Genomic DNA, 72,089 nt, shown 5'->3' with positions numbered 1-72,089 from the left:
GCCAAAGCACTCCAAATCATCCGGTAACTGAATTCAACCACGCACACAAGTCAATACACATAATAAGAAGTTGCCCAGGGCCTTATGCCGCCAGACGGGACTTAAATTCTTAAAATGACAAGTCGGGTCATTACAGTGCCTTAAATATTTTATTTTTAGTTAGGTTTTTTTCCAAAACTTTATATTTACCTTATACTTTCAGATTATTTATTTTCAAAATCAATATATATATATATATATATATATATATATATATATATATATATATATATATATATATATATATATATATATATATAAGGGCCCTGAAGAGGTGGCATGGCACATTCTATGACCAGGAAGGTAATTTATCTTTTTTCTCAAAATTTTGCAATTTCCTTTATTCTTCCATTTAGTTATTATTTAATAAAAAGTCCAACAGTTACAACTTTTCTTATATTTACGTATTACAACTTTCCAATTCACCGGAAATTCAATGTAGCATGTGGTTGGTTGTTACCACTATTTAACATTCTACGTAACTATTTTATTATGTCTTAATTCAAAATTTGCAGAGAAACTATTTCTCACTGCTAGAGAGTCAACAAAGTCCTTTCTCTTCATTCACATTTTAGTTTCATTTATTTGAATGCTACAAAAATTCAGAAAGACACCTTTTAAATTCGATTAATTACACCATTTTTCTACCGTAACCGTTTTCTAAGAGAAATGCTTACACAAATTTGAAGAGACGTTCTATTACATTTTGAAGGACTTTTTCTTTTAACTTCTTTTTTTTTTTGGGTTGTAATTTCTCCTTCATTCTTCTCATTTTAGCTTTATTTTATTTACTCTTTGCATAAGTTATTTTTTATTTCTTTTATTTACACCTTTTCGGTTTTCTAGATCATTTGACAGAAATACTTACACAAATTTGAAGATATCGTTCGTTTACATTGTTTTTTATGCTTCTTTCTCTCATTCATTTTCCAATTTAATTGCCACTCTTCATGCTATAAGTATTTAATTATTCCTACTAGAAGAATATCATTGGATTGGTGTTGCATTCGGTGAGTGAAGAGATAGTAGACTTAACATAGAAGAATATACACATTCGCCTTAGCAACCTAAATATGAGGTAAGGAAAAACCGATTACACATATTCCACGGCTGTCTTGCGTTGACCGTTGGGAAGGTAAAAAAAATGCCTTTTATTTGTTTTCAATTTTTTCCTTATTATCTTTTCTTCTTGCAAAGTTTTTTTTTTTTTGCGCAGAAAATTCATATATGAAACTTCATTTAACATATATTGAGGCGTGGTTGTTTGAAAGATCAATTTATTAAACATTAGGTTGAGATATTTTGCTATAGTTTTGTTTTTTCTTATATCTGAATTTGTATACTTTTTGTCACGACCCAAATTTCCCCTCCGTATAACGCCGTGACGGCACCTAGTCTCTACGACTAGGTAAGCCTAACATTCGCGCAATAATAAAATGAAAACAAAATTTTAACACCTAACTATTCAAAAATACACAACAAAACCCAAAACCCGGAATATCGTGAATCACAACCTACAGAAGGAAAAATCTAGTGTCAATATACATCAGAATTCTAATAAGGAAAATACAGAAGATAATGGACATGAGAAAGAGTAGAAGAGAACTCTGAGGTCTGCGAACGCGGCAGATATACCTTTGTCACGACCCAAATTAACCCTTTGTAAGGTGTCGTGATGGCACCTAGTCTTTACGACTAGGTAAGCCTAACATTTGCGGAAAATATAAAGAAAACACAATATTTTTAAGATAAACAGTATATTTTAAATAGCCTAGAGTAGTACCACTCGGCATACACAAAATAATTTTTTCCAAAACCCGGATTATCACTAAGTCACAAGCTGCTATAATCTATGTAGCTCTATACAAAAGTCTGAAGATAATAAGGAAAATCTCTAGACGAGGGAGTAGAAGGGGACTCCGAAGATCTGCGGACGCAAGCAGGGGTACCTTGAAGTCTCCTAGAATCAGCAGCACGTACTAACCCCGAGGCTGATAGCTCGCACCTGGATCTGCACAAGAAAACATGTGCAGGGACGGGCATGAGTACACCACAATGGTACCGTAATTTCCAAGCCTAACCTTGGTCGAGTAGTGACGAGGTCAGGTCAAGGCTCTACCAGAGTAAATATAATAAATTAAACAATAAAAGATATAAGTAGAATTTACGGTAACACAGTTAAAGAAATTATCGAAAATTTAACAGTTAAGGGAGCCCTCGGCTTAAAACAAGGTAAACACAGTGGAAAATCTCTCGGGATACCGTCCCGTAGTTTCAAATGAATATGCAGTACAGGGGGATCTCCCGGAATACGTCTGTAGTCCCAAAGTAAATATGCAGTGTTGGGGGATCTCCCGGAATGATCTCCCGGAATACGTCCATAGTCCCAAAGTAAATATACAGTGTTGGGGGATCTCCCGGAATACGTCCGTAGTCCCAAAGTAAATATGCAGTATAGGGGGATCTCCCGGAATACGTCTGTAGTCCCAAAGTAAATATGCAGTAGAGGGGGATCTCCCGGAATACTTCTGTAGTCCCAATTTAAATATGCAACGCAAGATGAAATGACAGGTATGACATCGAGTTATACAGTTTATACTGGACACAGATAAGGCAAATAAGGACTTAACTGAACATGACGCACAGAATGTCAATTAGGCAGTTAAAACACGTAAGCATGCTTTTCTAGTCTAAACTACACAATTAAACATATTAGTACAATTAATAAGAGAATCAATTTATGATTTAAAAAGGTTAAACATGATTTTTGCAATAATAGCCCGCGTACGTACTCGTCACCTCACGTATACGGCGCCCACACACCAAATAATATCAAGATATCTTAAGGAAAAATTCCCCAACACAAGGTTAGGCAAGCCACTTACCTCGAACCGCTCAAATCAACTTGATATCACGTTCTTGCAATGAGTATCCGACTCCAAATGGCCCGAATCTATTTAAAACAGTACAATACCATCAATACGCGCCAATGGAATGAATCCCACAAGAAAAACTATAAAATTAGGCCAAAACTCAAAATTGGCTCAAACCCGGCCCCCAGGGCCCACGTCTCGAAACCCGACAAAATTCATGAAACTAGAAATCTCATTCACTCACGAGTCTAACCATATCAAATTTACTAAAATCCGACACCAAATAGCCCTCCAATCCACAATTCAAACTCCCAAATTCCTAGTCTCCAACTTTCAATTTCCACCTTAAATACATATTAACTAGGTGGGAAAATACATGAAAAGGCAAGATTATTGACAAAAATAAGCACAAGTAACATACCTCAAGAAATGCCTCGAAAATGCTCTCAAAAATCGCCCCAACCCGAGTTTGCAAAGCCAAAAATGATAAAAATCGCGAAGCCCTTCGGTTTTAATCTCTGTCCAGGTATTTCTGCACCTGCGGAACCTGGGCTAACACCTGCAGGTGCGCTTGTGTGGAAAACGTGCGCATCTGCGCAACTCACTTACCCCCTCTTCCTTCACACCTACGATGAAAGGGCCGCATCTGCGCCTGCGGAGTCCCTTCCGCTTCTGTGCATCTTGCGCATGTGCGAACATCCTTGCGCATTTGCGGGCATCGCAGATGTGGAAACTTCCTCGCACCTGCGACCCCAGACCAACTCTCGATTTATCACATATGCGCTTCCATCTCCGCATGTGCGGCTTGCGCACCTGCGGTCTCTTTTCCGCAGGTGCGAAAACACCAGAACCAGCAAAGTTCAGAAATTCCTCTAAGTCCAAGTTTTCACCCGTTAAGCATCCGAAACACACCCGAGGCCCCCGGGGCCTCAACCAAACATATCAACGAATCCTAAAATACCTTACGAACTTAGTCGAGCCTTTAAACCACGTCGAACAACACCAAAATCATGAATTAATCACGGATTTAAACCTAAGAATTTAAAGTTTTCCAAATTCTACAAACGACGCTGAACCACATCAAATCTAGTCTGAATGACCTCAAATTTTACACACAGATCCCATATGACATTACGAACCTACAGCCACTTTCGGAATTCCATTCCGAGCTCGATATCAAAATTTCTACTATCGACCGACATCGCCGAAAAACTAGCTTCTGCCAATTCAAACCTAAATCTACTACAGACCCCCAAAACACATTCCGGACATGGTCCTAAATCCAAAATCACCTAACGGAGCTAACGGAACCGACGGAATTCCATTCCAGAGTCGTCTTCACACAGTTCCGACTACGGTCCAAATCCTAAGGCTTAAGCTCTCATTTAGGGACTAAGTGTCCCAAAACACTTTGAAACTCAAAACCAATCATCCCGGCAAGTCATAATAGCAGAAAAAGATTTGGGGGAGACAGTTAATAGGGGATCGGGGCTATTACTCTTAAAACAATCGGCCGAGTCGTTACATCCTCCCCCTCTTAAAACAATCGTTCGTCCTCAAACGAGTATAAACACATACCTAAAACTATGAAAAGATGAGGGTACTGGCTGCGCATATCCTGCTCAGTCTCCCAAGTCGCCTCCTCGACCGGCTGACCCCTCTACTGGACCTTTACTGAAGCAATATTCTTTGACCTGAGCTTTCTGACCTGCCTGTCCAAAATAGCTACTGGCTCCTCAACATAAGATAGATCTTTGTCCAACTGGATAGAGCTGAAATCCAATACATGATTCGGATCACCGTGATACTTCCGGAGCATAGACACGTGGAATACCGGGTGAACTCCTGCTAGGCTGGGAGGCAAGGCAAGCTCATAAGCAACCTCCCCAACTCGCCGCAATATCTCAAAAGGACCAATGAACCTCGGGCTCAGCTTGCCCTTCTTCCCAAACCTCATGACACCCTTCATAGGCGATACCCAAAGCAAGAACCGCTCACCAACCATAAACGCCAAATCACGAACCTTACGGTCTGCATAACGCTTATGCAAGGATTGGGTTGTGCGAAGTCTCTCCTGAATCACCTTCACCTTATCCAGGGCATCCTGGACCAAATCTGTACCCAACAATCGGGCCTCGCCCGGCTCAAACCATCCCACTGGGGACCGGCACCGCCTACCATACAAAGCCTCATACGGTGCCATCTGAATGCTGGACCGGTAACTGTTGTTGTAAGCGAACTCTGCAAGTGGCAAGTATCGGTCCCATGACCCTCCAAACTCCATCACACAGGCACGAAGCATATCCTCAAGAATCTGAATTGTGCGCTCGGACTGCCCGTCTGTCTGAGGATGAAAGGCTGTGCTCAACTCCACCCTAGTACCCAACTCCTGTTGTACAGCGCTCTAAACCCTGATGTGAACTGTGTACCTTTGTCTGAAATGATGGATGCTGGAATACCATGAAGGCGGACAATTTCTCTGATATAAATCTCAGCCAACCTCTCCGAAGAGTATGTAGTTAGCACCGGAATGAAATGGGCTGACTTGGTCAGCCGATCCACGATCACCCAAATAGCATCGAACTTTCTCAAAGTCCGAGGAAGTCCAACCACAAAGTCCATGGTGATCCGCTCCCACTTCCACTCTGGGATCTCCAACCTCTGAAGTAATCCACCCGGTCTCTGATGCTCATTTTTAACCTGCTGACAGTTGAGACACTTAGCCACAAACCCAACTATGTCCTTTTTCATTCTTCTCCACCAATAGTGCTGCCTCAAGTCCTGGTACATCTTCGCGGTACCCGGATGAATGGAGTACCGCGAGCTATGGGTCTCCTCAAGAATCAACTCCAGAAGCCCATCTACATTGGGCACATAGATCCGGCCATGCATCCTCATCACACCGTCATCACCAATAGTCACATCTCTGGTATCACCTCGCCGAACCCTGTCCTGAAGAACTAGAAGATGAGGATCATCATACTGGAGCTCCCTGACACGGTCATAAAGAGAAGACCGAGCAACCACACAAGCTAATGCCCGGCTAAGCTCTGAAATATCCAATCTCGTGAACTGGTTGACTAAGGCCTGAACATCCAAGGCTAAGGGCCTCTCAGCTGCCGGAAGATATGCCAAGCTCCCCAAAATCTCTTCCCGGTGACTCAAGGCGTCGGCCACTACATTGGACTTCCCCAGGTAGTATAATATAGTGATATCATAGTCTTTACGTAGCTCTAACCACCTCCGCTGACGCAAATTAAGGTCCTTCTGCTTGGACAAGTACTGCAAACTCCGGTGATCAGTGTAAATCTCACAGGGAACACCGTACAAATAATGATGCCAGATCTTCAGGGCGTGAACAATAGCTGCTACTTCGAGATCATGAACTGGATAATTCTTCTCATGCACCTTCAACTGTCTAGACGCGTAGGCAATCACCCTACCGTCCTGCATCAATACCGCTCCAAGGCCAATCCTCGAGGCATCACAATCGACAGTGTATGACCCTGAACCTGTAGGCAATACTAATACTGGGTTGTAGTCAAAGCTGTCTTGAGCTTCTGAAAGCTCTGATCACACTCCTCGGTCCACCTGAACGGAGAACCCTTCTGGGTCAGCCTGGTCATAGGTACTACAATGGATGAAAATCCCTCTACAAAGCGACGATAATACCTCGCCAAACCAAGGAAACTGCGGATCTCCGTAGCTGATGACGGTCTAGGCCAACTCTGCACTGCCTCCACCTTCTTCGGATCTACATTGATCCCATCACAAGACACTATGTGGCCCAAGAATGCCGCTGAATCAAGCCAGAATTCACACTTAGAAAATTTTGCATACAACCTCTTCTCCCTCAAAGTCTGAAGCACGGTCCTCAGGTGCTGCTCATGATCCTCCCGAGACCGGGAATATACCAGGATGTCATCAATAAACACAATGACGAAGGAATCAAGATAAGGCCGGAATACACTATGCATCAAATGCATAAAGGCTGCTGGGGCATTGGTCAGCCCAAATGACATGACAAGAAACTCATAGTGACCATATCTGGTCCTGAAAGTAGTCTTCGGGATATCCAGCTCCCGAATCTTCAACTGATGATAGCCAGAACGCAAGTCAGTCTTGGAAAACACCCTGACACCCTGTAACTGATCAAATAAATCATCAATACGAGGCAAAGGATACTTGTTCTTCACTGTAACCTTGTTCAATTGCCGATACTCAATACACATACGCATAGAACCATCCTTCTTCTTTACAAATAAGACTGGAGCACCCCAAGGTGACACACTGGGCCGAATAAAGCCCTTATCAAGCAACTCCTGCAACTGCTCCTTCAACTCCTTTAATTTAGGAGGAGCCATACGATATGGAGGAATAGAGATAGGCTGAGTGCCCGGCAACAAATCAATGCCAAAATTAATATCTCTGTCGGGCGGCATGCCCGGAAGATCAGCTGGAAACACATTTGGGAATTCCCTTACTATTGGAACTAACTCAACTGTAGGGGTATCAATACTGACATCTCTCACATAGGCCAAATACGCATCACACCCCTTCTCAACCATTCGCTGAGCTTTAAGAAATAAAACGACCCTGCGGGGAGTATACTCTAAGGTACCTCTTCACTCTAATCTCGGCAAACCTGGCATAGCCAGCGTCACGGTCTTAGCGTGACAATCAAGAATAGCATAATGGGGCAACAACCAATTCATGCCCAAGATAACATCAAAATCTACCATACTAAGAAATAACAAATCGACTCTGGTCTCAAAACCACTAAGAGCAATCAAACATGACCGATATATGCGGTCCACAATGAGAGAATCTCCCACGGGAGTAGATACATAAACAGGGGAACTCAATGAATCCCGAGACATCCCCAAATGTGGGGCAAAATAAGAAGACACATTTGAATACGTAGAGCCTGGGTCAAATAATACTGATGCATCCCTATGACAGACGGGGACGATACCTGTGATAACTGAATCTGAAGCAACGGCCTCTAACCGGGCTGGAAGGGCATAGTACCTGGCCTGGCCTCCCCCTCTAGGGTGACCTCGACCTCCCCGACCTCCACCTCAAGCTTGCTGAGGAGGTGGGGTAGCAGCTGGTGCTAGAAGAAGGGCCGAAAGACCTGGTGGAGCACGTGAAGGCTGATAAGTTTGTGGAGGTGCACCCCTCCTGGATCTGGGGCAATCTCTAACCAGGTGACGAGTGTCACCACACTCAAAATAACCTCTCAGAGGACGCGACGGCAAAGACTGACTCGGACTTGACCTGCTGGACCGGCCGGTAATAGCACCTCGAGTAGGAGGCATACTGGATACTGGCGGTGCATAATAGGGCTCCTTAGATCTAGAGGAGCTAGGACACCGTTGGCTGCTGGAAGAGCTGAATGAACAGGGCGACTCACAAAACCCCTACCATAGCGTGCTGCTGGTGCACAAGCTCCTGAATAATGACCAGTTTCTCGAGACCTCTTGGCCTCTCTCTCCTCTCGATCCCGGGCGAACATGCCCTCCACTCTACTAGCAATGCTCACTGTCTGCTGATAAGTGATGTCCATCTCCAACTTCCTGGCCTTACTGGTCTGAATACTGGGGTGGAGTCCCTCAATGAAGCGACGAACCCTCTCTCTGACTGTAGCAACCAGAGCCGGAGCATGGCGAGCTAACCCACTAAAACATACTGCATACTCCGACACAGTCATAGAATCCTGACGCAACTGCTCGAACTCTGTGCACCAAGAAACCCTGAGGCTCTGAGGAACATACTCACGCAAGAACATCTCTGAAAAGTGAGTCTAAGTGAGTGAGGCTGCCTCGTCCGGACTACTCAGCTCATAGGCACGCCACCACTGATATGCTGCTCCCCTCAGCTGGAAAGTGGTGAAAGAAACCCCACTCATCTCCACAATGCCCATAGTACGGAGAATACGATGACACTCCTCAAGAAAACCCAGAGCATCATCTGAAGCTAGTCCGCTGAAAGTAGGTGGGTGGTACTTCTTGTACCTCTCAAGTCTGACTGCTCTGCCTCAGAAGCAGCTACCCTGATCTCATGCTAAACCGGAGCCACTGGGGGCATAGGAATATACTCTGGGCCTGATCAACCTGGACCCTCTGCTCAGGGGTGCGGGCTACGGGAGTTTATGCCCCTCCCCTGGCCTGAGATGTAGTGGGAGCTATCGGAAATAGTCCATCCTGAGCCAGAGTGCTGAACATGCTCAAGAACTGAGCTAAAGTCTCCTGGAGGGCTGGAGTAGCAATAGGGATATCTGGCGTTGGCCCTCCAGCTGGAGCTGCTGGGGGCTCCTCTGATGCAGCTCTCGCAGATGCTCGGGCTGCACCGCGTGGTCGTCCTCTACCCCGACCCCAACCTCTGGTGGCTCTGGCAGGGGGCTCGGGTGCCTGATCGTCGGTCCTCCCATTACGGGTCCTCACCATCTATGAGAAAGAATAGAATAGAATCTTAGAATTTTTGGTGTCAATAACTCGCACGACAAAGAAATATGATTGTACTTAACAGTTACATAGCCTCCCGAAGATAAGTACGGACGTCTCCGCACCGATCCGCAAGACTATAATAAACCGGCTTGTGACTCGTGACTCCTACGAACCTAGTGCTCTGATACCAACTTATCACGACCCAAATTAACCCTCCGTAAGGTGTCATGATGGCACCCAGTCTTTACGACTAAGTAAGCCTAACATTTGCGGAAAATATAAAGAAAACACAATATTTTTAAGATAAACAGTATATTTTAAATAGCCTAGAATAGTACCACTCGGCATACACAAAATAATTTTTCCCAAGACCCGAAATATCACTAAGTCACAAGTTGCTATAATCTATGTAGCTCTATACAAAAGTCTGAAGATAATAAGGAAAATCTCTAGACAAGGGAGTAGAAGGGGACTCCGAAGATCTGCGGACGCAAGCAGAGGTACCTTGAAGTCTCCTAGAATCAGCATCACGTACTAACCCCGAGGCTGATAGCTCGCACCTGGATCTGCACACGAAAACATATGCAGGGAAGGGCATGAGCACACCACAATGGTACCCAGTAAGTGCCAAGCCTAACCTCAGTCGAGTAGTGACGAGGTCAGGTCAAGGCCCTACCAGAGTAAACATAATAAATTAAACAGTAAAAGATATAAGTAGAATTTACGGTAACACAGTTAAAGAAATTCTCGAAAATTTAACAGTTAAGGGAGCCCTCGGCTTAAAACAAGGTAAACACATTGGAAAATCTCTCGGGATATCGTCCCGTAGTTTCAAATGAATATGCAGTACAGGGGGATCTCCCGGAATACGTCTATAGTCCCAAAGTAAATATGCAGTGCTGGGGGATCTCCCGGAATGATCTCCTGGAATACGTCCGTAGTCCCAAAGTAAATATACAGTACTGGGAGATCTCCCGAAATACGTCCGTAGTCCCAAAGTAAATATCCAGTACATGGGGATCTCCCGAAATACGTCTGTAGTCCCAAAGTAAATATGCAGTACATGGGAATCTCCCGGAATATGTCCGCAGTCCCAATTTAAATATGCAACGCAAGATGAAATGACAGGTATGACATCGAGTTATACAGTTTATACTGGACACAGATAAGGCAAATAAGGACTTAACTGAACATGATGCACAGAATGTCAATTAGGCAGTTAAAACACGTAAGCATGCTTTTCTAGTCTAAACTACACAATTAAACATATTAGTACAATTAATAAGAGAAGCAATTTATGATTTAAAAAGGTTAAACATGATTTTTGCAATAATAGCCTGTGTACGAACTCGTCACCGCACGTACACGGCGCCCACACACCAAATGATATCAAGATATCTTAAGGGGAAAGTCCCCAACACAAGGTTAGGCAAGTCACTTACCTCGAACCGCTCAAATCAACTTGATATCACGTTCTTGCCACGAGTATCCGACTCCAAATAGCCCGAATCTATTAAAAATATTACAATACCATCAATACGCGCTAATGTAATGAATCCCACAAGAAACACTACAAAATTAGGCCAAAACCCGAAATTGGCTCAAACCCGGCCCCCGGGGCCCACGTCTCGAAACCCGACAAAATTTACGAAACTAGAAATCTCATTCACTCACGAGTCTAACCATATCAAATTTACTAAAATCCGTCACCAAATGGTCCTCCAATCCACAATTCAAACTCCCAAATCCCTAGTCTCCAACTTCCAATTTTCACCTTAAATACACATTAACTAGGTGGGAAAATACATGGCAAGACAAGATTATTGACCAAAAATAAGCACAAGCAACTTACCTCAAGAAATTCCTCGAAAATGCTCTCAAAAATCGCCCCAACCCGAGTTTGCAAAGCCAAAAATGATAAAAATTGCGAAGCCCTTCAGTTTTAATCACTACCCAAGTATTTCTGTACCTGCGGAACTTGGGCTCGCACCTGCGGGTGCGCTTGTGCGGAAAACGTGCGCATCTGCGCAACTCACTTACCTCCTCTGCCTTCTCACCTGCGACGAAAGGGCCGCATCTGCCCCCTCGCGCCTGCGGAGTCCCTTCCGCTTCTGCGCATCTTGCGCATGTGCGAACATTCTTGCGCATTGCCCGCAGATGCGGAAACTTCCTCGCACCTGCGACCCCATGCCAACTCTCGATTTATCGCATCTGCGCTTCCATCTCTGCATGTGCGGCTCGCGCACCTGCGGTCTCTTTTCCACAGGTGCGAAAACACCAGAACCAGCAAAGTTCAGAAATTCCTCTAAGTCCAAGTTTTCACCCGTTAAGCATCCGAAATACACCCGAGGCCCCGGGGCCTCAACCAAACATACCAACCAATCCTAAAATACCTTACAAACTTAGTCGAGCCTTTAAACCACGTCGAACAACAACAAAATCATGAATTAATCATGGATTCAAACCTAAGAATTTAATGTTTTTCAAAATCTACAAACGACGTCGAACCACATCAAATCTAGTCCGAATGACCTCAAATTTTACAAACAGATCCCATATGACATTACGAACCTACAGCCACTTTAGGAATTCCATTCCGAGCTCGATATCAAAATTTTCACTATCGACCGACATCGCCAAAAAATTAGCTTCCGCCAATTCAATCCTAAATCTACTACAGACCCCCAAAACACATTCCGGACATGCTCCTAAACCCAAAATTACCTAACGGAACTGATAGAATTCCATTTCGGAGTCGTCTTCACACAGTTCTGACTACTGTCCAAATCCTAAGGCTTAAGCTCTCATTTAGGGACTAAGTGTCCCAAAACACTCCGAAACTCAAAACCAATCATCCCGGCAAGTCACAATAGCACAAAACGATTTGGGGGAGACAGTTAATAGGGGATTGGGGCTATTACTCTCAAAATGACCGGTCGGGTCGTTACAACCTTGAAGTCTCCAAAGCTGTCCTGGCTCACTGATAGTGCGGCTGATAAGGTGCACCTGGATCGCACACGAAAAACATATGCAGAGAGTACGTAGCATGAGTACATCACAATCGCTACCCAGTAAGTGCCAAGCCTAACCTCGGTCGAGTAGTGACGAGGTCATTGAGGGCCCTACTGGTAAATATATATATAATAAAATAATATAGAGTGTAATACCGCAATAAAATAAAGGCTAAAATTTATCAATAATGGAATCATGGAAGGTAACATCTCAGTACACAAAAAAAAAACACAACAGGGGATCTCCCTAGATACCGTCTCGTAGTCCCAAACGTAAATATGCAGGGGGATCTCCCGAAATACCGTTCCGTAGTCCCAAAGTAAATGTACATGGGAATCTCCCGGAATACCGTTTCATAGTCCCAAAGTAAATGTGCAGGGGAATCTCCCGGAATATCGTTCCGTAGTCCCAAAGTAAATGTGCAGGGGAATCTCCCGGAATACCGTTCTGTAGTCCTAAAGTAAATGTGTAGGGGAATCTCCCGGAATACCGTTCCGTAGTCCCAAAGTAAATATGCAACGCGAGTGATAGAAATACAACTACATCACGAAATTCTTACGATTTTGCCTAAGTACCAGTCAGGGAAGAAGCAGGAAAATTCACTAAGCATGCTGCACATAATTCACATAAATAATTAAGACACGTAGACATGTTGTATTAGACTAAACATAATAGCTACATATATTGGAATAACTCAATTAAGAATGAAAATAGATTAGTATTCATTAAAATGGTATAACTCAAAATAACAGGAAAACTGTCACGACCCCAAATTCCCTCCGTAGGAGGTCGTGATGGCACCTAGTCTCTAAGACTAGGTAAGCCTATCAATGCGGAATAATCATAAATATCTGAAAATAAATAAACTACAATTCAAATGATTACAACTCCCAAAACCTGGTAGAAATAAGTTACAAGCTTCTAAAAATTTATTCTCAATGTTTCTATGTATCAAGATCTAAAGACAAATAAGGAAGCAACAATAAATGATAGAAGGGGACTTCGGAGTCTGCGGACGCTGGCAGATATACCTCAAAGTCTCTGTGCGCAGGTAACTCACTGACGTCTAGACTGGTAAGTTGTACCTGGATCTGCACAAAGAGATGTGCAGAAGCGTAGTATGAGTACACCACAATGGTACCCAGTAAGTGCCAAGCCTAACCTCAGTAGAGTAGTGACGAGGTCAGGTCAGGCCCTACTGGAGAATAGATAATGACATGAAAAAATGTTTAAACAATTTAATAAGAAAAAATGACTATGGAAATGAATAAAATAGTATGTCACATTTAATGACACCAAATAATTGCAAATAATATCTCGTGGAATCAAAATAGAATTTCTTTCAACTTTATGAAATTCACAACAATTAATCGAAGGCAACTATGGCCATAAATCAATATCAACAAGGGCACTACCGAGGTACCGCCTCGTAGTCCCAAATTATAAATAATTTCACAATATCTCATTTTCTTATATCACCGCGGGAGCCTTCACGATTTATTAAAAGAAAATATTTTTTTCCGAAATAGCATCCCGCGTTTTAGCCACCCTTATCACACCGCATGACTTCTAGTAGTCACCCTTACTAGCCACGCATATCAAGTCACCCTTATCTCACCGCATGCGTTTCAATACCCAGACCTTATACCACCGTATGCGTATTAATATCACAATATATCACAATTTGCACCTCAAGTGCCCAATATTTTAATTTTCCACAATAAATCAACAACAATATTTTTCAATAATAAAGAGCTCACGGCTCATGCCAGAATAATCCAACAATAATATTTTTTCCACAATAAAGAGCTCACGACTCCATCACAATGAGTACCAAAAATTCTTACGAAAATATTCAAGAATAAATAATTCAGAAAAATAATATTTCAAATTTTTAATACGTTGCTTCAATATCAAATTTAAAAATGTCAAATACTTCGTATTAATAATATTTAATTTAAAGAAAATCAACCTTCAAATAATGCACAGTGTAAAAGAAACCAAGTTTCAATTAAACAGGTAAAACAATTAGCAGAAAAAGGTCAAACAAATTTAAAATATATATCTCAGATCAATGATGAAGAATATAACAAGATAAAATAATTTAATAAATGCGCAACAATGATCTACACAATTTAAAAATATAATCTTTCACATTTAGCCCGTGTACATACTCTCCACCTCGTGTACACGATTTTTAACACATTTCAATAATCACATTAATATCAATTCTAGGGGAAATTTCCCCCACACAAGGTTAGACAAGTCACTTACCTCGACTTGCTCCAATTTAACCAAGTATTATGCTTTTTCCTGGATTTTCAGACTCCAATCGACTCGTATCTAGTCATAATTAATTCGATACAGTCAACAAAAATTATAGAAATCAATTTCATAAGAAAATATTATATTTTTCAATGAAATCCAAAATTAGCTCAAAAATTGCCCAAGGGGCCCACATCTCGGAATCCGGCGAAACTTACAAAATCCAACAACCCATTAAATTACGAGTCTAACCATACCAAAATAACTAAATTCCAATAACGATTCGACCCTCAAATCCATAAATCTATCCAAGAGAATTTTTCAAATTTTTTCAACTTAAATCACCAATTAAATGTTAAAAACAGTGATGGATTCGAGTAATCTAACCAAGATTAGGTTAAGAACACTTACCCCAATATATTTTCTTGAAGATATATCAAAAATCGCCTCTGCTCAAGCTCCAAGTTGTTAAAAATGGCGAATGGGACGAAGCCCCTCTGATTTTATAACTTACAGATCTGTCCAGGGTGACCTCGATCATGGGGTCCGATCCTGGACCTCGATCATAGGAGTCCGATCATGGAGAGTCCGATTAAGGGGAGTCCGATCATGGGGTCCGATCATGGTCCTCGGTCATGGCCTTCGATCATAGCTTCGATCATGGCCCTCGCCCCTGGGGCTCGATCACAGCCATCAATCCTGGCTATCGATCATGGCGTCGATCTTTATGGCCTTCGATCATTGGCCTTGGTCATAGCCCTCGATTTTGGGCCTTCGAGCTTGCCTTCGATCATGGGCCACGAGCCTGCCTTCGATCATGGATCTTGAGCCTACCTTCGATCCTCGGCTCGATTTTTGGGGGCTCGATTGCACAACAGAAAAAAAAATTTACAGCAGCTGTTTAAGTCCCATTTTTGATTCGTTAACCATCCGAAACTCACCCGAGGCCCTCGGGACCTCAACCAAATATACCAAAAAGTCTTAAAATATCATACGAACTTATTTGAAATCTCAAATCACATAAAATGACGCTACAACCAAGAATTATGCTCCAATTCAAGCTTAAGGAAACTTAAAATTTGTAACTTCTACATTCAATGTCGAAACCTATCAAATCAAGTCAGATTGACCTCAAATTTTTCACACAAGTCATAAATGACATAACGGAGCTGTGAAAATTTTCAGAACTGGATTCCGACCCCGATATCAAAAAGTCAACTCCCCGGTCAAACTTCCAAACTTTAAATTTCTATTTAGCCGTTTCAAGCCTAATTTCACTACGGACTTCCAAATAAAATTTCGATCAGGCTCCTAAGTCCAAAATTATCATACGGAGCTGTTGGAATCATCAAAACTCTATTCCGGGGTCGTTTACACAAAATTCGACATCTGGTCACTATTTGAACTTAAACTTTTAATTTTTTTAATCAAAATTCCATATCTCGGATTAGGGACCTCGGAATTTAATTCCGTGTATACGCCCAAGTCCCAATTCACGATACGGACCTACCGAAACTGTTAAAATACTGATACGAGTTTGTTTGCTCAAAATGTTGACCTAAGTCAACTCAGTTGTGTTTTAAACATCTAATTCACATTTTAATCCATTTTTTATCTGAAAACTTTTCGGAAAATTTTACGGACTGTGCACGCAAGTCGAGGAATGATAAATAGTACTTTTTGAGGTTTTAGAATACATAATTAATTACTAAATATAAAGATGACATTTTGGGTCATCACAAAAACATGTTGCTGCTCGGCAAGAAAATCGGGTTTTACCACAACTAGCCTGTGTACGTACTCGTCACCTCACGTACACGGCACTCACATAGCACAATAGTTTCAAATCTTAAGGGGATTTTTCCCACGCAAGGTTAGGCAATCCACTTACCTCGAACCAAGCTCAATCAATCGGTCACAATGCCTTTTCCACGAGTATCCAGCTTCGAATGGGCCAAATCTAGCCAAAAGCAATTACATATCATAAATACAACAATAATAGACTCATCTAATTAACGAAATCAACATTTTAACGAAAATTCCGAAATTAACTCAAAATCGTCTGTGGGACCCACGTCTCGGAACCCAACAAAAGTTACAGAATATGAGTGCCCATCCAACCACGAGTCCAACCATATAAATTTCACCAAAATCCGACATGAACTCGAACCTCAAATCTTCAATTAAAGTCTATGAAGATTTCTACCATTTTCAACTCAATCTTTACCCATTTGAACCTAACAATCTTTCCATGACCTTATTAATATATATACATAATACTCTTACACCCAAAAATTATACTATAAATTACCCATCTTTACTCCAAACCCGAAATTGAAGAATTGAGGAAATAAATTCTTACCTCTTTGAAGCCCTAGCAAGATCCTTGTGAAATCTTCAAACCTTGAACAAAAAATTGATGGATAAATGACTAAGTCTTCACTTTCTCTCTCTAAAATGCTCTCACCTCTCTCTAAAATATCAGATGAAACCCTTCAAAATGACCCCCAATAGTGTTTTATAAGAATGGGGTCGGGTTTATAAAATCAGAAAAATGAAGCTCCAGAACAAGTTCTGCGGTCGCATATGCGACCGCATATCGGTCGCATAATCGGTGTCCAAAACTAGCAAATATCTGTCTGTGTAGCCCGCATACCTGTTCTGCGGTCGCATAGTGACCGCAGAATAGTTATGCGGTCGCATAGTCGACCGCAGATTTCATCCAAACTGGCCCTCTTCTGCCTCACTTCTGCGGCCATTATGCGGCCCGCAGAGTGATTATGCGGTCGCATAATGGACCGCAGAAACACGTTTTTCTGCCAAAAAATTTTCTTTATTTTCCGGTGCATTGTTCAACCCAAAAAGTCCGAACCGCGGCGAGCTTGCGAGACCACAAAACCTTAATTTCTTTAGCAAAATTTCACTACACATACGTCAACATCTGGTCAACCTTTTCAACTGAATTTCGAAACCTTGGAACTAGGTGTTCCAAATCATTCAAAAACCTCACTGGACCCGAACCAATTACCCCCCGGCAAGTCACATAACAAATATAAAGCATAAATTGAGCAGTAAATGGGGAAACGGGGTTATAATACTCAAAACGACCGGTCGGGTCGTTACACTTTTATTTTTGTAAATGTGGATGGCAATTGATATTTGATGTTTTCTCTAATATTATTAAACACCATTGGTAATTCACTATCTCGCATCTCACTTTATGATCTTTCTACTACGACTAATTTCCTATTTATTATAATTAATTTGTTTGTCATTTTCCATTATTGATCATGTATTTTTCCTTTCTTTTATATTTCTTTGATATTTGATTTTGCATATGTTTGTTTAAATTGAAGGTAAATACATTTGATTTTATATTTATTTTACATTTAATTGCATATTAATGTGGCGTAATTACCTTAAATGGCTAGAAACTAAAATGATTAAGGGTGTAAATTTCATATATCTTAATTCCTTTACCTTTAATAGTTGGAAAAACGATACCTCTATCATCTTTTAATTAGGAGCGATAACTTCTCTGAACAATATTTATGGTAAGCTAGAATTAAAACGCAAGCAAAAAACAGTATGGAATATGATTCCAACAATAGTGGGTTGGTTACACTTCTTTTTCTATTTTTCTACTATTTCTTTTTTATTATTCTCTCTTTTATTACTCAATGTTCACATTTATTAATTTAAATGGATTGTTTAATATTTAGTCTATATGTTTATTACATAGTCTTTTATTTTATAAATTTTGCATTAGATGTTAAAAAATCACAAAAATGATAGAATCGTGAACATTTTGTTTTTTTTAGTATAGATTGATTTTCTTCTATGAAATTTATGACAATAATATTCTATCATAATTTAAATTATTTTTCATAACCGTGCGTAGCGCGGCTAATACACTAGTTAACATATAAAACATAACTATGTAGGTAATTTTCAAAATTAATTCTTCGAAACTACACTAGTTAATACTTCCAAATCTAAAATCTTGTTGTTTTCAATCAATAATTTTTTTGGCTTTGTTTGTACTTTTAAGCTTTTTAAATGTTTAGGTAAACATACTCATAATTATAATAAAATAAATCATATGTCTATCTAACGTGAGAGTGTTCATATTTTTAGAGTTAAAAGAATAGTTATTTTACCCAATTCAGATAAGGATTGTATTTATATATATCTTAAAATTTATTTGATTTTAAATTCCTAAATATTAGAAATTTATACGTAGTTCAATTAAGGAAAGACTTAATAGTCAAAACTTTATTTATTTTAAAATTCTAAATATTAGGTATAGTTAAATGACGATATTGTCTAGTATAAAATTATTTTTAACGGGTAAAAAAGTCGAACGATATTTAACTAAGGATCTTTGTGCTTTTAATATAGTATAGATATAGCTATAGACTAGTTTTAGCTTACTTAGCTTATAAACTCATTTGGATTGTTCGTAATTAAAATTTACTTAAAATCAATGATTTTGTAAAGATTCCACTTACAATCCTGATTTTTCGGAGATGAAATATGTTTACAATAGCTTGATTAACATAAAAGGTGTGTTTAGTATAACGGAAAATGTTTTCCGTGAAAAATATTTTTCAAGAAAATATTTTCTTGAAAAACAAGTAGTAATCTTATTCATTTTCTGGTGTTTGGTACGCAAATTAAGAAAAATAACTTCTTAAGAGTATTCATAAATAATTTAGATACAATAAACATAAAATCATAAACTTTTGAACGTACAATAAATATTTCAGCCATAAATTGATTCATGGAAATGGTATGGATGTACAATCAAAATATGTTGGTTTTGATATTTTTAGGAGATTAAATAATATAATACTTATTTGTGAATGAGACATAGTTATTAGTTATTACTTATTATTTGTTTACTGTCACAGTTAAGTGCAATTGTTCAAATATTAAGTTACGTATATATGTTCGCGTATATACTGGTTTTGGAACAATACTTAAAAGATAATAATCACGAGAATTAGTTGCAAATGAGTCATATAGAAATATCAAACTAGGGATGACATTTGAAAGATGATTCGAGGCCCGATCGAAAGTGAAAGAGTGAAGAAAAGGAGAGAGGAAAAGCTAAAGCTTGAAGAACAGTTCCCATGGGCCCCAAATATAAAAGCAGTTAAAGTGGGAACCTTATCTTCAAATACAGAAATATTCAACAAGATGTCGTTTTATATGATAGTTGAACCGTACTAGATAATGATGTTTGCTATGACGACGTGGCTTGAAGAAATAATGGTTGACAGAGATACAGCATTCTAGTTTCACAAGAAATCTGCACATTTTTCTTTTTCTTTTTCACATAAATCAAGAAACAAAAAAGGACACTTCCTAGATCTGCCAATCTCAAAGCTCAGCTTTCTCTACCTTTCCACTCCTAATGGCACTGAACCTGAAGGTATCATGTCCTATTGTTTCCAGTGGTTCTGGGCTGAGATCATGGGCTCTGACGAGGAAAGGTTTGCAAAAGGTGACGATGAGCTCTGGCGGATCAGGAGCGCCGAAGTATAAAGGAACACAGATGAGAGAAAAACAACTGACGGAAATGATAGAGAAGAAAGTGAAGGAAGCTAAGGCGGTGTGCGGGGAAAATGCCAGATCCGACGAGTGTAAGGTGGCGTGGGACGAGGTTGAAGAAGTCAGCCAGGCTAAGGCCCATTTGCGCATCAAGCTTCAGCTCAATCAAGACCCACTTGAATCCTTCTGTCAAGATAATCCTGAGACCGATGAGTGTCGCATCTATGAAGATTAATTAGACCGTTAAGAATTGGGGTTTGATTGTTCTACTTCTATCTAATGTATTTCTCTCTACTTCCTAAATGGATGTTTGAGCTTTCATTGCCAGCATTGCTTATGATTTAAGTTATTTATTTACTATAATAATACCCTCAATTTGGCCCTCTCTCCACTACTCAGTTTATCTCACTATTCCATCACTTAATTAATGTTGCATACCGTAAATTAAAAAAAAATATTATTAAAAACCAATAGTATTTGTAGAGGCCGAGACTGCCAAAACTCCAGTAATATATGAAGTTTGAGAGACGGAGGGCATATCCTCCATTCTCTATTTTAAAATAATGCTACAACCTACATTTGGAGATTGTGCGCATTTAGTGACAGCAATAACATTTACGAGATTAGGAACATAATGAGGTACTAAGGCTAGTAAAGGTGTAGTGTTCAACGTCATTAATCTAACCATTTCTGATAGACCAACTTTTGATTCATCATCATAAATTTTGAACATATGTGATAGATTGTTCTATTTGAATATCTGATAAAATAAAATAAAATAAAAAATGGACTCATTCCGTGATACTTTCCTTTTACGATACTTGTCTATTTTTTGAACTACATTGAAATGATAGAAAGTTTGGGCAAAGACTTTCATAGTTGGTCTACCAGTGAGAACTTATAACCGTCTATGTATAATCAAGAAATTCATTATGATTGCATCTTTTGAAATCCTCCATGTCATCACATGATATCACGTAATAGACTTATTATATGATGGGAGCGAGTTTATTATATTTTGAGTTGCATTTGAGTGAAAGAGCAATGTCTATGTGTTTAAATGGTGCTTCTTCATATACTTTCACCTTAATTATTGGTACAAAAATATTTCACAAATTTCAAAACTTAAAGTAACATAAAATTAATATTATATTTGTAGCATCGAGACATCTATATTGTATTTTCACATTGAAGCTTATGAGCCGCATTTGATGTTTGAGACATATAAATTGTGTTTATGTATTGCTAGTTATAAATTGAATGCGAGTTATAAAACGCGTTCGATGAATGCTACTTATAAAATTCATTTGCTTAATGAGACTTATAAAACGCATTTACGGATTGGCGACTTATAAAATGCATTTACAGATTGCGAATTAAACAACGTATTCTACGACTGCGATTTGTGATAATTGTTGTGAAAGCTGAATATATAGAGAGTGATTAAATCACAACTACTATATCTAAATGTAGCTAATAAATTATAAGTGAGGCAATAATAAAAAGATAAAAAGAACTCCAGATTTTAATGAGGTTCAACAAAATTTAATTTTTGCCTAGTCCTCTGACACAATCAACTCAAACTTTATTTCACTCCAAAAATACAAGTGAAATAATACAAGAGAAAAAGAAGATTCAAATGCCTTAGAAGATAAGAAAGCAAGTGAGAGATGTTTTACAAATGAACAAAACTCTTGCTATTTATAGAAGGTAAATGACATTAATAATGTCATGCATGACATCATATTAAGTGTGATCATGCAATGTAAATGCATGAAAAATGCATCTACCAATTTCTTCCTAAAAAGAAGCTTCAAATGTTCACACTAGTTCACATTAATCTTGTCAAATTCAACAAATCTCCGCCTTGACAAGATTTCACTTTTTTAATTTTCTCTCACTGATAAATTTTGATTGTGTCTTCAACTTCAATCTTCAAAGTTCAACAATGTTGATCAAGTTCAAATAATGTTTAAACTTGATCGTAGGCACTACTTTTGTTAGCATATTGGCAGGGTTGTCTGTAGTCCGAATTTTCTGCACCATGACTCCACCTTCTTCTATAATATCCCGTACAAAGTGATATCGAACATCAATATGCTTCGTCCTTGCATGATAGACTTGGTTCTTTGCTAGTTGGATAACACTCTGACTATCATAAAATAGTGTGATGCTTTCTTGACCAATACTAAGTTCTCTAAGCAACCCTTGAAGCGAAATTGCCTCATTTACAGCCTCCGTAATTGCCATGTACTCTGCCTTAGTAGTAGACAAAGCAACCGATGACTGCAAAGTAGACTTCCAACTAACTGGTGCATTTGAAAAAGTAAAAATATAACCAGTAGTTTATCTACGCTTGTCCAAAGCACGCGCATAATCCGAGTCACAATATCCAACCAGATACTGACTATCTTCCTGCTCAAAAATCAATCAAACATCTATAGTATTACGAATATACCGTAGAATCCATTTCGCAGCTTGCCAATGCTCCTTTCCTGGATCATGCATATACATGCTTACAACTCCGATAGCATATGAAATATCATGTCTTGTGCAAACCATTGCAATATATCAAGCTACCAACGACATTCACATATGACACTTTTGACATATACTTTCGTTCTGCTTCATTCTTCGGCGACATAGCAACACTAAGCTTAAAGTGAGGAGCAAGAGCAGTGCTAACCGACTTCGTGTTCCCATTCATGCCAAATCGATCTATTACTCTCTTCAAGTATTTTTCTGAGATAGATATAGTTTCTTTGAATGTCTATCTCTTTTTATCTTCATACCAAGAATTTTCTCCGCCTCACCTAAATTCTTCATCTCAAACTCCTTTCTTAGTTGAATCTTCAACTTCTCAATTTCCTCTTGACTTTTGAAAGCTATCAACATATTATCAATGTATAGGAGAAGATATATGAAGAATTCGTCTTCGTGCTTGCGCAAATACACACAATGATTGTATTTGCTTCTTCTGTACTTATGTCGTAACATAAACTTGTCAAATCATTTGTACCATTGTCTAGAAGATTGTTTCAATCCGTACAACGATTTATCAAGTTTGCACACAATATTTTCCTTTTCAGCAACTTTGAATCCTTCTGACTGAGTCATATAGATTTTCTCTTCCAAGTCTCCATGTAAAAATGTAGTTTTTATATCTAATTGAACTAGTTCCAAATTCAATTATGCTACCAAAGCCAATAAAACTCTAATAGAGGGGTGTTTCACGACTGTAGAAAATACCTTATTATAATAAATTTCCTCCTTTTGAGCGTATCCTTTGGCCACCAATCTTGCTTTGTAACGAATATCTTCTTGGTTAGGAAATCCTTCTTTCTTTGCAAATACCCATTTGCACCCAATTGCTTTCTTTTCCTTCGGGAGATTGGCCAATTTCCACGTGCGATTCTGATGAAGGGACTGCATTTCTTCATTCATGGAAATCCTTCACTTATCTTCTTCTGAACTTTGGACTGCGTCTTTATAAGTGGTAGGAACACCATGAGCTATAATTGAGGCTGCACAAGCCACCGTCTCTATGAGACGAACATATTTCTTTATTGTTCTTTTTGGGTTGCTGATTGATATTGATTCAAGTTGTTGTTGAGGTTCTTGAGTTGGAATCTCCCTCTTTACTGGCTCTACTTCCATAGGAAAATCTTTTGTTGTTTTCTCGTTTTCTCCCTGTGTTGGAAAAATTAATTTTCCCTCAAACTCCACCTGCTTTGAAGCACCATCAGTTTTGGCATCTTCAACTGTCACCTTATCTGTTATGTCAGATTCATGAAAGGTAACATCTCTGCTGAATATAATTTTTCTTGTATCTAGACACCATAAGTGGTATCCTTTGACTCCAATGTAATCCCCATAAATACAGCTTTCTTTACTCTCGGATCCAATTTTGACTCTTTCACATGATAGTATGCAATTGAACCAAATACATGCAAAAAATTATAATCTTCAGCAGGTTTTTCGTACCATTTTTCAAATGGTATCTTGCCTCCAATAGCAGCATATGGTAGATAATTAATGAGGTGGCATTCATATGTTATTGCCTAAGCCCAAAATTCTTTTCCCAAGCCAGCATTGGACAACATACACCGAACCTTCTCAAGCAAAGTCTGGTTCATACGTTCTGCCACTCCATTTTGTATTGGTGTATTTCTGACGGTGAAATATCTCAAAATGTCATCATCTTCACAAATCTTATTGTAAAATATCATTTTTGTATTCTCCATCGTTATTTGTGCAGAGACACTTTATCTTTCTGCATGTTTGAGTCTCTATCGTTGCCTTCTATTTGAGAAAAATTCCCAGTAACTCATCTTTGGTTTTCATAGTATACACCTATACTCTCCGGGAAAAGTCATCAATAAAGGTTACAAAATAGTGTTTCCCACCTAATGTGGATAGCTGTTCCAAATTTAACCCTTGTCTGTTTCCCCTTGACACAATACTCACAAGACTCCAAATTGTATGTCTTTACTCCTTTTAACAATCCTTGATCTGATAAAATTTTCAAGGATTTTCCTCGAGCATGTCCCAAGCGCATGCTCCATAGCTTGGTTGCTTCTGACTCCTTGTCATCACTGGATGTCACTATTGTTGTCCCAATAACTGTACTACCGTGATAGTGGTACATGTTATTATTTCTCTGAATTCCCTTCATTACCACTAGTGCACATAAGCATATTCTCATTACCCCATTTTCTGCCACAACTTTGAATCCGCTTGACTCTAGGGCTTCTATAGAAATGAGATTTTTCGTCAATTCCGGTATGTATCGAACATCTGTTAATGTTCTGATAAATCCATCATGGTTCCTTAATTGGATTGAACCAATACCATATGCGGTAAGAGGATTGTTGTTTGTGGTGTGCATAACTCCACATTCTCCTTTTTGAAAATCAACGAACCAGTCCCCGTTGGGACACATATGATAGCTTCAAGATGAATCCATCAGCCATATGTCAGATGGTTTGAATGGCTCAGTTGTAACTAGTGAGAAATTAGAGTTGTCGCAATCAGCTACATTTGAATCCATGAGAGCCTTCCCTTTGTTAGGTTTGGCCTTGTTTTTCAACTTTGGATAGTCTTTCTTCCAGTACCCCTTTTCTCGGCAAAAGGCGCATTCATCTTTGCTGGGTCTGGATCTTGACTTGGATCTTCCTTTCTTCGTTCTCATATGATTCTAAAAACGACCTCTCACGACCAGTGCTTCTCCTTCTCCACTATTTTGTTTTTCTCCCTTTCTTTGTTCATTACAAGGCAGAACAAACTTCTTTGAGAGACACTTCATCATTCCCATGAAGTAGAGTAGTTTCGAGGTACTCGTACTCATTGGGAAGTGAACTTAATAACATTAAGGCCATATCTCCATCACTAAAATCACATCCATATTCTGCAAATCTATCGCCAACTTATTAAAGCTGGTGATATGATCATTCATTGTAGTACCAGGAATATATGTGAAGCGTAACAGTCTTTATTTTTCATGTAAAGTTTATTTTAACTGTTTTTCTTCAAGAATTTATCATCCAATGCATTCCACAATTTACTTGCAGAAGTTTCTTTTGTGTATGGATACTTCTGTTCTCTTACGAGATAAGATCGAATGGTACCACAAGTAATGCGGGTGATAATCTTCCAATCTCCTTCTCCGATATTGTCTGGTTTCTTTTCTTCTATGGCAATATCTAGCCCTTGTTGAAAAATGACATCAAGAACCTCAGTTTGCCACATCCCGAAATGTCCTGACCCATCAAAAATTTCAACTGCAAATTTCGCATTTGACATAATTCTTGTCATAAGCGAAAATGCCAACGACGTATTACTGACACCCAATGTAGACTCTTTATTTTTATTATCTCCTATTTTTGCTACAGATATTATTTATTTGCTGACAGTACATAACACAAAAGTAATTCTTTTCTGATATCGAAGTTCAGAATATACTGCAACCACAAAGCATACTAAGATAGAACCTTGGCTCTGATATCAATTATTGTGTTAGCCGAATATATAGAGAGTGATTATATCACGTCCCAAAATCTCATCTGTCGTGATGGCGCCTATCTCAATACTAGGCAAGCCGACAATCTCAATAAACCACCATATCTTTTAAGTTTAAAAACATAATAGTTAGATTCAGCGGAAGAAATCTCACAAATACATATATAAACACTCCCAAAATCCGGTGTCACTAAATACATGAGCAACTAAATGAGTACAAGATCTGACTGATAAAATCACTGTCTGCAAATATAAAACAGTACAATAACAACAAAAAAAGGAAGGGAGTCAAAGTATGCGGATGCTAAACAACTACCTTGATAATCTCCATAGAATAAATTCTAAAATCTAGCAACCGCCGTATTCGGGAGCACCTGGATCTGCACACGAGGTGCAAAGTGTAGTATGCGTACAACCAACTCAATAAGTAACAAGACTAACCTTTGGGCTGAAAGTAGTGACAGCCTCAACAAGTATAGTCTAGTATGAAAATAACAATACAGAAATGTAGGCATGCTTTCATATTCAACAGTTACTCTCAGTACAAATAAAATAGATCAATTCTGAATAATGTGAGGAATATGATATTTATGTATCTACATGTCAATGTACATACTGTATGTGATGCACCTTAGTGAAAACTCTATGTACTCCCGATCTAAAAATACTCAATTACTCAGTATTGTATATGGCCAATCCAGCCCAAGGAAGATCTATCCCAAATATATATATGTATATCCATCAACTAACAGTCAGTCTCTCAGTACTATATAAGGCCAATCCAGCCCATGGGAGGATCCATCCTCGAATATCAATTATTCGGACAAGATTCATGTCCAAGGAAAATTCATCCCTCAATATAAATACTTCGGGCAAGATATATGCCCAGGGAAAATCCATCCCTCAATATAACTGCTTATATATATATATATATCAACTACGCTCACTGCGGGGGTGCAGACTCCGGATGGGCTAAACTACGCTCACTGCGGGGGTGCAGACTCCGGATGGGCTATATATATATATATATATATATATATATATATATATATATATATATATATATCAACTACGCTCACTGCGGGGGTGCAGACTCCGGATGGGCTACTTCAGCCCAAGCGCTATAATAGCCAGATTCAGGCATAAATAAATAAATATAACTATCATTCAGAATCTCAAGTCTCTCGGGCTCTCAATGACATGAAAAGTCAACATGGCATGATGATATGAAGTATCAATAAATGACAAGAGAGACTCAGATATGATATGCAAGTGATAGATGTGACTAAGTACAACATTGTAAATTTAAACAAATAGTTCAACAACAATACGACCCATGTGAGTCCCAAAATATATCGGCGCGTAGCCAAATCATGTTATTTAACATGAGTCTCAGTTCAATTTTTCTAACACGTGGAGGATGTGCGGATAATGACATTTATTTAAGCATGCAACTCCACGAAATTAATTAAGTCACAATTCCTATGATGCATTCTCACACGCCCGTCACCTAGCGTGTGCGTCATCTCCAAACAATTCATATAATATGTAATTCAAGGATTCATACCCTCAGAACTAAGTTTAGAAGTGTTACTTACCTCAAACCGTGTAATTTCTCACTCTGCTATGCCCTTGCCTCGTGAATTGGTCTCCGAAAGTCTCGTATCTAGCCACAATAAATTTTATTCAGCCAATACAAATTATTGGAATTAATTCGATAAGAAAATACTAATTTTTCAATAAAAAATCAAAAATAAATTAAAAATCGGTCGTGGGGCCCACGTCTCGGAACCCGACAAAAGTTACAAAATATGAACGCCTATCCAACCGCGAGTTCAACCATATAAATTTCATCAAATTCTGACATCAACTCGACCCTCAAATCTTAAGTTAAATCTTTGAAGATTTCTACCATTTTCAACTCAATTTTTACCCATTTGAACTCAACAATCTTTCCACAAACCTTATTGGTATGTATATGTATAAATAATACTATCACACCCAAGAATCATACTCTTAATCACCCATCATTTACCCCAAATCCGAAATTGAAGAATTGAAAAAAGAAATTCTTACCTCTTTGAAGCTCTAGCAAGATCCTTGTGAAATCTTCAAACCTTGAACATGAATTGATGGATAAATGTCTAAGTCTTCACTTTCTCTCTCTAAAATGCTATCATCTCTCTCTAAAATATAAGATGAAACCCTTCAAAATAACTCAAATAGTGTTTTATAAGAATGGGGTCGGGTTTATAAAACCAGAAAAATAAAGCCCCGAAACACACTGTGCGGTCGCATAACACTTCTGCGGCTCGCGAAATGGCCGCGAAATGTGGCCTCCGGAACTGGGCAAGGCTGCCTCAGTCTGCGGTCGTTATGCGATCCGCGCACATATTTTGCGGTCGCATAATGCACCGCAGAACTGATATACGGTTGCATAATGCGCCGCAAACTTTCCTCCACACTTGCCCCACTCCTGATTCACTCTGCGGCCATTATGCGGTCCGCAGAGTGATTATGCGAACGCATAGTGGGCCGCAGAAATGACTTTTTTCCGGCAAAAAAATTCCTTTACTCTTTAGTGCATTTTCAACCCCAAAAGTCCGAGCCGCGGCGAGATCTTTGTACTAATTAATCTATCTCGGCACCACAAAACCTTTTCAACTTAAGTTTTAAAGCTTAGAACTAAATGTTCCAAATCATTCCAAAACCTCACCAGACCCGAACCAATTAACCCGGTAATTCATAAAACAACTGAAAAACATAACTTGAGCAGTAAATGGGAAGACGAGGTTGTAATACTCGAAATGACCGCCCGGGTCGTTACAGATTAAATCACAACTATTATATCTTAAGGTAGCTAATAAATAGTAAGTGAAACAATAATAAAAAGAACACCAGAAATTAACGAGGTTCAGCAAAATTTGATTTTTGCCTAGTCTTTGGACACAATCAACTCAAACTTTATTTTACTCTAAAAATATAAGTGAAATAATATAAAAGAAAAAGAAGATTCAAATGATACATGTTTTACAAATGAACAAAATATTTACTATTTATAGAAGGAAAATGACCTTAATAATATTATGCATGACATTATATTAAGTGTGATTATGCAATATAAATACATAATACAACTATCAATTTCTTCCTTTCGTTGTGAAAGGAATATTCACGCTAGTCGGCGTTAATCTTGTCATATTGAACAATAATTACTACTTATTTGCAAAAAACAGTCTACTTTTGGGTTTTTGAGGGTCGGAAGGAACCACGTCAGGATCTCATTGGGCGCACGCACACAAAAGTAAACGTAATGAATCTGAAGGGATGAAGAGCAAAGGGTAGAAGCCATGACTCTGCTCCAGCTTCCCCATCCTTCATCCTCCACTTTCATAACCCTCCCAAAGTTTTCTCCCAGTCGAAGTATACTCAATCCCTTTTCGCGCCACAAAGCTTCATGGCAAGAGGTCTGTGTGTTTTGTTGTTTTTTGCTTCTTCTGGTTGCAAATAACTAACCCGTTTTATTGAATTGAAGCTCGCCGGCGTTTTGGTATTCTCAGCGATTCCATTCACCGCCGTCAAAGCTATTGCCAACAGTACCTTCGGCGAAACACTCCGTAAACGCTTGGAAGAGAAAAAGAAGGTAGCCGTAGAGAATTCCGCAAAGTTCCAGGCACTCGCACAAATGGCGAGAAACGATAGGTAATCATCCTATCCCTATGTCGTGGTAAGCCATGCCCCTTTGTTTTCTGCTCTCTTCCATTTTACTGTATGTATTTATTTTGCCAAGAGTTATTTCCTGCTGGAAGTGAATTATCAACTGTATTAAAAGCGTAGTACAAATGTACAATATGGTGGAGAAACCATGAAAAGGAAGATGCAGACTTTCTTAAATGTAATACTAGTACATTTACTGCATTCAGCCGTGTACATTTCAGGACTATGATAGCCAAACTTTTGTTAGATTAAGCTGTATAAATCTCCGTGCTTAGAATTTTTTGTCTGCCTATAGTAGATACATTTCCACTTTGTTTTTACAACTGCAAGGAATTCACTAACCTGTAAATCTATTATCTCTACTTTGCAGTATCTGGTATGGAGAAGATCGCCCCCGCTGGCTTGGTCCAATTTCTTATGACTACCCTACTTATCTTACCGGGGAGCTACCGGGGGACTATGCATTTGACATCTGGGGGTTGAGCAAGGATCCCGTGGCCCTCCAGAAGTACTTTAAGTATAAAATTATCCTTTTGCTTCTATTAGTTGGTTAGGAATTACTTTTGTTCCGAGTAGATACTGATGATATTCATCAACAAGAGCAGCAGCATATTTCATAAATTGATTTTTGACCTTTTACGCTTAGCTTCCCATTAAATAATGCACATTGCCACTACTTTCAATAAGCTATTAAGAAATAACCATGATAGTTAGCGATTAGGTGATTTGTAAAATTCCCTACCCTCTTTTAGTCGGAAACAAAGTAGACATGTTTCTTGAGAAAAAATTGTAGCCAAAACATGTTAGATATTGTTATTTGAGGGGAAGGGGCAAAAGAGTTGCAAAATTTGTACCTGATGAGGGTTTAGGGCCATGCATACTTGCATAGGCATGAACGTTGCTCTACTGCCATACGTGTTTGGGATGAGAGATTGAAAATCTTCCAGCGTGGTTGTTTAGCAGAGTTCTCAATGTATAACCTTTTGGTGTTCTCGAAATATCAATAAACACACATTCACACAAACTATTCTTGTTCAGAAACCATGGAGAAGCTCTGTTAAATTTCTCTTGGAACTTATTTCAGTTGTCATGGTTGCTTCACAGTTACGAAATACTGCACGCCCGGTGGGCTATGCTGGCTGCTCTTGGTGCTTTGATTCCAGAACTGTTAAACCTGACAGGACTCTTTCAGTTTGTCGAACCTGTTTGGTGGCGTGTGGGCTATTCAAAGCTTAAGGTTGGTATTTTTTGTGCATCTGCTGTTGCTCTACTTCCTTGTTAACAGCTGATGCTGCCATTAGCTATTTATATTAAGAGTTCCAGATTCTCTCATGATTGATATTTGCCCTGCTAAATTAAGGATCAGACGATCACCCTTTCTCCTACCGTTCGCTGACAATTTGCGTAAATGTGATGCAAAGTATAGTTCTAGCATTTATAAATATATAACACAATGTTTAGCAATCAAATAGTTGTTAGACTCTTTACTTGTCTTTTTTCCCAGAACTTCTAATGTTTCTTTTAGTTTTGATGTACTCAAATGGTCCAAGCCAAAGTTCTCTTTACAAGTTTGGGTCCACTTGCGCTACTTATCATGCTCTTTTTATTTTGACTGCTGAAAGGATAAACCATCTTTCTTCTGCTGGGGGCTTATAGTTACTTATTCTTTTTATGATAATGATTGCTCACTATTCTTATCAAATATCCATTGGATTGTTGAACCCCTAATGACCTGATGAATTCAGTATCCAGAACTTATGGCATGTGCCTTTTCTCTTATTTATTGCTCCCTATCTTTTTCCAGGGAGATACACTTGACTACCTAGGGATCCCTGGACTCCATTTAGCTGGAAGTCAAGGAGTCATTGTCATAGCCATTTGCCAAGCCCTTTTGATGGTGAGTATAAACACTTGCTCTGTGTGTATCTTTCTAGTAACAATCTTGATACCTAATGCTTTTACCTTAGTGCCGTTCTCAATTTACTGCACCGCAACTCCCTGCCAGGAATAGAAGTTCGGTTTAGATAATTCCGTTGATTCATAAAAATTGTTTAACACGCATAATACTCCAGTCTAAGGTAATTTTCCTAATTTTTGTTTCGATTGTTCAAAAAATGTTTCCTCTTCTCAAGGTCGACTCCCTACAATGCCTTTTCAACACCTTATTTATTTAAAATGTAATATGGGATTTGCTTTTAAACTAAATCAGTTAAACTATTCTAAGGGTTAACTTTAAATCAACTTTTTTAAGGTCTACTTCAAATTATATACAGTAAAAACGTTACTTCTGACCTCAAGTGCCTTCTCTAGTAAAAGAAAGGCACTTGGAATTGGGACACAAAGAGTAAGAGTAATTAATTGTGTGCACAACTCCATCCAAAGTCTTTATCCACATGAAACTTTGCGCAATTTTGTCTACCAAGGCATATACGACACAAGATGTGATTTAACAATAGCTGAGGAAGAATGATAGAGATCGACCTCAATGCAATAATTGGTGGTTTCTGGTGGTTGAACCTTTCCATATCTCTGATAGTTGAAGTTTATAGACTTTTATCTGGAAAGGGGTATCAATGGAGTCTTATTTTCTTTTCATACTCCCTTTGTTCCAATTTATGTGAACTTGTTTGACTGGGCACGGAGTTTAAGAAAAAATGAAGACTTTTGAAATTTGTGATCCTAAACAAGTCAAAAAGGGGTCCAGAGTATTTGTGTGATTATAAAAGCTTCTCATTAAGGGTAGAATTGAAAATTTAAGCTAAATTGTTTCCGAATTTAGAAAAGAGTCATTCTTTTTGGAACGGACCAAAAAGGAAATAGGTTCTCATAAACTGGAACGGATGTAGTATCTATTTTCTGGTTGTCTAGGTTCATTTATTTTAATTTTGCTGTAATCCCTTGGCTCCTTTTATCCTTCTTTTGGCCCTTGGTTAATATTGGTTTGGATCTCTAGTGTTTCAGATTACCTCGAAGATCCTGCTTCACATTGCTAGACTAAGCTTTGTGTATGAAAGTTTGTGTGCAAAAACGGTTTTCTGGTTATCTTAATTCTTCTTGTCAAAGGTGCAGTCTGTTTTGCAATGCACTCAATGTGTTAAAAGGTAGGGATTTTGCTGTCAAGGAGATGATTGAGAGTACAGTGAATCTATGAGCCGAAGGTAATATGAGCTTTTGGGCTTTGGCTCATGTTACTATTTTTCAAGATTAAGATAGCAACCCCATAGGTCAAGCTCTTTCTAGAAAGTGAAGTACAACATAGATTTGTGTTCAAATTTCATTCATATAGCTGATACTTGATTGGTTAAAATGATTAATGAATCGCTGCTTTCTTCTGCCATATTTGTCATGATAATTTAATTGTGCCGGTCTCGACCATTGCAGCTGGTTGAGAGAGTGAATATTCTGTTGAGAACTTTTGATGGTGCGTTGAGATAAAGGAGAAATGTTGATCTTAAGTTCCAATTGAATATTTCTCTGTTTTTGCAATCAAGGAACAATTTGCTACTTATTTCCCTTAAAATCCTAGACTCCTAGTGTCTGATGACATATTGGATACTTGCCTGTTTGCCATAGCTGATGAACACGTTGAAACAATTTCCATGGAGATAATCCCATGTGTAGGGAAGACTTTAAAGGATAATAAATTTTTATAGTCGATAGTTGGCAATTTCTACTCAAAAGAAACCACAGATCTGTAGGAACTGGACTTGGGAAGTGGCTTTTTTTCACATTATTAATGAGGAATGTGACTTGACTTTCTTCTTGCCTTGTAATTGGCTGTTCTTGTCATACTTTTGCGCGCATAGGTTGGACCAGAATACGCAAGGTATTGTGGGATTGAGGCTTTGGAACCCCTAGGGATTTACCTGCCTGGTGATATCAATTATCCTGGAGGTGTTCTTTTTGATCCACTGAATCTCTCTGAAGATCCAATGGCTTTTGAAGAGCTAAAGGTGAAAGAAATAAAAAATGGCCGCCTTGCTATGGTTGCCTGGTTAGGCTTTTATGTCCAAGCGGCTCTTACAGGTAAAGGCCCTGTGCAAAATCTTCTGGAGCATATTTCAGATCCATTTCATAATAACTTGCTCTCTCTTCTAAATTCTCTGTAGAAAGTTCACTTACCCAAGTTGTGACAGTGGGGGTTAATCCTATACCCTCCAGCTATAATTGTTGTCTTATTTGTATTGTGACGCTGTTATACATGAGCTCCCTAGTTTATCTAAACTCTCTTCTAAAAATGACATCGTATGTTGAAAAGGGGAAAACATTTTGCACCCAGAAGAGTATTCGAGGTTGTCCATATCCAGCGCAATTAACCTTATATGATCTTGTTTGTAATGGGAATGTAGAAAAAACTCAAGTGCTGGAATTAACCATATAGCTTGTATTTATGATGCGATGTAAATGATAGGGAAGAAAATATACTTCTTTTACATGTTATGTGGCACGCATCCTTTTTGTAATATGTAGAAATTTGCTCATTATGTATCACTTGAAAGTTACAATAAGCTAACTTACTAAACAATTTAATGAATTATTTTTTCAAGTCCTTTAAGAAGAATATTAAGGAATTTTTAATTTGCATTTTTCCCACTTTCTTGAGAGTCTGAAAGAAAATGGGAAAGGGAAAAGGGAGAAAGGGGTTTGGAAATATTAGTTGGGAGATAAGGGGGCTCCCTACGCGATCCTTCATGCAATCCTTCTTCTGCTAGTGCTTCTCCTTCCTCTCCCGATGTTCTGAACCAGAGCTTCTCCGACCCCTTCTCCTAATCCTTCAATAAGACCTCCAATAAATTCAATAACAACCTGAGAAGCAAGACGAGCAGCAGTCCCAAGCACATTGGGCTTTTCAGGAGGCTTGATTCCATATTCTTGGAGGCCGTTGATCATGGATTTAGCACACAATGCATGAAGATGGTAGTCACAAACTGTGCAGCTATACACTCGACCTGATGATCTTTTCTTCTTGCACGCACCGCACACCATTCCTGATTGAACATTACCACCTCCAGCCCCACCTGATAAAGCATTTCCTGGTGGTACGACTTTAAGTGGGTGTGGGTGAATGGGAAGTTTAACCTCGGTGGAAAGCATGGCACAACAGGGATGCATTTGGAAATTGCAGGAGTTGATTCTGCATCTGAATGTGAATCCTTTGGTGGATTTGCCGCAGACATCACACCTTGGCCACGTTATTCCAGCTTTAACTGATTTGTTTAGGAAAAGAAGATATGGAATTCTGGGGATGAGAAAAGTATACCAAAGAATATAGAGGCATTTAAGTTTGTAGAAGCATATATCTTAACAAAAAATGTACCATTTTGTTCAGGAAACATGTGTACCTTGTTTAGGTTTAGCATGGAAGACGAGTTGGTGTTGGCCATGGAAAGGATGAGCCTTAAGAGAGGGTGGAGATAAGGCACAAAAGTGATGAAGCTGAAAATCACAATCTTGGCATGCATACCTACGGCCAGCGCCAAACTCCTTGCAACCGGAGCAAGTAAATAGTTCCGAGAGAGTAATCTCAGCAAGTGGGTGCTTTGAGTGAGTATGATGAACAATGGTTCCATTGTGATGAGCATGAACCCCGTCGTGATCATCAGGTGGCTGGGGCGATGTTGGGAACTCTATGTAGGTTGGAGTGGGAGATGGCTGGTTACCACCCTTGGTCTTTGCAGCCGAGGAATGAGCAGAGGCAGCTGAGAGTGGAGCTTGTGTCAACGAGAACGAAGAGGTATTATTGAATCTTTTCATTGCTACTAGAGATGTCCCTGATCTCCTTAGGGGCTTTATGTTGGTGTTCTTCATCATGTTTTTGTTTGGTTCCAAAAGCGAAATTCTGAAGAACCTTAATGAGTTGAGTGTGAGCTAGCTCATATTTATGCTTGGTCGGATGCTGGCAGAGAATTTTGTACGAAATTCAAAATAGCCAGATTTACAAGTGGTAATTAAAAAATAGTCACAGTTTCAAAAAGTAATCGAAATTTACCCATTTTTCATGTAAAGATAAGTCTGAACGAAAACACTGTTCAAAATCCGGAAAATATTCCAGCATAATATACTGAAGTTTGAATTTTTTACATGTGAACTTCCAGTATAATATACTGGAGTTCCAGCATAATATACTGGTCCAACATAATGTTCATACAGAGGTGCTCCAATCTCTAGTATATTATGTAGGAACTTTTCGTGTTGCAGCAAAATAATGGCTATTTTTAATGACTTTGCAAACGCTGACTATTTTTCAATTACCAGTCCGAAAACTGACTAGCCCGTGCTATTTTTACGAGAATTTCTCTTGGCGTATCAAGTTAAATTAGTCGTGGATACAGTAGGTTGATTGACAAATTAAAAATAATCTAATTACGACGAATCATTTGAATGAATAGATATAGATGAATCATAAGTTGATACAACTAATTTGGAATTGAGGCATAAGGATTGATTTATCAGGTGAAACCAAAATGAAGCAATTACATTTGGTAGTCAAAGATTAGCTTTTAAGGATTTCTTTGGTAGTGGACAAGTTTGAATTTTGAGGGAAAATGAGGCCCCTCTACCTAGTCCCTTTTATTCTCTGCAACAACAGGAGCAATATTTTTCAATCAAGCCTGTCCTTTTTTCCCTTTTTCTGTCTTTCTTACTACACCAGTAGACAACAAGAGCCATGGCACGAATCAAAATCACTTTCTGGGAAGATACTTATTCTGGTATAAAGTAAAGGTGTGGAAAATGTTAACAAAGCTGCCTTCTTAATTTTCTTTGGGGGTATTGCTTAAAAGAGTTGGCCACGTTCACTAAGGGGGCTTCGTGTAGATTGTGGATTAAAGATCAAGATCTTTACCCCCATTCCAATTTGCACAAAAGCTAAACACTACTACCGTATATGGTAGAATTTGAGCAGAACCTTTCTCTGTTGTCGAATCTATTAATTTCTGCATGATTAATAATTTACTGTAATTGGTTGGACTTTGTGTTCCCTATGATACCCAATTATTGCTGCTAATTCCATTCCGGAAATATTGCTACTTTCTCATACATATATACACACCAATTACAAACTAACAGCATATATCTTTTTCTTTATTTTCCCTTTTAGTTACTTGATTTGAAGATAATATATGGCATTTAATTATGTCGTATGTACTTCCAATATATCTGCATAATGTTACTGTAAGGATCAGGAATTTCAATATTAATCTTTTCAAAGTTGTATTATTCGCACTTTATCCCTCTTTCTTCCATTGTTGATTGTCATCTCTCATTCCCACTTTGGTTACGTATTAGTGCCATATGGTTCCCAAATATGTGAATGCCCAAGGGCCAAAACGGTCGATCACTCTCTCTTTAGGATATGTTTGGAAAGCCACCCTATAATTGGAATTGATGTAATTACTAGGTGGTAATTACACAGCCTAGTAATTACACAATATAGTAATTACGCTGACATGTTTGTTTGTCATAACGTAATTACAGTGTAATTACAAGCGTACTGTTTGGTTGCACAGTGTAATTACTCAATTAGATTAAATTTTAAATGAAGTAATTATCAAAACTTAAAAGTTAATATCATAAATATATGCTTATAAATGATATTAGATTTGGTATTTAAGATGCATTAATTAATTATAAACTTGAATATAACGAACTTGAATATACATTAATTAGTAATCATATATTTATAACTAATATTGTAAAAATAATTGATATATATATTTCAAATTAATAATATTTAATAGAATTAATTATAAAAACTAAAAACATACGTTTTGTAAGAACATCTGGAATGCATGTTTGATAAAATAATATAATGTTATAACATTATTCAAATGTTTGACAAAGTTAACTTATCAATTCTAACTAAAAAGATCGAACAACATGCAATATGAAATAACAAGCCAATACTACTACGAGATGAAAAACAAATACTACTAAAACAAGTAAATTAGAACCATAAATATAACATAATTTCAAAATCCAAAAAAAAAATATTGTTTAACATATTTCAAATTTCAACATAATAAAAATAAGTTCCAACACAACTTAAGAGTAGGAAACATAATAAGTTTATAACCTCATTCAATAATGAAATTCTAATTTATGACATCGCTCATTAAATGTCAAGTTTGTTAATGACTCATTATTTTTAATATTAGGAGGTATAATTTCAAAACACTAGAATAACAATGAAGTTGCACTAAATAAAGAAAATAAAATAAATAAAAATTAAAATATACGAGCAATTACATGAAATCACAAGAAGTAAGGTAGAGAAATAAAAGATAAATAATGTACAAAGAAAAATATATTTTAAAATTTAAAAGGAAATTAAAAAGTAAAATAACATTAAAAAATTAAAATAATGGAAATAAAAAGTTATAAAGGAAATAAATTAAAATAGAAACAAAAAAGAAAGAAATTAAAAAGTAACCTTGTAATTACATGGTATAATTACTACCAATTCTCACCTCCCCTTGAGAATTGGAGAGTGTAATTACACCTCTCCAATTATACTCAATTACATGCTGACCAAGTAATTACTTAGCGAGACAAATATGCCAAATTGTGTAATTACATCCAAATACACCCAAATCCAATTCCTAGGTGGCTTTCCAAACAAGCTCTTAATGTCAAACCAGTTCCCTCCCCCAAACTCCTCACCACAAAAAAAATAAGTTGTTGTATGTAGGAGTGTACATGGGTCGGGTTGGTTCAAATTTTCTAATTACCAAACCAAACCAATTGTATTGGGTTATTAAATCTAATTACCAAATCAAACCAATAAAAGTCGGGTTTTTTAATCTCAGTTTTTCTCGTTTTTTCGATTGTTTTTTCATAAAGTCTTCATAGCACAAAACGTAAAATTTGTGCTCCAAATATTTCTTTAATCCTAGTAAGCCAGAACTATATAAGGTGGTTTTCAATAAAATGACATAAATATGAGATGAGTCATGGCATTGTACTAAAGTATTCAACAATAAAGATAATAAAATCGCATAAAATAAATATTATTACTAAGCCATAATGAAGACAAACATAATTTAAAAAGAAATTTAAATTATGCAAAGAGGCATAATTTAAATAAAACAAGTAAGAAATCATGCAAAAAGGAAACCAAATATCACTTATGAAAGAGATTTCACCATGCGAACGGGCCTCCCATCGGCCCTTTGAAAGCTCGTGCCACAAGCGCTCGGAATAAGGCCTTTGCGATACAATGCCCTAGACCCACTCCTTGAGTTGGGGAACCGCGTTTGGGATCCGGGCAACAGCTGCACCGTCATAGAACATCGATAAGAAGGAAGGAAAAAAACGATAAATAAAACCTTGAAAACAAAATTATATACTTACGTTTCATGTTCCACTTCCTAGGGAACGACATGTGCTCGGCCGGGATCAAGTCAGAGGTCCTCACTCGGATGAAACGGCCTAGCCATCCTCGATCCCTATCTTCATCGATACTCGAGAACGCAACTTTACTAGCCCGACGGGTAAGCTTGATCAGTCCTCCCGGTAGAGTCGGGGACTGTATAAACGCATAAGGTGGTCAATCGTGAAAGGGCACCCCTCAATCTTGCTCACAAAGAAACGGAGAAGAATTACGATCCTCCAGAAAGAAGGGTGAATCTAACCGAGGGTTACCTCATATCTCTTGTAGAAATCGATGATGACCGGGTTCAAGGGATCCAACGTGAAGGGATACGTGTAAAAACTTAAAAATTCCTCAACGTGGGTGGTGATGGCTTCGTCAGGTTCAGGAACCACCACATGTTTGTCAGCCCAGTTGCAATCCTTTTTGACTTCAACAAGAACATCCTCGATGATCGAGCAGATGTACCTCGAGACCGCCTCACATCGGCCTGGTACGGAAGAAGGCTTTTCAACCTTGAAATCGGCATTGACCGGGTACCCCCCGGGAATAAACATTTTCAGAGGAGGCTCCGGTGACGGTTCCTCGACAACAGTGCGCGAGACGGTTTCCTCGGTAGGCGGCCGCGAGGAAGAGGGAGTTTCTTCGCCATTTCTTTGAAAAAAGAAGGGAAAAAAGGGAGTTAAAAGAGTATGCTTCATGGTTTGGGATAAGACACAGCAAAAGTTCTTATAAAAGGATTTCAGAGTAACCAAAAAATCAATGCTTGGAAGTGTTGAAATTTCTAAGGTACGAGGTCAGAAGGTTTGAAAGTAAAGTTTGAATGAACTAATAAAGGGGGTATTTATAGTTTCTCAGCGACTGTTCACATCTGGGAGTGGCCGACCGGCAACTGACGGGCATTTAATGCCATTAAGACGTGACTAACGAGATGTTTCGACTGTTTTGTCGTTTCTGTCACAAAATATCGAAGTTAGGATCGGAAGTTCATGTCGTTTCTCGTTATCTACTCTCCGAAATACGAGGGGACTATCTGTATACGGTCGAAATCGAGCTCGCCTACAACTTGGTAGATTAGGCTTGGAACGTGGCAACCAAGTGAAGATCAATCTCGAGTCCCACCGATCTAGAACCCGATGTCGGAATGCCTACCTTCGAGGAGCAGTGAGTCCGTTGTCAACCTTAGCCTCGAACGAGCTCAGAGAAACATTGTTGAGTTAACTAACAGAAGACCAAAATATCCGCGACCAATCGGATATTGCGGCGGGAATCTCGGCACGTATCAGTAAGTAACCGGCAATCAGCGAATCAAGTGATTTTTACCTTTTATGGAAATGTACCTAGAGTGGGACTACTCTACTATAAAAAGGGTATCTGATAATTCATTCAACACATTGTAACATGCATCCCAAAACAATATATTATTATTCTCTTTAAGTTCTATTATTCTCTTGTTGTTCTCTTATGTTATCAATCAAAGCACTTTTGGCTCGAGGGTGGCTAACCTTCCAGAGCTAAGATTGTTCAACTTATGTGGTTAGCATTTACTTTTCCATTACTTATTCCAATTGCACTCTAATTTGTCGTTTTGTACCAAGTTAAATCACGTATTCTTAAACCCACTTACAAATTCAATTGTTATCCGATTTTGAGGGTAAACACAAACCAAATCAAACCAAACCATAGTCGATTTTTTTCTCGGTTTGACTCGGATTATCGGGTTGGTGCGGTTTGTCAGTTTCATTTGTACAACCCTAGTTGTATGTGCAACTTATCTATTTTCTTTTTCACATGTTTTTCTAGTCCGTGCATCTGTTTTGACTTTACACTAATTTAGTACAAAGTCTAAATATTAATTAACTTTTTATTGTATTAATAATAGTAGAAGAAAACATAAAATTGTTTTTACAAACTAGTTTAACAAGGAAACATCACATTAAAATAATTAAATAGATGTAAAGGTTTTAAATCAGAGTTAGGGGTCAATCCATAATTTCTCTCTTTTCCCCTGGATTAGGCAAACACGAATTTTGCCTCCGTTATGAAGGAATTATAGTCTTTGGTCAAGCCTAGTTTGTGTAATCCAAGAGTATCCATGTAATGATACGTAAAATGCGCTATTTACTCCCTAACTTTTCAAATAAAGTTCTATGTTTCGTTTTTAACTTTTAATAAGTTTATCTACATATTCAAATTGTGATCAATCAGAATCGGATGTTCTTACTTAAACTTTAGGGAGGTCATCAGTCTCCAGAATGCTACCAACAGAATTTTTTGAAACACTATACTCTATACTAGTGTTCAAGTTATCACACATTGTAGAGTGAAAATATTATTTTGTTTTAGAAAGTAATAACATTGTAAGAACACAAATGCACCTTTTTATATTTTCTTAAAGTAAATAATAAAACCCAAACACGATTGAGGGAGTACCTGAGGAAGATAACATAACTATTTGAAGTAATGACTAAAAATAGATTCAATGACATAAACTAATTACTTTACAATCAACACAACTGTATTTAAGAGCTGGTAATGATAAAAATTGAAAAGGAGGTGGTGAAGAAGTGAATTCAAGGAAGTAGTATAGTACAAGTCCAAGAGGGAAGAGCTATTAATTTCAGCTTCATAAGTACTATCCAGACTCGAGCCCTGCGTTTATGTCGTACTAGTATAATATTTCCAGATCAAGAAAAAGAAATGGCAAAACCGGTAATAAAGTAAAGATCCAAGTGCCTAGTGGTAAGAGGAGGAAAGCGTGGACAGAAATGTTAGATTGCATAGACGACAACTCAATACAGTCTCACACTCACTCAATAAGACCCTTGTCTTTCTGTCTCTTCCCCTTCACTTTCCTCTGTTTTCAGCTTCAATGGCTAAAGACCCAACTCTCTCCGCAGGGAAAATGTCCTTCTGCTTCGACACCAGGCCTTTAATGGCCACATTGCTCGCCTTCACCCTTGTTATGCTCATCTGGAATCTTCAGCCTTACTTCGATACCATCATTAATTCCCCTGCCCCTCCCTCTTCTTCTAAACTCTCCATTTCCGACCCTAACAAACGAACCTTCCTTGCCTACGGCAATGCCGCTTCTCTCTTCGTCCAGATGGGCGCCTATCGCGGCGGTCCTACCACTTTCGCCGTCGTCGGTCTTGCTTCCAAGCCCCTTCACGTCTTTGGCCGCCCTTGGTATAAATGCGAGTGGATCCCCAACAGCAATGGCAATGCCTCCTTCTCTGCTTCTAAGAAGGCCAAAGCTATTAAGATCCTCCCCGACTGGGGCTATGGCCGTGTCTACACTGTGGTGGTTGTAAACTGCACATTTACCGTGAATCCTAACGCTGATAATAAGGGAGGGAAGCTCATTCTCTACGCTTACTACGGGGAGTCACCTAAAAGATATGAGAAAATCACAGTATTGGAGGAAGCACCGGGGTCTTACGACGAGTCCAAGTTCAGCCCGCCATATCCCTACGAGTACTTGTATTGTGGTTCGTCCTTGTATGGGAATGTGAGTGCGTCAAGGATGAAGGAGTGGATGGCCTATCACGCCTGGTTTTTCGGACCTAGCTCCCATTTCGTGTTTCATGATGCCGGTGGGGTGTCGCCGGAGGTAAGGGCGGTGCTGGAGCCGTGGGTACTTGCTGGCAGGGTCACGCTTCAGGACATTAGGGACCAGTCTGAGTTCGACGGGTACTATTACAACCAGTTTTTGGTGGTGAATGATTGCCTCCATCGCTACCGACACGCTGCCAATTGGACCTTCTACTTTGATGTAGACGAATACATTTATCTTCCCGACGGCAACACTCTAGAGTCCGTGCTAAGAGAGTTCTCCAACAATACTCAGTTCACAATTGAGCAAAATGCCATGTCCAGCATGCTCTGCTTCAACGATTCCTCTCAGGACTATTCCAGGTATATATTCCACAAGTTCCAACTTCTCCTTTCTCTACTTTTATTACTCCGTAGACTTCATCACTGAGCTGATTAATAGTTTGCTTATTTTCCATTTATATGCCTTTAGTCATTGTTGTTCTTGTTATCATAGTAACTGTTGCTACTGTTACTAGTTGCTTCCAATTTTCTCTCTTGGGCAACTAAGCAAGTGCATTTGAGCTAATCAGGAACTAAGACTTTATTGATCTTTTAATACCTATTCGTTTATTAGTTAAGAGGCATTTTTGTGCTTCTTTGGCGTCATCAAATTTAGGAGTTGCTGATCTAGTTTCGTACCATCAATGCCTGTTTTATTGGACCTTGAGTTTTTCTGATCATCCATTTGACATTATGGACGACTGTACAAGTACCTGAAGCTTTCCTTAATCTTCAGTGCATTTGGTGTTTGCATTTAGAAAATAAAGGATGCAGTCAATAGCATTGTTCAAGTAGTTACACTTCTTCCTAGGACTGACCATCAAGTCAGCAATGAAACTAAAAATCAGACATCTCTGTGCTCATACATAACCTCCATTTGATAACCCTGGGTTGGTTTTTCTTTCCTTTTCTCATTTATAGTGGTTGTTACAGGCAATGGGGCTTCGAGAAGTTACTGTTTAGGGACTCAAGAACTAACATTAGGAGAGATCGGAAGTATGCCATTCAGGCAAAGAATGCATATGCAACAGGTGTACACATGTCCGAAAATGTAATAGGGGGGACGTTGCACCAGACAGAAACCAAGATCCGCTACTATCATTATCACAACTCCATCACTGTACACGAGGAGCTCTGTCGCGAGTTTGTACCCTTGTCTTCTAAGCATAACATTACCTGGTTCGATAAGCGACCATATGTATACGATGACAACATGAAGAAGCTCGCCCAAACCATCAAGGATTTTGAGCGCAATACCATCAATGTTGCTCCCGACCATACCACCAACTCATAGGAGTACATTATTTCTTTCTTTCAACATCACATACAATATTAAATGATTTAATCTGATTATAGGTTTTTACTACAAGGTAGGTGTAAGGTCTGCATACACACTACCCTACCCAGACCACACGGAGTGGATTAATACTGGGTATGTTGTTGTTGTATAGGTTTTTACCACATTTACCACAATGAACAGAAGGAACAACCTTGAATTGGTGAAAAGTATTGTATGTAGTAGAGTAACAGATATTGGCAGAGCTCTTCTTTTCCTCTTTGTGGCTTCAGTGTGTCTGTCTCATCTGGAGTGCTGTTGAAGCGTGCCCTACTCTTCAATGTTGTCAGTAGTTGGTTCTTGCCAGCAAAGCAACACTCCACCTCTTGTGGGTTTGGGACATAAGGCTGACCACAGTTTTGCTTCCGCTGGCTCGATTGGTTTAGAATATGGAATCATTTGTATCCACAAATTGCCAAAAAGGAAACTTAGATCTACTGGTTGATTTGGGAAAAGAGGGAGATCAGGGGCCGCCAAGTCCCCACCAGGATTTGTCCGTAAATGGTAAGCGTTCTTGTTTCTTATATATTACTATTATGTATTGAACTCTTCCTCGTTAAACTTGGCCAGATATCTCATATAGCCACTTAAATTGTTATTGTAGTGACTATTTTCACTCATTTAAGTAGCAGTTTGTGGATTTAAACAAGTTACTTTAAGAATAAATGCCACTGCTATGTAAAGAAGCTCTCACCAGTTGGCCTTTTGTCTGTTTGCAGTTAAGGGAGTATTAATTCTGTGTAGTACAGTACTGAAAATATATATTTTGACATGAATATGTAAAACTAGTAGCGTTATGCATCATTCTTATGTCTTTCATTTTTGGGGAACCACTATTAAGATCATTATTGTTTAATTGATAAAAAAGTTGCTCATTTGTTATGTTAATGGATTGTAATGATTGATAATGGGTCGGCGATCTACTATTTCTTAAAATAAAATAAAATAATTATATGGGTCCAACAAATGATGAAGGGGCACATGTCCTTTTGCATAATTAGTTCTCTAATCCTTCCAATCAAAATGATGCAACCAACTTGCCCCACTTCGAGATCCCCTTGCATGACACAAGTCATAAATTTTGTGGTTAATAAGTGTAAGCCTATAAAGCTTTAGCCTGTTGGTTAAGACAAGACTATGCTCTCTTGCTCTGGCTTTCAGATATCATATTATAATTATATCTCTCCTAATAGATCGATTCGGGTATATAACCACCCAAAATTTAGCAAGTTGGGTGAATTATTGAGAGAGAAACTATTTAGCTAGTGTTTGGCATGAATTTCCAAATTTATTTTGAAAATTTTGATTTGGATGAAATTTGGTTTGAAGATAAAATGTGTTTGGACATCAGTTTTCAAAACATATTTCCCAAAATTTTGTTTTGGAAAAACATGTACTATATTATTAGTGTTTGTAAATATTTTGGCCCATAACCAGCTCAAATTTGGGACTTGGAATTTTGCCAAAATGTACGGCCAAACATGTGTTTGTCAAATAAAATCCAAATTTATTTTGACAAAATCTATGGCCAAACATGTCCTTAAAAAGAGCTTTACGATAGTGACCTGTGAGATGAGTGCTGGGTTAGGTCTAACAGGGTTTAAAAAAACCTTTTCTTTTCTTTGTCAAAGGTTAAAAAGAACTTAACCGTGACATTTTTTATTAGCAAATCATCCGCGTGAAAAGGAAAAAACTTACTTGCACGAATTTAATGAGAAACAAATAATTTTGCCGTGTCATTATGGTTAAGTGCCTTGCATTCCAATTATATTTTGTAATTGTTGTGATTAATTATTTGATTTGGTACAGATAATTATTTTCCATCGAAGACCTGGATGATGATATGGCAAAGTCATGTTCTGTTTCCCCCTCTATCTCTCTGGAACGAATGTTTGCCTCCACCATCACTCTATTAATATCAATTTGCCGTAATGTAAGTGAAAGTAACAATCTAAACGCACAAATTTTTGGCAATTTATTATGTAGTTAAGCCAATCAAACTGTAGTTACTTATTGAAACCCACAGGCGTCACGGTTTTATATTATTTTAACTGACAATAATTAGGTATGACAAAATTTATTGAACTAATCACCAAATTGTTCGTTATGGTGTTTCCAAGTACATTAGTATCAACATGATAGTACAATCGCGTTACATATTGTTCCTAGGATAACAAATATCTTAGACATCATCTAAACATATGCTGGAAAAATAAAACCCATTGTTGAACATTCACGACAAACTTTAACCTTACAAGTTATTTGCGTAATTGATAAACAAACGAAAAAGAAAAGAAAAAGAAAACATGCGAGACTCGAAATCGAAATTGATAATTTAAGATCCTGGTTTTCTTGGGGTAGGATCCTCGTTTATGGAAAGAGAGCAAGCCCATGCCAACGTGGATGGCTTTTTTAGCAAGTCCAAAAGATTTCGGGTTGTGATCCACCCAAATAAAATACCTAGTTGGACGTCTTCTGCCCAATTATTGAAAACAAAAAATGGAATGATAATTATTGTCAATGATCGTTTGGTTCGTAGGGGTAGGAAAGCAAATGATTTCCTTAAAAACAACTTTTATATATGGTTGGAAGGGAAAACAAATGCTAAATTATTCACTTTAAATCAAATGACTAACTACACTGACCTCCCCTCTACACTGACTACAAGTAAAGAGACCTCCCTTTTAGTTTAAAAAAGATTTTCTGAGCTTCCCTCCATTTTAACCTTGGTTGATATACAGTATCAATTTTATTCTAAAAAAAAATAAACTATATAGTATTAATTTATTATCGGATTGCAAGAGTATAGGATATACTATTCATTGTCACCATGTTATTCTTAGAAAATATAAGGTAATCGTCGACTATATCTACTTAAAAATTGGGAGTATTTATTTGATAAAACATACTAGTATTTGTTTGTTCATTTATTATGGGAAGCAATGGATAATGCTATGATATCACTATCCCTTTTCTTTCTTTTTATATATGAGACGATCATTATCCTTTTCATTTTTTAATTTTAGTATGAATTATTACATGGTGCTTAATAAATAGGGGGAATAGTAGAATAAGCGTATTTCTAATTTGTGACCGCCTTACAAATGTCTTTCAGTCGCTTTCCTTCTAGTCTTTCCCTCTTCCTTCACCAGTCACCACCGTCTCTACCTTTCATTTCCCCTTAATTAACCGCTGAGACGTTTTTGTTCTTCCTTTAGCTCTCTGCGCCCAACTCTTATCCATCTCTTGCTCGCTCAAGGTTGTTTCCTAATCCTCTCCTCTCTTTCTTTTTTACTTCTTCTTGAAACTAGTTAAGTATTAATCTAACTTTGCTTCTCGTCCCTCAAACCAATTTTCCTTTGACTAATTGAAGCTACAATTACCCCCAAGGCACCAACTATAACATTATTATCAAATTATCATGGTAATTGACTTTGATTTTTCAGCCTCGCGAAGCTAGGAATTTTTTCAAAGGTATTCAAATTTGAAGTAAGCGTAAAAAATTTCCTAACAAAAAGTGTTCAATATGTGTTATATACCTCTAAAATATAATATTTTACCTATATACATATTGTAATTTTTCGACGAACCCTTGTGACCATGTCGCTTCGCCACGGCTCACACTGAAAACAGTGTGGATATGCAAATTTTTTATGTGACTAGTATCTCTAATCTGTGTATTTCTTTTGTTTTTTTGGTTTGCTACAACCAATATTTGTACTGGTACGGAATAGTTTTAGCTTGTTCTAGTGCATTTGGGTTCTCTCTTATCTCAAATTGATACTCATATATTTGTACTAATAAGTTCTGTTTGAGTTTCCAATAGGTGAGTGAAGTGGTTGGAATGAGGAATGACGATTTTGGACCGCCATGGTTGAAGCCGCTGCTCAAGTCTAACTACTTCCATACTTGTCCAGTTCATGAGGATTCAAATAAGAGTGAATGCAATATGTATTGCTTGGACTGCATGGGAACTGCTCTCTGCTCTTACTGCTTGGGCAATCACAAAGACCATCGCCTTGTTCAAGTCAGTAATTACTGACCGATGCTTTGCTGTTAAGTTAATTACTACTCCGTATTAATGTTTAATGCTTTTTTTTTTTGGTGTAGATAAGGAGATCGTCTTACCATAATGTGGTGAGGGTGAATGAAATTCAGAGATACATTGACATTTCATGCATTCAGACATACATTATTAATAGCGCCAAGATTGTGTTTCTCAATGAGCGGCCGCAGCCCAGACCAGGAAAAGGTGTAACCAATACTTGTGAAATCTGTGGCCGCAGCCTACTTGACTCATTCAGATTCTGCTCCCTCGGCTGCAAGGTAAAATCTTTTGTCTCGTAGATGTTCTATACTTGCTGTTGCATTTCGTAGATGTTTATATATGGACAGTTTTGGTTATAGCTGATTCAATTTGACATTAACCTGGAAACTGGAAAATTGGAAGCAGTTATGGTTTCTGTTTTCCCTGTTTCATATGACCCCAAACTTAATAGTGTAAATGTTACAGCATGCTCCCTAGCTCATCCAAGATGACGCTTGGTCAAGATTTCCATATTCAGTTTTGTTCTAAATTGGTTATATATGGAAACATTTTGGTTAATTAAGAACGATTTTACTCTCTTCCTATTATATATTTTACTAGTGGGGCAATTAGTATGGCGGGATGTATTCATCTTGTCTCGTTCGTAGCTCACCTGTATAAATTTTGTTGGGCTAGAGTGTGTCAGTATTACTAATAATAACTAATTTTAATGCGATTTTGGGTTGGAGCAGCTGAATGGTATAAAGCGAGGTGATGAAGAGTTGACATTTACAGCGAAGGTGAAGCCAAATCAAGGCTTTGAATCCGATGAATCATCGACCCCTAAGAAGAGGCAACGCAGAGTATTTGGGTTTCGTCATCTGAATATTGAGGGACATATTGCATATTCCGATCCCCTTGAGACGGACAAATCGTTTGGTTCTAATTCTGGAGATGAAGAAGCATTCCACATCTACAATATGTCTCCTGATACGCCGCCTATCTACAACCACAGGAATTCAAGCCGGAGGAAAGGCATCCCTCATCGTGCCCCTTTTTAATACACAGCAAAACAATAAGCCCTGTCACATATATACCTCAACTATACATACAAGCATGTGCATAATTAGGTAGCTAGGAGAAAGTATAGGAGTATGATACCGCTATTTGTTATGCATGTATAGGATGTTTTAATGAATCCTTTTATGTTAATTTACTAGCAGCAGTAAGAAAACAGGAGCAAAGAAGATAAACACAAGTAACAAGATGATATACGTAGAAATCAATGATGTATAGATTACAGGTTGGTATATATTGTGCCTGCTAGAAGAATATTTATATATTTTTATGATCAATTCTTCTTTGCCCTCATGGAAATGATGGATCTTGGTATCACTAAAAGTTGGTGGATGTTACTTGTTATTATTAACATGGCATTTCATTAGAAAAATATCTGAGTATAGCTTAAGATCCTCAGTGGCCTAGTTGTTCAGAGTAGCTCTCTGGAAGAATCGCGCGAGGAAAAAGGGGACACGTGTATGATTGGGGCTAAAATTAGATTTCAGCAAACGGCTTTGACATGAAGGGAAAAGCAAACAGGCCGTCTGGCCGCTTCACTGTGGCTGCGCACGTGGATCTTAACCGTTTGACCACTTCACAGTTGATGGCGCAGCTTAGAATAGATTACAAGACAAAAGAGTTCGGTTAATTAGTGTACTTGGAAAAGTTTTATTATGTTATTGTACAACTGACATTAGTTATGTGAGGTTTTCTTTTATTTCACATATTTGTGGATATAATCTATACTTTTGGGTCCATAAAATTGTGAGAAAAAAAAGATACCTTATATAACTAGTGTAAGTTGTATGACACACAAAATAAAATTTTCCGTGTAACTGGCTCGGCAGCTGATTGTTTTGTTCATAATTGTATCATCAGAAATAGTAACAACTGACAGATGGAATGCTCGAGTGGTGTAAAATGGAAAGAGGGAAAGAAAAAGAGTGATGTCATCAAACTAAAATTGCTATATTGTTGAGATGTGTATCCAACCATTGTCATACAGTTGTCCATAATGAAGAATTGATACAAAACTAAATATGTAGGCAAGTACGTGAAACGTGAAAATGACACTGATTTTAAAAGCAAAATGGATTAGGGGAAAGTAGTACAGTAGAACACACTGGGGCCTACTATATGTGCATTCATGTCAAATTAAGAGAAGTTTTGGGGCACACCTTACAGTGTTACGTTACGGCACCGAGGTGGAGTGGTGTATGACTATTTCGAGTCTGGACAAGGACTTGGCGCTTTGTCCTCATCCGCATGTATCCGTAAAAGGCCTAATATCAAAAAAAAATAATAATATACTACAGTCAAATCTTTTTATAACAATTTTATTTGTTTTAATAATTTTTGGTTGTTATAATAAAATATTATTATAGAAAATATATATTATAACATAATATAAATATCGGTTCTAGACAAAATATGACTTTTATAATGAATGACTATTATATGAGGATGTTATTATAGAAATGTTTGACTGTTTGACTCAAAAGATATTAAAACCTTTTTAAACAAATCAATTAATAATGAAGGGGTAAATCCTAGTTAAAGATAATTAACTCTAGATCCGAAATGAGTAATATGAATACAAAAATATAGCCGAGTATAAATATTGGCCGTGATTATGGCCAGATTTAATAGCATAAAGAAAGATGCATTAAATAACATTAAGTGACAATAAAATGTAAATAAAGAAAAAGATTCACCCAATTTTGAGTGAGACGGATCTTCTTTCATTTGATAAAGACGAATGATAGACAAATGCAAGAACCTTAGGACCCTTTTTGGATCCGATGAAGGTATGAGATCACAGATCCTCCAGAGAGGTGTGTTTACATATTTTTTAGAGAGAGGGAGAGGGAGCGAGAGAGAGTCCCCTTTTTGGGAAGTCCTCTCCTCCTATGTATAATGGGGTATCCATTGAAAATCCTAAAAAAAAGTACAATTTAGAGGGAATATTTGGTAGAATATTCCTTTTGAGTATTCCAAAGCAAACTAGTTATTTCATCACTGCACTGCCCGACCTCGGCCTTATTGATAAGTGTCCGACCTCGGTCTGTCCGATCTCGGCCAATTGGTGACTATCCGACCATGGCTTGTCCGACCTCGGCCTTATGTTTCCGCGTGTCGAATTTCTCTAATCTAATTTTGACTCATACAGTTAGTCCCTCCGCTTATCGAGGTTGTCTCTTGGTCGAGCTCGGTGAGCGGACTTTATTAATCATAGTTCGAGAAATTTGGATGGGGAGGTCGACTAGTATGGATTGCGGCTGAGGGTGCCGATGCCGAAGGAGAATTTCCTGGAGGTGGTGGTGAAGAGGGTGGCGATGGTGACGTCGAGTGAAAAGATAGCTGTCTTTTTTTTACTATCGATCCAGGTCGTATGTAATCTGCGACTATTTGCGCAATGACTTTATATAAAGAAGAATTTTTCGTTGTTATTCGCCTTGTACTTTTCTATGTTTTTGCTTTTCACGATTTTGGTGCGAGGTAGATTCCCGCATGGTGAATCCCGCTCTTTCTTTCCCTTTATATTTTCTGACGGCACTTGGCCTTAGGAAAATTTCGAATTCTCTTTGGCGATGGCTCGTAGCCCCGAGGGTGCGGTTTCGAACTTTTATCGAAATATCAACCTGTCGTCGTTCGATCGAGGTCGAACTCTTCTTTTTTTGGCAAAGGCCCTTGGCCTTAAAGGGTGTTATTTCGAACTTATCGAAATGTTAACCCGTCATCATTCGATCAAGGCCGAACTCTTCTTCTTTGGCGAAGGCCCTTGGACTTAAAGGGTGTTATTTCAAATTTATCGAAATGTTAACCCGTCGTCGTTCGATTGAGGTCGAACTCTTCTTTTTTTGGCGAAGGCCTTTGGCCTTAAAGGGTGTTATTTCGAACTTGTCGAAATATTAACCCTCGTCGTTCGATCGAGGTCGAACTCTTCTTCTTTGCGAAGGCTCTTGGCCTTAAAAGGTGTTATTTTAAACTTATCGAAATGTTAACCCGTCGTCGTTCGATCGAGGTCGAACTCTTCTTCTTTGGCGAAGGCCATTGGCCTTAAAGGGTGTTATTTCGAACTTGTCGAAATATTAACCCGTCGTCGTTCGATCGAGGTCGAACTCTTCCTCTTTGGCGAAAGCTCTTGGCCTTAAAGGGTGTTATTTCGAACTTGTCAAAATATTAACCCGTCTTCGTTCGATCGAGGTCGAACTCTTCTTCTTAGACTTAAATGGTGTTGTTTCGAACTTGCCGAAATATTAACCCGTCGTTGTTCGATCGAGGTCGAACTCTTCTTCTTTAGCGAAGGCCCTTGGCCTTAAAGGGTGTTATTTCAAACTTATCGAAATGTTAACCCATCATCGTTCGATCAAGGTCGAACTATTCTTCTTTGGCGAAGGCCCTTGGCCATAGGGGTGTTCCCTGGGGGAGTCCCAATTTTGCTTAGCTTTTGCATTTATTGGGTGAGTCCCAGTTTGCTTAATTTTGCTTGCATTGGAGAATACGATGCGTTTCTCGGGTGACTGCCCCTAGTTTTATTCCACTTGGAGAAATAGTTAGTTAAAACAAAATAAAAGCATTCGTTACCTCAGTTTGATCACGTTCCCTTCTTCGGTTATGCTTTCAGTAGCCGCTACCAATTTGGTGAGGCCATCTGTTTCGATGTTTAGTGCTCGGGGTATCTGGTCGAGTTGACACTCATCAAACTCGGGCAGTAGCTTATGAATTCCTGCCTGATATTTTCGTAGCCTTTGTTCTTTTATTTGGAAAGTCCCCGTGACTTGGTTGACGATGGATTGTGAGTCATATCGGAGGATGATTCGTCGTGCTCTATACTTGAGAGCTAGTTTCAGTCCTCTCAACTGTGGTAATTTAGATTAGAGTAGACTGTCTATGCCACATTCTTTGGAGTACGACCCTTTCTTAAATCCTGCATAAATATAAAATGTCTTGTGCACCGGACTATCATTTTAATAAATTTCAAATTACGAATACTAGGGAGATATAATATTATCTTGTCAAGTAGGTCAGATAAGGTCTATGCGAGAAAGAACCTCCCTCAGATGACAGATCAGGTCCTCAACAAAGTTTCTTTAGTTGTTTATCTCTTTGATGTTGTGGGCCCCCAATTTTTTCTCTTTCTTTATTAAATTCCTCTATCTATATATCAAAGTTCAAAGCTCAGTCGTTTCTTATCAGGGTAAGGTAGGTACGTTACTTTGTTGACAACCCATCCCTAATAAGTACGGCCCTTTTCCCACAACACCAAATAGTATTATTTTTGTTGTCGTACTGTAAATTTTGGGTTGTCATTCACAAATAAGCACTCATATATAGAAGAAAATCATCTTTCATCTTTACTAAGCGAATTCAAGATTTGGAATTAGTAGGATATATAACATCTGCTTCTCTTTATAAAAATTCTGTCGTCTCCTTAATAATGCAAGAAGTCATATAAAAGTGTCTTTGTTTTCTCGTTCTTACACCCCGGAAACTAACAATGTCTAAAGTATGATGGCAACAAATTAGAAGTATGCTGTGATAGAACCATGTTCCTCACTTCTTTTATACAAGAAATACAAAATCTAGCATATTTTTAGCCTAATCGAATGCACTCCCAACTAAAAAAAATATCACAATCTTTAAATGTGTAGGAGTATCAGCATTTCATGATACTTGTGTGCTAACTGCCCAAGAAATTTAGGCAACAAACCCTCGGCTAACGTAATATTTAATATATAATACTCTTTAGTACCTCATTTTCACAAGCACCAAATACAAAAACTATTTGGTGTATCAAATTCGTTTGGCTTCCCTGAAGACGCTCCATAGTTGGAATTGAATTTTAGATCTAAAGGAAATTAAAATTTTAACTAGAAAATCCCCACAGACGGCGCCAAATTGTTTGACTCAAAAGATATTAAAACCTTTTTGAACAAATTAATTAAAGATGAAGGGGTAAATCCTAGTTAAAGATAATTAACTCTAGATCCGAGATGAGTAATATGAATAGAAAAATATAGCCGAGTATAAATATTGGCCGTGATTATGGCCAGATTTAATAGCATAAAGAAAGATGCATTAAGTAACATTAAGTGGCAATAAAATGTAAATAAAGGAAAAGATTCACTCAATTTTGAGTGAGAGGATCTTCTTTCATTTGATAAAGACGAATGATAGATAAATGCAAGAACCTTAGGACCCTTTTTGGATCCGATGAAGGTATGGGATCACAGATCCTCCAGAGAGGCGTGTTTACATATTTTCTAGAGAGAGGGAGAGGGAGCGAGAGAGAGTCCCCTTTTTGAGAAGTCCTCCCCTCCTATTTATAAGGGGGTATCCATAGAAAATTCTAAAAAAATGTAAAATTTAGAGGGAATATTGGGTAGAATATTCCTTTTGAGTATTCCAAAGCAAACTAGTTGTTTCATCACTGCCCGATCTCGACCTTATTGATGAGTGTCCTACCTCGACCTGTCCGACCTTGACCAATGATGACTATCCGATCACGGCCTGTTCGACCTCGACCTTATGTTTCCGCATGCCGAATTTCTCTTATCTAATTTAGACCCATACATCGACGGTATATAATTCTCTAATGCAACTATGGTACTTTCTCGCTAATTCCGGTACAGCAAGCTACTACATGATTGGAATCTTACATGAACAGGTCACAAGTGGACACAAGTGCCGTGAGGAATCTGCTAACTCTTTGCTATTCTTTAGAATTGAAAGGCTGATCATATTTATATATCCACAATTAAAGTAGACTTATTTTGCGCCCTTATTATTTTAGTCTACGGATTATGAAGCGTTGAAAGTTTTGGATAAAAGGATGAGTCGGCAACAGGGCTTATTCCAAATTTCCAGCTCCATCAGCCTTTTCGTCATTGGTGACCTTTTGTTATAAGCATCTCCTCGTCACTGGAGCCCACAAGTTATTTTCTGTTTCAATACTTAAGCCACGCTAGCAGTTATATATCCTCATTTCTTTCTTTCCTCTTTTCATGTACGTACGTACCCCAGTGGCGAAGTTCGAATTTGAACATCCTTTGTTGGGCTATGCAAGAGTGTTCAAAATCTATTTTTAATTAATAACAAATAATATTTTACTTTATATGTCGTATAATTTTTCGGCGAACGATGGTCAGTTGACCACCCTTCAACCAAAGTAGCTTCGCCCCTGACTTACCCATCAGACATTATTATTAAATTGTTTAATTATGTATAACAATCACACCTCATACCTACATCGCTCCTGGAGTTTATTCTTTTATTTTACAAAGTATATAATTATCACACTATTTGTTTGACTAGAAGATATTGAAATTTTTATGATTAAATCATTTAAAGAAGTTGAAGGAGTAAATATCAGCTAAGTATGATAAGATCTAGCTTGAAAGATGCAAAGAATGAACAACCGATGTTTTTTAATACCTCAAAACCGAACGATTAAACGTAAATATGACAACTTTGAATGTAGAAAGATTTCGCAAATTGATGTTCTTAGCTAAAAGTAAAAACCGTATATAGTTCTCAGAATTGTGATAAGTCCTGAATCCCCCTTTTTACAGAGTGTTCTCTTCCCTTTTATAGGGGACAATCCCCCTTTTTACTCTAAAAAAAGTACAACACAAGGAATATTCGAAAGACATATTCCCATTGTTTCCTATCATGCTAACACGACCACAGACGTCGTGCATTCTCTAGTCACTGTTAGTTGTCACCCATCATAACAATCTTAAGACGCGGCGTCGTGGGGACCTCGCTCCCTGCTACACTTGATAACGGTAGTCGCCCAAATTTCGACCTATACACTATTTAGATTCCCTAATTGGGGGATCAGAGAATGAAACTTTGTAAGAAAATTGATGTTTGGAACTTGCATGCGAGGCAGCAGCCTGGTTAATTAGGTCAAGCAGAGACGTCCACGCTGCTTCGTCCAAGCTCTACCACGTTAAGCTGCAGGCCGGCTGTCTCCTTTCGCCTCAATGTCCGTTTCATGTTATTTTATACTCTTACAGCTGTTGAACGTAAAGGAACTAGGAAAAAACAAGAAAACAACAAACATTTTAAAGCGATTTTGGTATAATTGGACCGGCTTAAAACTGTGGTTCATCAGTAAATAAAAGCATAATGTGGCATTATCCAGTAACTGATCATTCCCTTCATTTTGTAGAATAATCGTACCAGTCAAGTTTTCCTCCAAATTATATCCTCTCTTTGATATACTTTATAAAGAATAAGAATGAGAAAGAGTTTGGAAAATAAGAGCAGATGCATCTTCTGCTATTCTTATTTTAGTTTATATAGATTCTGTACATCTTTGAATATAAATAAAAAAAATTTGAGATCCTTATCTAATACCTATTCTAAAGGAAGAGTAATCTTTTTTGTTACAGTGGATAAGCTACAACAATAGAGTTCTAGATAGACTACAATGTGAATTCAAAACAGATGATACACTCTAATAGCTCCCTGCAAGATCATGTTCGGGATCGAACCATGAGCTTGATCGAAGGTTGAGGAATCAAGTTGTTTCAACAGCTTTAGTAAAAATATCTGCTATTTGATTTTGAGATGAAACATAGCGAACCACTAAAGATTGATCTTCAACCTTCTCATGTACAAAGTAATAATCAAGACGGATATGCTTTGACCGTTAATGGATAACAGGATTCCGAGATAAAAACTGTACACTGAGATTATCACAAAGAACTATGGGAGGTGAAGTGAGAGGAGCACGTAGCTCACTGATAAGTTGTTGCACCCAAATTAATTCAGTAGTTGCAAAAGCTAAGGCACGATACTCGGCTTCAATGCTTGAGCGGGCTACTGCCTTTTGTTTTCGGGAAGACCAACTAATCAAGTTACCACCATAAAATAGTGCAAAACCATGTTGGGAGCGACTATCATCAATGTCAGAGATCCAGCCAGCATCCGAGAAAGCCACAAGGCTAGAATCAGACATAGGTCGTAGTAAGAGACCATCATTAATGGATTCTTTTAGATATCAAAGTATGCGTTTGACAGCTGACCAATGAGTATTGGTAGGTGATTGCATAAATTGACATACTCGATTGACTGCGTAGGATATTTTGTTAGGTGTTTGCCATAATTTTCTTACCATATTTGGTTTTCCTATTTGTTGAAGGAAAGGATAATATAATTACCTTAATTGGGTTTTCCTTTTGTAGAAGGAAATTATAATTCTTCAATACTTGGCTAGTCCTTTTTCTTGTAGGAAAAGGTTTGGAGTTCTATAAATTGAAGATCCGTCCTTCTCATTCAGTAGCATCCACAATGTAGCCATAGGAGCTTGAGAGTGGTGTTTAGGGGGAGAACTTTACGGGACAAGAGTTAGCGTGTCACTTGTGTTTGCCTCTTCGTGAGGTTGTTCTCTCGATATTTTGTACTCTCTTTTTATATAGTGGATTGCTCATCTCCGCGGTGGACGTAGGTCAGTTGACCGAACCACGTTAAATGTTTGTGTCTCTTTTGGTATATTTCTCCTTTGTTGTATGATTTATCGTCGCTCAAGGTTTGCTTTGCTAGATTCCGCATGACACCTGATTATTTAGGTCCTAAAAAGTGGTATCAGAGCGAGGTTCAAGACAGGTTCATTTGGCGGGTTCAGTTCTAGCCGCAACATATTTGACGATAATCGTAATTTTTGTCTGAGAAATTTGACTAGTGTGCTACACACGTTGAGACAAACTTTGTGGTGGAGATTTGGAGATGCAACCTGTTTAAGGCTATATGAAGAAGGTGGATCAAGTTTATTTTGTCAGAAAATTCCGGCCAAGGGGGAGAATTGTTAGGTGTTTGCCATAATTTTCTTACCATATTTGGTTTTCCTATTTGTTGAAGGAAAGGACAATATAATTACCTTAATTGGGTTTTCCTTTTTGTAGAAGGAAATTATAATTCTCCAATACTTGGCTAGTCCTTTTTCTTGTAGGAAAAAGTTTGGAGTTCTATAAATTGAAGATCCATCCTTCTCATTCAGTAGCATCCACAATGTAGCCATAGGGGTTTGAGAGTGGTGTTTAGGGGGAGAACTTTACGGGACAAGTGTTAGTGTGTCACTTGTGTTTGCCTCTTCGTGAGGTTGTTCTCTCGATATTTTGTACTCTCTTTTTATATAGTGGATTGCTCATCTTCGCGGTGGACGTAGGTCAGTTGACCGAACCACGTTAAATATTTGTGTCTCTTTTGGTATATTTCTCCTTTGTTGTATGATTTATCGTCGCTCAAGGTTTGCTTTGCTAGATTCCGCATGACACCTGATTATTTAGGTTCTAACAAGTGGTATCAGAGCGAGGTTCAAGACAGGTTCATTTGGCGGGTTCAGTTCTAGTCGCAACATATTTGACGATAATCGTAATGTTTGTCTGAGAAATTTGACCGGTGTACTACACACGTTGAGACAAACTTTGTGGTGGAGATTTGGAGATGCAACCTGTTGAAGGCTATATGAAGAAGGTGGATCAAGTTTATTTTGTCAGAAAATTCCGGCCAAGGGGGAGAATTGTTAGGTGTTTGCCATAATTTTCTTACCATATTTGGTTTTTCTATTTGTTGAAGGAAAGGACAATATAATGACCTTAATTGGGTTTTCCTTTTTGTAGAAGGAAATTATAATTCTCCAATACTTGGCTAGTCCTTTTTCTTGTAGGAAAAAGTTTGGAGTTCTATAAATTGAAGATCCATCCTTCTCATTCAGTAGCATCCACAATGTAGCCATAGGGGCTTGAGAGTGGTGTTTAGGGGGAGAACTTTACGGGACAAGTGTTAGTGTGTCACTTGTGTTTGCCTCTTCGTGAGGTTGTTCTCTCGATATTTTGTACTCTCTTTTTATATAGTGGATTGCTCATCTTCGCGGTGGACGTAGGTCAGTTGACCGAACCACGTTAAATGTTTGTGTCTCTTTTGGTATATTTCTCCTTTGTTGTATGATTTATCGTCGCTCAAGGTTTGCTTTGCTAGATTCCGCATGACACCTGATTATTTAGGTTCTAACAAGTGGTATCAGAGCGAGGTTCAAGACAGGTTCATTTGGCGGGTTCAGTTCTAGCCGTAACATATTTGACGATAATCGTAATGTTTGTCTGAGAAATTTGACCAGTGTACTACATACGTTGAGACAAAATTTGTGGTGGAGATTTGGAGATGCAACCTGTTGAAGGCTATATGAAGAAGGTGGATCAATTTTATTTTGTCAGAAAATTCCGGCCAAGGGGGAGAATTGTTAGGTGTTTGCCATAATTTTCTTACCATATTTGGTTTTCCTATTTGTTGAAGGAAATGACAATATAATTACCTTAATTGGGTTTTCCTTTTTGTAGAAGGAAATTATAATTCTCCAATACTTGGATAGTCCTTTTTCTTGTAGGAAAAGGTTTGGAGTTCTATAAATTAAAGATTCGTCATTCTCATTCAGTAGCATCCACAATGTAGCCATAGGGTCTTGAGAGTGGTATTTAGGGGGAGAACTTTACGGGACAAGTGTTAGTGTGTCACTTGTGTTTGCCTCTTCGTGAGGTTGTTCTCTAGATATTTTGTACTCTCTTTTTATATAGTGGATTGCTCATCTCCGCGGTGGACGTAGGTCAGTTGACCGAACCACGTTAAATGTTTGTGTCTCTTTTGGTATATTTCTCCTTTGTTGTATGATTTATCGTCGCTAAAGGTTTGCTTTGCTAGATTCCGCATGACACCTGATTATTTAGGTCCTAACAAGTTGTATCAAAGTGAGGTTCAAGACAGGTTCATTTATATGTGACACAAGGCTCTATTCTTAATGACTCCATAAATCTGGTGGAAAGTGATACTTTATCAGAATTGTGGCACCGAATACTGAGTCATATGAGCGAGAGGGGGATTACGTGTTTGCCTAGGAAAAGTTTGCTTTCTGGATTGAAACAAGCAAAGCTGAAAAGGTGTATCTATTGTTTAGCTGGCAAACAGAAAAGGGTTTCCTTTCATAGCCATCCTCCCTCAAGAAAGCCCGATTTATTGGAGCTAGTACACTCTGATTTGTGTGGTCTCTTTAAAGTAAAGTCAAAAGGTGGTGCACTTTACTTTGTGACCTTCATTGATGATCATTCTCGTAAGCTCTGTTTGTGTCTTTTGAAATCTAAAGATCAAGCACTTAGTGTGTTTAAGGAATTTCAGGCCTTAGTTGAGAGGCAGACGGGGAAGAAATTAAAATGTATTCGTACTGACAATGGTGGTGAATATTGTGGTCCCTATGATAACTATTGCAAGGAAAAAGGAATTCGTCATCAGAAAACTCCGCCCAAGACACCTCAATTGAATGGTTTGGCAGAGAGGATGAATAGAACTCTAGTTGAGAGAGTTAGATGCTTACTTTCAGAAGTTAAACTTCCAAATACATTTTGGGCGGAAGCACTTAACACTGTTGCCTATGTTATCAATTTGTCTCCTGTAGTTGCTTTGGATGGTGATGTCCCAGACAGAGTTTGGTTTGCCAAAGATGTTTCTTATAATCACCTGAGAGTTTTTGGGTGTAAAGCTTATGTGCATGTTCCTAAAGATGAGAGATCGAAACTGGATGTCAAAACTAAACAGTGCATCTTTATTGGTTATGGTTAAGATGAGTTTGGGTATCGTTTTTATGATCCAGTTGACAATAAAATTATTAGAAGTCGTGATGCAATATTCTTTGAAGACCAAACTATTGAAGATATTGACAAAGTCGAGAAGATAGATTCTCAGAGTAATGAGAGCTTAGTTGATATTGATCTAGTTTCAATTGCTAAGGCACCTATTGCACATGAAGGAACCCAAGACAATGATGGAGATAGTGATCAAGATCAAAATGATCATCATGGTGTAGATGTTATGGATGCTCCAGTTGATGAAGTTGTGGTTGATCAGCAACCAATTCCTGCACAGGTAACTACTTCGAATGCTCCTGAAACCTCTCTTAGAATATCTACAAGGGAGAAGCAAAAATCCATGCGCTATCCTCCTGAAGAGTATGTACTTTTAACTGACATGGGAGAACCTGAGAATTATGATGAAGCCATGCAAGATACTCAAAAAAAGATTAGTGGATCGAAGCGATAGAAGATGAGATGAAGTCACTCCATGAGAATGACACATATGAGTTAGTGAAATTGCCGAAAGGTAAGAGAGCTTTATCTAACAAATGGATATTCAGAATAAAGCAAGATAACCATACCTCTGCGCCTAGATACAAGGCGAGGTTAGTTGCTAAAGGTTTTGGCCAGAAGAAGGGAGTTGACTTTGATGAAATTTTCTCCCCTGTTGTGAAGATGTCTTCTATTCGTGTGGCTCTAAGCTTAGTTGCAAGTTTAGATTTAGAGGTTGAGCATATGGATGTCAAGCCTTCTTTTCTCCATGGTGATTTAGATGAGGATATTTATCTGGAGCAACCTGAGGGCTTTGTAACTAAGGGAAAAGAAAATTATGTCTGCAAATTGAAAAAGGGCCTGTATGGATTGAAACAAGATCCAAGGCAATGGTATTTGAAGTTTGAATCTGTCATAGAAGAATAAGGGTACAAGAAAACTTCTTCAGACCACTGTGTATTCTTCCAGAAGTTCTCTGATGATGATTTTATTAATTTATTGCTTTATGTGGACGACATGCTTATTGTTGGCAAGAATAAATCCAGAATTGTAGTCCTTAAGAAGCAGTTGAGTAAATCGTTTGGGATGAAGGACTTGGGGCCAACAAAGAAAATCTTAGGCATTCAAATCCACCGACACAGAGATTGAAATGAGTTATTTCTGTCCCAAAAGCAATACATTGAGAAGGTACTCAAGAGATTCAATATGACAGATGCAAAAGTGGTTAGTACTCCTCTTGCTAAACACTTCAAATTGAGTATTAGTCAGAGTGCATCTACTGATGAAGAGAAAAAGGATATGTCTCGTATTCCTTACTCTTTTGTCGTTTGTAGCTTGATGTATGATATGGTTTGCACTAGACCAGATATTGCACATGTCATTGGTACTATTAGTAGATTCCTTTTTAATCCTGAAAAAAACATTGGGATGCAGTAAAATGGATATTAAGGTATTTGAAAGGTACTGTAGATTTAAAGTTGTGCTTTGGCAATGGCAAGCCTGAACTTGTTTGTTACACAGACTCTGATTTAGGAGGCAATCTTGATAATTCAAGATCCACTTCCGGTTATTTGATCACTTTTGCAGGGGGAGCTGTTTCTTGGCAATCTAGACTAAAGAAGTGCATAGCTCTGTCCACCACAGAAGCCGAATATATTGCTATCACAGAATGTGCCAAAGAACTATTATGGATGAAGGAGTTTATTAATGATCTTGGTTTTGAGCAGCCAAGGTACATCTTATTTTGTGATAATCAGAGTGCTATCTGTCTCACCAAGCACTCCACTTTTCATTCTAAGACCAAACATATAAATAGAAAGTATCATTGGATAAGAATGGTCGTGGAAGAGAAATTATTTGAGGTTGAAAATATACACACTGATGAAAATCTTTCGGATATGCTGACAAAGGCAGTGGTTGTAGATAAACATGAATTTTGTAGAAAATTGGCAGGCATGAAGCCTGTCAATAGTTCCTCTACTTGAAGACACATTTATCCCCTTGTCTGGAGAGGGAGTTTGTTGGGCACATGCCCATGTTGTCCAGCCAAAGGCCCAATGGCCTAATCCTATTCTCTTTTGGTTTCCATTCCTATTTGGAATTGGATTCGGTTTATTCCTATTTTGAGTGGGTTTTGGTTTTAAGAGAAAGTACCACTCATGATCTATAAATAGGAAAACCTTGGAGAATTATTCTATGCTCATTAATACAAATCTTTGAAAGACTTAAGCATATAAGAGTGGTTTTTGAGAGAGCTTTCGTCAAGAGAGAAGAGAGAAGAAAAATATTTGTTTTGCTGCAGATTTATATTTCGACCAGCCAACTTCAAATCACGTTTATCGATTCGTTAACCGTTGGATTAGGCTGAAATTTTGACTGAGTGTTCGTAACATCTTGTTCTTGGATTTGAATGGTGGATATCGGATTTGGAGGCTTGTAGTATCTTATTTTGAGCCTCGAACAGAAGCTTCGTTTTTGTGGATTATACTCTTTCTTCAATTGATTAGTTGTTGCTATTGTTGCTCCGTGTTTGGCACTTGTTGTGTAGCCAATTTGGAGAACTTTTGTAACCCTCTTATTGTTATAGTGGAGCTTTTTGGATCTTTGTGATCCCGTGGTTTTTACCTTCGATTTGAAGGGTTTTCCACGTTAAAATTTGGTGTTCTTTATCTTCTTTATTTTCGGGTTTGCCTCTTCCTCGACATAACATATTTCTGGCCTACTGATGGTAACATATTGAAGGGCACCAACAACAATATGGTATAAATGAGCATCAGGAAAGGGATCACCAGAAAGAGTAAGTCTAGATCCAGGTTCAGCCAGACTAGAAATTGGTTTAGCATCAGCCATGTTGGTTCGGCGAAGTAGGTCACGAATGTACTTGCCTTGAAATAAAAGAATCCCTTTTGATGTTGGAGTTACTTCAATACCAAGAAAATAATTTAAGGAGCCAAGATCTTTGAGTGAGAACTATTGATCAAGAGAGCGAATAAATGTAGTAATGAAATTACTATCGCTACCAGTTATAATAAGATCATCCACATAAAACAAGAATATATGTTGTATGCTCAGAAGCTTGCTGCACAAAAAGGGAAGTGTCAAATAAACAAAAGCGGAAGCCAAGGCCGATGAGAAAAAACTTTAACTTGTTGAACCAAGCAAGTGGTGCTTGTTTGATGCCATATAAGGCCTTGTTTAGTTTGCATACAAAATGCGGCCGATGAGGATCAACAAAACCTTTTTGTTGCTCCATAAACACTTGTTCAGAGAGATCACCATTTAAGAATGCATTGTTAATGTAAAGTTTTCGAATGGTCCACTTATTTGTCACAACTAAAGATAAGATAAGCCAGATAGTTGTGGGCTTAACAACGGGACTGAAAGTATCAAAGTAATCAACACCCTCCTCTTGGTGAAAACCTTTAGCTATAAGGCGACCTTTGTAACGCTCAATTGATCCATCAACTTTTCTCTTAATCCTGTAAATCCATTTACAACCAACAATGTTAGAATTAGATGGTGGGGGAACCAATGTCCATGTCCTATTTCACATAAGAGCTAAAAATTCTGTCTGCATAGCATGGTGCCATTCAGGAAATTTGGAGGCTTGGTGATAGGTTGTAGGTTCGGGAATGTGAGAGGGATCAGGAGGGAGAAAATGACGAGATGTTATAAGAGCTTTTGGTTTCAATGAATTAGTTTTACTTCAAACAACTATGGGATGGCGAGAGGTGTCTGAGGGGCGAAAATAGGAAGGAGTTGTGGCCGAGTAAGAGGAACCAATGGATGGTGGTAGATGTTCAGGTGGGTTAGTAGATGGTAAAGGATCTGTTTGTGGAGGGGTCGTAGGGGATATAGTAGAGGGTAAGTTTGTATGATTAATATGCTCAGATGAGGGGATAGATGATGCAACTGGAGCATTTGATAATGGCCTTGACATGACAGGGTGTGCGAGATAATGTGAACGCTAGATGTTGAGAAACTTGATCAAGTAAAGAAAAGGATGAGTTGGTAGAATGTGACAAGGAAGAGGAGGATTTTGCGGTTGACAACATAGAGGAATAAGGGAAAATATGTTCATCAAACACAACATGGAGAGTAATATAAATTCGAGAAGACGCGACATGGTAACAAAGGTAACCTTTGTGATGAGAACTATACCCTATAAAGAGACAAGGTAGAGATAGAAAATCAACTTTATGATGATTGTAGGGTCGAAGATAAGGATAACAAAGACAACCAAATGCTTTGAGAAAACCATAGTCAGGAGAACTCTTATAAAGTAATTGATATGGTGACTTAAAGGATAAAGAGGAAGATATGGTTATATTGGATAAGTATGTGGCAGTGTTAAACGCATGCTCCCAAAATTGATAAGGAAGAGAAGCGTGAGAAAGAAGAGTGAGTCCTTTTTTAATTATAATTCGATTTCGGCGTTCCGATGCACCATTTTGTTGAGGTGTATAAGGGCAAGAGATACGATGATGAATACCTTATTTTTTTTAAAAAGGATGATACATTTCGGTACTCACCTCCCCAATCAGTTTGGACTGATTTTATTTTAGTTTCAAACTGAGTCTCAACAAAAAATTTGAATTGAGCAAAAAGTTGAAAAACTTGTGATTTATGAGACATAAAATATATTCAAATAAATTTGGTGCAATCATCAATGAAAAAAACAAAATAGCGAGATCCTTTAATAGAAGGAACAAGATCTATTAATAGAAGGAACATGGGAAAGTCCCCAAACATCGGAATAAATTAATTGAAAGGGACTAATTCTAGAAACATGGGAATGGAAAAAGGGTAAGCATCGGCTTTTTCCTAGTTGACAAGGTTCCCAAACATTAGGAAAATCAAAATTAGAAACAAGTAGCCTAAAGTTAGACACAAGGCGTCGAAGAAGAGCTTCATTTGGATGAGCCAGTCGACAGTGCCAACCAACAAGAGAAGTGCGTTCACCAAGAAAGACAGAAGGTGGGGAAGATCGAGAATGAGGTGATGAAAGTTGAAGACGGTAAAGGCCATCATCAAGTGCTCCTCGAAGTAGTTTCCTTCCCTGCAAATCCTTCATATAACAATCATAAGGATGAAAGTCCATAAGGATATTATTATCACGAGTTATTTTAGAAATACTAAGTAAATTTTTGAAAATTTGTGGGACATGAAGAACATTGTTAAGATAAATAGGTCGAGTGGGTGTAGACAAAATTGATGAGCCAATGTGCGAAATAGGAAGTTTCATACCATTGCCCACCGCCAAACCATCATTGTCGGTGTAGTCAACATGTAAGGAGAGATTAGGCATGTCGGAGGTCACATGATGTGTAGCACCAGAATCGAAGTACCAAGCAGGATCAACAATAGCTGAATGAGAAGTAAGATGTGCTTGTTTAGGAGTTGACCAAGACGGTGGCTGCCTTGTTGGTGGAAAATCTTTTTCGTTGGAACGATTGTAGCAGTTACGAGTATCATGATTATTTTTGCCACATATTTGACATTGCACACGACGCTTGGACTGACGATTATTGGACCGAGAGAATGAGGAATGTGAGCATGATTATGAGGATTATGGGCAAGGCGATTAGAGAATGAGGGCGGGCCAAGAATAGAAGACTGATTGGTGTTAAGGGGTGAGGTTGGATAAGATGAACTGTGTGTCAAGAGGGCATGAGAAGGATCAGATCCAAAGTGGGTGTTAACAGTGGTAGAGCGAAGTTCTTCGGCTAAATGTTCCTCTTCTTGAAGGAGGAGTCCAAACAGTTCTTCCGGAGTGATAGGACCGGAATGCATATTGAATGCAGCCTTGAAAATACTAAATGAAGAATCAAGGCCATTAAGAACAAATGAGATGAAGTCATCATCTTGTACAAAGTACAAGCTTTCGGCTAGAGAGCCAGCAATTGCACGCTTCTTCTCAAAGTACTCTGTGATGGAAAGATTGGCTTTAGGAAGGTTTTGAAGTTGGGATTTTAGTTGCATAAGTCGGGCGCGTGTCTGTGACTGAAACATGCACTCAATTTTCGTCCAAGCATCATAGGAAGAGGTGGCTCGAGTTAGGTGACCAAGAAGTGGATCAGAAATGATTTGACGAAGCCAAACGAGAATAAGAAGATCGCTACATCACCATTCCTCGTAGGCAGGGTTAGAAGTAACTACTGATTGTGCTTGGGGGGAGAGGAATCTGTATTAGAGGGTGGATTTTTAGCGGTAATGACTGAAGTAGAAGTGACAGTAATAGTTTCTGGAGGAGGATTATAACTGAGAACAAAGGAATCAAGCGAAAAGGCTTTGAGTATGGCCAAGGTATTTTCTTTCCAAAGACAATAGTTGTTTCGGTCAAGTTTGAGAGAAAGATTTGGTAGTTGAATAGTGGTGGAAGAACTGGTCTATTTTGCAAGGGACAACAAGTTGCTGGAAATTTGAGAAGTAGTCATAGGATCGATGGGTAAATCTGATACCATATAAAGATTAAGAATGAGAAATAGTTTGGGAAAAGATCAAATGCATCTTCTGCTATTCTTATTCTAGTTTATATAGATTCTGTACATCTTTGAAGATAAATATAAAATTTTGAGATCCTTATCTAATACCTATTCTAAAGGAAGAGTAATCTCTTTTGTTACAATGGATAAGCTACAACAATAGAGTTCTAGATAGACTACAATGTGAATTCAAAACAGATGATACACTATAATATACCTTCACAAAATGTTCAGGTGTACGACAAATTTGTGTCCAATGATTTTTTGTACGACATTGATGATATCTCTTTCTTCATCAACTCTCCCATATTTTCTAGATACTAATTTTTCTGTACGTGCATTGCACGTGTATATCGAATCATGTAGTACACGATATAAAATATTATTAATATTATTAAAATAAAATTTAGTAAATAATTATACATGAAAGAATAAAGCACAAGTTTCTATAAATGATCAAAATGATCGTATATCTTTGAACTTATAAAGATTAATAATTAAAGTTTAATTACATACCTATGACATTTTTACTTACTTTGATTTTATGAGGTTACAAACATGTGACGAAGCATAGATAGAAGCGGATCTAGCATTTTTAGTACATGTGTGTACTATTAAAAAAAAAGGAGAAAAAAAAATATATTAAGTGGTAATAGATCCCTATTCCTCTTGATAATTAATTCAACCTTCAACCAAGTGCACCATTCAAACTTCTTTGAGCATGGGTATCACCGGTTAATATTATAGCAATTTTAGAAAATATCTACATGAAATATCTAATTTTGCAGGGAGACCATGAGTTCACGTGCCCCATATTTTTACCTATAAATTTGCTCCTTAGCATATATAAGCTAATACATTCTTATAGATATTGTTTATGGTATATGTTCATCTCATCCATTTAGGTTGCTTTGTCATGAACGTGATTTTTGTTGCCGATATTGCTGTTTTTTTTTTGTGTGTGCAATATGAAGTTGGTCATGTGTGAAAACATGTGTGGTAGATACAATCCAACATCGAAAAATATTAATATAAGCCGAGTTCATATGTTTACCACATCAAAAATAATCTTCCACATAATTTTATTATATTCATGCAATGAAATTGTACATATCAATTGATCTATTTCATTTGACTAAAAAAAAATTAACCTTTAGCGACATGTTATTCAAACTACGACACGCATGCAATTTAAAAAATATTTTCACGAGATATCATATAATGAATATTCGATCCTAATATTGTTTCATACATCACAATTGACATAAAATAAAATAAAATTAGAAGTAAAGAGAGTAAATAAGTAGAACTTATTTATGCTTCCACCTTCTTTTCTTTCTCACTTTGGAGATGTCTTTGTCTTATTATTATAATTTGACAACTCTATTCTCAAGGAAAATTATTGGTGTGTATGAGTGTGTTTGGTACGAAGGAAAATGTTTTTCTTGGAAAATATTTTCCTTGAAAATGTTTTCTAGTGTTTGGTTAGAGAGTAGAAAATCTTTTTTTAGGAAAATAAATTCCTATGTTACTCTCCTCACCCCCATCCTCCCCTCAATTCCCATGTGTCCTGTGCTCCCCCCCCCCCCAGACAATTATATTTTTCTTCAAAAATTCAATTATTCTTCTAAAAATTCACATAAATCCAAAAGAACTAATATGTTGATTTACTTTTTCACACAAGAACGTTAAAATTTGAGGTCCATAACTAGAAAAAAAATGTTTTTTCTTGTTGAAACAAAATGAAAGTACTCTTTCTACAACACAAAAATTATTCATTTTGTTGAAATAAAAGAAATTTCTTTTTCTATATCATAGAAAGAGAAAATACTCATTTTGTTAAAATGAAAAAGAAAATACTCTATCTACAACATGAGAAAAAAGTACTCTAAACAATATTTCTATTATATAACCTCTTGCAACATATAAAATTTAGGTTAACAACGATAAACGTCTCATACACAGAAAAAAGAGAAGAAATATAATCAACTCCACAATAACCATTCTCAATATAGGAGTACTCAAGAAGCAAGTAGACATGAGAAAAACCATCACAGAAGTATCACACACCATATTAGACAAGCAACAAAATATTTTTCTATAATAATTGCTTCATATTCTAGCTTTGTTCTTCCAACCCCATTTGTGTATTTTAGTGTTGTCGCTTGAATCTTTCCAGTCAAACCTTGCGGAGATTCTGATTTTTGCCATGCATGCCTTAGTTAACATATCACTTTGCACCAAATAATCAAAAGCTTCACCTAAGAACTCTTCTTCATAATCTTTTGTTGCCATAATTTCTTCATACAATCTTGTCATATCTAGTCGACTATCAGCTATCTTATTGATTGTCGCTGCCACTTCTCCAAGCTTTGTTGATATATCACCAACCATATCTTGTACATTAGAACAACGACTTCTTTTATGACTTGCTTTGACTTGAGAAGTTTCACTTACTATGTCTTGCACATCGTTTTTCTTTGATGGTCCTTCAATGTCATTATCATTACCTTTCTCCGAACTACAATCCAAGCCTATATCATCAAGGGACTTAGCACAATCACCCCTAGCTCGATCATTCCCGCACACAAGGGACATTTCTTAAAACATTTCAATCTTTCTATTAATGAACTTCTCATGAGTAGGATGAGCCTACAATACAACGACAAATCAAAAAGTATAAGAACGGGACAAGCAAGACAATAACAAAATAATCAACGTGTTAGCTTTCTCAGCAAACGACAAGTTTATAGCAATTCAAATTTGACACTAGCATGTGGTGCTAGACACCAAGGACAAAGAATAATAAAGATATCTTTCACCATTAGAAATAGTCATATAACATGGATATAAAATTATGGTATTACATGTAAATACATGAATATGTTAATTATCAGATTGACATTAGACTTTAGACATAAAAGGAAACTTCAATCATATATGATCACATGGATATTATTTTTATCATTTTACATGGAAATAAATAGCTCTACACAAAACAATACAAAAAATATTGGATCTAAATAATCACATGACAAGAAAACAGTAACTAAAACATGCTTGGAAGTCCAAAACCGACAGGCAGCAATAACACCAGATACAGAAAATAATAACATAAGTTTCCTATTCTCTATAACTGTCTTCAAATTACTAAAGCAGAGGACTTACTAGAATTTCTGATTCTTGACTGTAAATATTCTAAGGTCCCCACAACAACTGCTTTAAAATTAGATGAATCAGAAAATTTGCCACAAAATCTGGCTCTCTCAAACCTCATCCTAACATTCCATAATTCACCCAAAGCTTAGATAATATCACCACTATTGGTTAGGCAACAAACTACATTTATGTAAAGTAGAACAAACATTCCAGTTTCTAAGCATTTCAAAATGGTAAGCATACATAAATCTCCTTCGTAAGAAGCCTTAACCAAACAAATTAGCACACAGGGAAGCACATAACACTATGTTAAGCAAAGCAAGAACTCTTTGTTTAATGATCACATGAATCAAAGGTTCCTCTGAAACCTCATCCTAACCTAAACTCTCTGCATTTATCCATATATACACTAGAGGGGCAGCAGCGTGCAGAAGCTATGTGACAAATCTAGCACAAAATTTAGTTGATTCTTCATAGGAAAAGCCAATACCTTGCAAAAATCTAACCTCAGGCAGAAGGGGACATTGGATTCAAGAATTTGAGGGCATCTAAGAATTAAACCTCGAGTTTCTTCTGGGGATGTAGCCAAATCAAATTTGAAGAAATCATATACAGATTCAACATGGGCAGGACTAGATTAAGGTGAAAATACTTGGTCACAAACAAGAGTTATGTAATTATTACTACAACTATGTAATAACTATAAGGAAAGTATATATATATATAAATATTTTACCTGAACGTGTAAAGCATAAACTCTAGGACTGGCAGTAATCATCTTCAAGCTATCATCACATCCAAGACCACTTTTATTTAGTAGAGTTTGCATTGTATTCCATGTGCTTCTTAGTGTTTTGAGATGATTCTCCACATGCTTAGGTGTACACTCCTCCATTCCTAATTGTTGCTTAATGGCATCCGAAACATGATTGAATGAGATGGCCTTAAACTGATTAGTTGATTTATTCCCTTGCTTCACTTCAACAGCCAAGATCTCCAACATCAAATATTCCATTGGTTTTTGATCGCTGCCGACTCGACACTACGCTATGGTAGGAAGAGCGGATCACAATAGCTTTTACCCGAATAGAGGTCCGAGATCGAATTTCCACAGGGAGCTAGTAGTGGAGTTGTATTTTCTGTCTAGCCTAGAGTTGCGGTTGTGCTTCTAATGTCACTTCAAACATTTTTTGAGTTTTTGTATTTATAACTACTATTATAAAACTAAGGATTAAAGTTAAAGTATGCTAATAGAATATTGCTAAGTTGTAATTAATGGGTAGAAGAGCACTAGGGTCGTAGCATCACCTAGGTGGCTAATTGACGGGTAAATGTTAGTAAGGATAGATTGACATATTTGGGGATTATGCTGTAACTGTTGCACTATTGCACCCACTCTCACACCTCTCGGTAGAGAGAGTGATTTTTCCCAATTGACTCTCTCGAGATCAATTGGGTAGCCCAATGAGACCAAACAACTAGGTTCAAGTAGGGTGATTACTCTCT

General features: G+C 37.9%; 5 protein-coding genes across 9 annotated transcripts; 3 read left to right on the top strand and 2 right to left on the bottom strand.

Moving 5' to 3' along the window:
* The first annotated feature begins 29,447 nt into the window (after positions 1 to 29,447).
* LOC107823229 (chlorophyll a-b binding protein 7, chloroplastic) lies at positions 29,448 to 34,153 on the top strand. Its single transcript, XM_016649848.2, has 6 exons — positions 29,448 to 29,679; positions 29,748 to 29,914; positions 30,300 to 30,446; positions 31,034 to 31,166; positions 31,734 to 31,826; positions 33,736 to 34,153. The coding sequence occupies exons 1-6, from the start codon at positions 29,563 to 29,565 to the stop codon at positions 34,036 to 34,038; spliced, it is 960 nt and encodes a 319-aa protein (XP_016505334.1). The 5' UTR covers positions 29,448 to 29,562; the 3' UTR covers positions 34,039 to 34,153.
* Positions 34,154 to 34,293: 140 nt separating this feature from the next.
* LOC107823223 (uncharacterized) lies at positions 34,294 to 35,891 on the bottom strand. The gene is made up of 2 exons (XM_016649838.2): positions 35,272 to 35,891; positions 34,294 to 35,136 (listed from the first exon to the last, which is right to left on the bottom strand). Exons 1-2 carry the CDS (start codon positions 35,738 to 35,740, stop codon positions 34,619 to 34,621), a joined length of 987 nt encoding a protein of 328 aa, XP_016505324.1. The 5' UTR covers positions 35,741 to 35,891; the 3' UTR covers positions 34,294 to 34,618.
* Positions 35,892 to 41,856: 5,965 nt separating this feature from the next.
* On the top strand, positions 41,857 to 46,274 carry LOC107823212 (galactan beta-1,4-galactosyltransferase GALS1). Of its 4 annotated transcripts, none has more exons than XR_012697142.1 (3): positions 41,857 to 43,217; positions 43,830 to 44,736; positions 46,042 to 46,274. XR_012697142.1 is itself a non-coding variant. In XM_016649826.2 (3 exons), exons 1-2 carry the CDS (start codon positions 42,172 to 42,174, stop codon positions 44,188 to 44,190), a joined length of 1,407 nt encoding a protein of 468 aa, XP_016505312.1. In that variant the 5' UTR covers positions 41,857 to 42,171; the 3' UTR covers positions 44,191 to 44,192; positions 44,348 to 45,035. The 4 variants fall into 4 exon arrangements, 2 of the variants coding, with proteins under 2 accessions (XP_016505312.1, XP_016505304.1); XR_012697143.1 differs by lacking the exon at positions 46,042 to 46,274 and having other exon boundaries at positions 43,830 to 44,252; positions 44,348 to 45,035; XM_016649826.2 differs by lacking the exon at positions 46,042 to 46,274 and having other exon boundaries at positions 43,830 to 44,192; positions 44,348 to 45,035.
* A 1,071-nt stretch (positions 46,275 to 47,345) lies between these two features.
* Positions 47,346 to 49,614, top strand: LOC107773270 (protein RGF1 INDUCIBLE TRANSCRIPTION FACTOR 1-like). 2 transcript variants are annotated; one of them, XM_075226002.1, is made up of 4 exons: positions 47,346 to 47,491; positions 48,059 to 48,259; positions 48,343 to 48,558; positions 49,012 to 49,614. In XM_075226002.1, exons 2-4 carry the CDS (start codon positions 48,077 to 48,079, stop codon positions 49,318 to 49,320), a joined length of 708 nt encoding a protein of 235 aa, XP_075082103.1. In that variant the 5' UTR covers positions 47,346 to 47,491; positions 48,059 to 48,076; the 3' UTR covers positions 49,321 to 49,614. The 2 variants fall into 2 exon arrangements, with proteins under 2 accessions (XP_075082103.1, XP_075082105.1); XM_075226004.1 differs by lacking the exon at positions 47,346 to 47,491 and adding an exon at positions 47,575 to 47,706.
* A 20,411-nt stretch (positions 49,615 to 70,025) lies between these two features.
* Positions 70,026 to 71,598, bottom strand: LOC142167456 (uncharacterized). The gene is made up of 2 exons (XM_075227606.1): positions 71,320 to 71,598; positions 70,026 to 70,076 (listed from the first exon to the last, which is right to left on the bottom strand). Exons 1-2 carry the CDS (start codon positions 71,596 to 71,598, stop codon positions 70,026 to 70,028), a joined length of 330 nt encoding a protein of 109 aa, XP_075083707.1.
* Between the last annotated feature and the right edge of the window lie 491 nt (positions 71,599 to 72,089).

This window comes from Nicotiana tabacum, chromosome 12, assembly GCF_000715075.1.
Source record: "Nicotiana tabacum cultivar K326 chromosome 12, ASM71507v2, whole genome shotgun sequence".
NCBI classification, from domain to species: domain Eukaryota; kingdom Viridiplantae; phylum Streptophyta; class Magnoliopsida; order Solanales; family Solanaceae; genus Nicotiana; species Nicotiana tabacum.
This window is presented reverse-complemented; position numbering and strand designations above follow the sequence as displayed.

What these genes read in the sequence shown, in the direction of transcription:
- LOC107823229 (XM_016649848.2), top strand. Translation starts at nt 29,563, where the DNA reads ATGACTCTGCTCCAGCTTCCCCATCCTTCATCCTCCACTTTCATAACC. An exon ending in CAAATGGCGAGAAACGATAG is followed by an intron (nt 29,915 to 30,299) that starts GTAATCATCCTA and finishes TCTACTTTGCAG; the next exon opens with TATCTGGTATGGAGAAGATC. An exon ending in GCCCTCCAGAAGTACTTTAA is followed by an intron (nt 30,447 to 31,033) that starts GTATAAAATTAT and finishes GTTGCTTCACAG; the next exon opens with TTACGAAATACTGCACGCCC.
- LOC107823223 (XM_016649838.2), bottom strand. Translation starts at nt 35,740, where the DNA reads ATGATGAAGAACACCAACATAAAGCCCCTAAGGAGATCAGGGACATCT. An exon ending in CCATGCTAAACCTAAACAAG is followed by an intron (nt 35,137 to 35,271) that starts GTACACATGTTT and finishes TAAACAAATCAG; the next exon opens with TTAAAGCTGGAATAACGTGG.
- LOC107823212 (XM_016649826.2), top strand. Translation starts at nt 42,172, where the DNA reads ATGGCTAAAGACCCAACTCTCTCCGCAGGGAAAATGTCCTTCTGCTTC. An exon ending in TCCTCTCAGGACTATTCCAG is followed by an intron (nt 43,218 to 43,829) that starts GTATATATTCCA and finishes TGGTTGTTACAG; the next exon opens with GCAATGGGGCTTCGAGAAGT.
- LOC107773270 (XM_075226002.1), top strand. Translation starts at nt 48,077, where the DNA reads ATGAGGAATGACGATTTTGGACCGCCATGGTTGAAGCCGCTGCTCAAG. An exon ending in AAGACCATCGCCTTGTTCAA is followed by an intron (nt 48,260 to 48,342) that starts GTCAGTAATTAC and finishes TTTTTGGTGTAG; the next exon opens with ATAAGGAGATCGTCTTACCA. An exon ending in TCTGCTCCCTCGGCTGCAAG is followed by an intron (nt 48,559 to 49,011) that starts GTAAAATCTTTT and finishes GGGTTGGAGCAG; the next exon opens with CTGAATGGTATAAAGCGAGG.
- LOC142167456 (XM_075227606.1), bottom strand. Translation starts at nt 71,598, where the DNA reads ATGGAATATTTGATGTTGGAGATCTTGGCTGTTGAAGTGAAGCAAGGG. An exon ending in TTTATGCTTTACACGTTCAG is followed by an intron (nt 70,077 to 71,319) that starts GTAAAATATTTA and finishes GTTGTATTGTAG; the next exon opens with GCTCATCCTACTCATGAGAA.